General features: G+C 45.5%; 3 protein-coding genes across 3 annotated transcripts in view; 2 read left to right on the forward strand and 1 right to left on the reverse strand.

The window, feature by feature from the left end:
• The window catches only part of LOC138365324 (uncharacterized), a 128,950-nt gene extending 127,266 nt beyond the window's left edge, over positions 1–1,684 (forward strand). Inside the window, exons 6-7 of the mRNA XM_069325617.1 lie at positions 1,276–1,374; positions 1,607–1,684. Of these exons, the coding sequence (XP_069181718.1) occupies positions 1,276–1,374; positions 1,607–1,684 (177 nt within the window). The remainder of the gene's footprint in view (positions 1–1,275; positions 1,375–1,606) is intronic.
• Positions 1,685–33,418: 31,734 nt separating this feature from the next.
• LOC138365325 (platelet binding protein GspB-like) lies at positions 33,419–34,276 on the reverse strand. The gene has a single exon (XM_069325619.1). The coding sequence runs from the start codon at positions 34,274–34,276 to the stop codon at positions 33,419–33,421; it is 858 nt and encodes a 285-aa protein (XP_069181720.1).
• Positions 34,277–38,046: 3,770 nt separating this feature from the next.
• Positions 38,047–53,914, forward strand: LOC123760119 (motile sperm domain-containing protein 1). Its single transcript, XM_045745608.2, has 6 exons — positions 38,047–38,182; positions 40,523–40,672; positions 42,598–42,761; positions 47,372–47,531; positions 52,485–52,637; positions 52,936–53,914. Exons 2-6 carry the CDS (start codon positions 40,534–40,536, stop codon positions 52,968–52,970), a joined length of 651 nt encoding a protein of 216 aa, XP_045601564.1. The 5' UTR covers positions 38,047–38,182; positions 40,523–40,533; the 3' UTR covers positions 52,971–53,914.
• The last annotated feature ends 18,175 nt before the right edge of the window (positions 53,915–72,089 follow it).

Raw genomic sequence — 72,089 nt, forward strand, 5'->3', positions numbered from 1 at the left:
CGACTGGCTGGCCGGGCGTAAGGTAAATAAAGGTGACGCGAGAGATTGCGAGGTAAGGGGGGAGGGAGGGGGGTGTGATGTACGAAACCCTGAAAACCATGACTTACACAGGTGATTTTCTAAATTTATATGAATAACTAAGGCTTACACAGACGGATTTTGTAAGTTGAAAACATGTAAAACATGTCCGTAGAGTTCTCCTGGAAGCCCTAAAGAGCTAAATACGTTACTTGAATTTGTCCCATAAGGTCTTAACAAACTTCTAAGTCTCGGAAATTATTTTTCTCATAAGAACTTTAACAAACTCATATGACATTATTTTTCATTATAAGAATTCCCTAATTCCAAATCTGTGACTCCCCAAATTCACCTGAAAACCCCTGGCCCGCACAGAACATTTTCTAAATTTATCTGAAAACCCTGGCCCGCACAGAACATTTTTCCCCCCCCCAAAAAAAAATGTTCTGTGTGGAGCCATCCCTACTACTCACCACCACCACCACCATCACCACCACCACCACCATCACCACCACCACCACCACCACCACCATCACCACCACCATCACCACCACCACTACCACTATCACCACCACCACCACCACCACCATCACCACCACCACCACCACCACCACAACCATCATACCAGCCACCACCACCACCACCATCGTCATACCAGCCACCACCACCACCACAACCATCATACCAGCCACCACCACCACCACCATCATCATACCAGCCACCACCACCATCATACCAGCCACCACCACCACAACCATCATACCAGCCACCACCACCACAACCATCATACCAGCCACCACCACCACCATCGTCATACCAGCCACCACCACCACCACAACCATCATACCAGCCACCACCACCACCACAACCATCATACCAGCCACCACCACCACCACAACCATCATACCAGCCACCACCACCACCACAACCATCATACCAGCCACCACCACCACCACCATCATACCAGCCACCACCACCACAACCATCATACCAGGCACCACCACCACCACAACCATCATACCAGCCACCACCACCACAACCATCATACCAGCCACCACCACCACCACAACCATCATACCAGCCACCACCACCACCACCATCATCATACCAACCACCACCACCATCATACTAACCACCACCCCCACCATCATACCAACCACCACCATCATCATACCAACCAACACCACCATCATACCAACCACCACCACCATCAGTGTAGATACACGTATTAACCAGGTCATGTTCTACCCCCCATAGAACCAGCTGTCTAAGAAGTCTGGCGGGTCATCTTGGCTCAGATCACGTGACAGCATCTTGAGGAGGCTCAGCTACCTTCTTAACGGCAACCTCGACCAAGTAAGTACACAACTCATCGTCACAAGAACAACTGATTACCTATAATTAATCTCCAGACAGCACTTAATCACCAATTAACGTCTCTCACAATTAACGTACCCAACCATTTAGTTCGCCCCGTCCGGCGATCGAACCACATGGAGCATGTGGTCCACTGTACTACAGGATCCATTTTTAAAAGTTATAAGTTGGTGATTGCAATGGATAATTGAAAGTTGTGATTCTCTTGGAGATTGTCAGTGTCCAAGAACTGACCGAAGATGGAGTCTTGGACTCTTCCTCCCGTCTGGGGAAAGACAACTTTTTATAATAAAAAACCAAAGACTTACCTCGACTTAAAAAGCTCAACTGTGTTACCTATACTGTTGTGTTTAATGCCATGTGTATTAGAGAACACCTGCTCAATATATATATATATATATATATATATATATATATATATATATATATATATATATATATATATATATATATATATATATATATGTATATATATATATATATTGTGAGGTAAAAGTTAAAGAAGAGAGTAGTGGCTATTCTGGCTGGTGTAATGCCAATCGCATTAAATAAAAGAGTAAAACAAAGTAAATAAAACTACTTCTGACTTCTTTACGGTGTGAGAGCTGCGGGTAATGTCCAAAGAATGAAAAACTTGTAATACTTAATATAACATAAATGACTTCAACAACAAAAAACAATTCCCATATTCTACTTGGCGATGTCACAATACAAAATGCAAAAGAAATATAGACATGTGACAGTTATGTTAATGGCAAAAGAAAGGTGCAAATTATACAATATACAAAAAGTTGTACACATCTACGGTTTCATGGGAAGGCTACGGTAGATGTTACTGCTGAGAGCACTGAGAGTATTCTAAGGTCTGGCCAATTGATAAAGATTAAGCCACCCAAAAGGGGGCACGGGCATGAATAGCCCATAAGTGGAGGTCACTTGGAGCCCTTACCAGTACCAATAGTTGGTACTTGGGATCTGTGGATAGATGGGATCTTCATGGTCGCTCGCAGGAGGCTTAGTCGCCAGGTTGCAGTTTAATGTGCAAGGCGACGCTTTATATCTGAGCAGAGCAACGTCGGTAGTTTGGTACCATCAGGATCGTTGTCCTTTTTGAGGAATTGCATTTGTCCGTCTGGGAATTTGTGGTGAAATTCTGGGTCGTGGTATTCTTTTCTCAGTATTGTGAGATCAGTGTAAGTGTTCATAGGTGTAGGCGTGAAATACCTGGGATGCAGGTATTTGTTCTGGCTAATTAACTTATTACATCTGTGGGCCAATTTTCGTCTGGTGTGTGCGTTGCCATTGAACTTGCTGGGCGGAATGAACAGCACAGGGCAAGTATTTTTGTTTTCGTCGTCGTCTTCGTCGTCGGTCGCAAGGCCGTACTCGTCGACGTCGGTGGCGGCTCTGGAGAGCCTCTTGGTGTTGGTTGTGGGAGTTCCGAGTGGTCCGTTGTCGTCTTTGGATGTGGTGTATTCGTTGGCAGGGGTAGCCAGGATGGGTGGCGTCCCTGTTACCGGACTGGTTGTGGGTCCTGTTGCGGGGTCGGATGCTGGGCCGGCTGCAGGAGGAGGAGCTCGGAGAAGGTCGCCTGGTACCGTCACCGTCGGAAGTCCATTTGCGGTGAGCAGCCTGTTGATTTTGTGGACGTATAGGTTGACGTCACTGCTTGCCAATTTGTCGGTGAGGTGTAGAAGTACTGGTAGGAGGGTGTTGTTGGTGGTAACTGCAGCAGCTTCCCCAGTGTTTTCGAGCAAGGCCGGGAAAGCAGACATAGTCGGTTTGGCTTGGTGAGTTGAGGTGGTGCTTGCCATTATCTTGTTTATTTCTTCTTCCACTGTCTCCCACCTGTGGAGACAGTGAGGTGAAACTGCAGTGTGCCGGCCATTGCAGAGTAGGCATCGTCGGTGGGAGGATGTGCAGGCTGTGTAGTGATGCTCCTGGGTGCAGATACTACATTTCTGCACTTGCACGGTGCACTTATTGGTGTAGTGGGAGTACCGGTAGCACTTGAAGCACTGGCAGAACTCCGTGTATTGTTCCTTGGTCATGTGGGCAGGTGGAATCGTAATTCCGACGCACTTAAGGCCGTGTTCTTTGGCGTGGGTCGCTGCGATGACCGTGCTGAAGGTCACTTTCAGTGTGGGTCTGCGGGCGTTGTTGGAGTTGGTGCTGATCTTGGCCACTACCGCGGTCAGTGTCGGGTTCAGGGAATTGATGCTGGTGAGGATTTCGTCGTCGTTGCGGTCGGAGATCCATGCGCTTATGTGTCTGGCAAACACAGTCCTGTCCGCCAGATAGCGTCATGAAGGAGTGAGGGTGAGGCCGGCGTCTAGCAGGGTGGTCGTGGTGGAGGCGGCGAATAGCTTATCCAGGTCATTGTCGATGGAGAAGAGAAAGTGAACACCTTCTCTGGTCTCCACGATGTCAGCCGGTGAGACATTTCCTATGGTTGAGACCTTTTCTAAGATCTCAGCCGTAGTGAGAATGAGGTCCTCTCGGAGGCGAACCTTGACCCTGTGCAACATGGTGCAGGTACCATAGATGCTTCGGTCTGTGCACTATTTGTCCAAAAAAAAAAAGGCAAAGGTCTGGCCGGAGGGGAGCTGCTTATATATGCAGCCAGGCTTAGTGTAGATGACGCTGATGTGCAGGTAACTATCGCTGGCAGTCTTATACAAGTGGTTCAGCTAGTCGACCGGCGAGTGGAGTTGGCCCCAGACAGCAGGTGTCGCAGATATCTCTGGTGATAGAGGGTGGAGAGGAGGGGGGGGGGTAGTGTCTTGTCTAGACACAGGCTTCTGAGCACGTGTTACGGTCACTATGGGTTGCAACCGGGTTCTTCGGTGGTTGAACCAAAATGATAGTATCCGAACTCCAAGTCGGTAGTACACTTTCAAGAAAGTGGCTATGTAAGTGCATAAAAAAGGGAGGGGATGAACAAAACACGGTTCCTTTCGTCAATGTATTAAATATCTTTCCACCACCGTTAAGTATATATATGTACACCGTCACCATAAATAATATATAAAGAACAGATAGGCTATTTCTACACCTATGTACAATTCCTTTCGCTCAGGATATCAAACGTGCTCACATGCAGAGTTCATCAATCCCCAGTATTTCTTCACTGTCCAGTAGCGTATCCAACCGTACTGGCAAGAACACTGGCGAGTTGACCTATCTGCGGGCCAGCCCACTGACATTGTCATGAGGTCCCTGTACCACAATGACTGCTCTCCAGCTACTCGCTGGCAGAGTACCTCAGCCACACGCTGAGCGAGGTCACAAACCAATACAGGGGTAACGATCCCCTGGCAGCAGTCTCTAGAGACCAGCTAGCAGCACTACTCAACAGGCACTTCCTATCTTCAGTCCCAAAGGTACGCCGATCCTTTCAACACTTTAAAGCACTAGCAACTACCACACTGCTTCATCGGCGGTGGCTTACTTGGTCGTTTCCAGGACCATGTAGGGGGACTCTGGACTGCCCAAGATGAACTGCTGTCTCCAGTACTGCTGCCCCCAGACGTCACCTCTGTGGACACAAAACGTCATCAATGACCTAGCCGGTACTGGCGAAACTAGGAAATACCACTAACCCACTGGGGAGTTGACACTGTGCTCTGTAAGTAAGTAAGTAATTATCAAAAAGAAGGCACCAAACCGGGTAGGCTATGTAGCACCATTAAATGTGCGGAATAATCAGAGGGCGCTAAATATCACCAAGGATGCCAATACGAGAACAGAAATGCATAAGGCGAACGATATCAAAAGTATCAGAGTCACCAAGAATACTACCGAGAGACAAGCGATGGCGGGAGATGGTCGGAAAACAAGACACACGCTCGTCCCGGAAGTCAGGACATTCAACAAGGATATGCATGACCGTAAGAGGGACAATACAATTAGGACAATAAGGAGCAGGGCGGCGCTCCATCAGGTGACCATGAGTTAAGCAAGTATGGCCAATACGCAACCTCACCAGAGCCGTTTCCCATCGCCGGTTACAGTGGTAGGAGAACGGCCATGAGGACACACAACTTTTAAGAGAACGTAGTTTGTTACCAGTAACAGACGACCAACAAGCCTGCCAACGGGTAAGGATGGAGGAATGGATAACCGGGTAAAAGCTGGAATAAGGAATACCTTTACGAGAGATGGGACAAGAGCGGACAACTTCCCTGGCGGCAGCATCCACACGCTCATTTAAAGAGACACCAATATGGCTGGGAACCCAACAAAACTCAACCGACTTAAATTTACTGTAAACAATAAACAGCCAATGCTGGATCTCGACAACCACTGGATGAACCGGATTAAAGGATCCTGAGAGCCACGAGGCATGAAGAGAGTCAACAACAACTACAAAGGAAGACTGACAACGAGAGAGCAGGAGACGAAGAGCATAGAGAATAGCATAAAGCTCCACTGTGAAGATGCTAGTCTCCATAGGTAAGCGACACATATAAGTGTGATCAGGGAAAAACAACAGAGTAGCCAACACCGTCCGCAGACTTAGACCCATTGGTGATGACGGAAACGGAGTGGGAGTGAGAAGAAAAGTGCTCGAGGAAAAGGCGTTTTAGACCGTATGAGGGGTAAAAGCTTTAGGGATGCGGGTCAAGGATGTACAAAACTGCGGAAGGGGGACTCTCCACGGGGGCAAAGAAGGAACAACACAAGGAGAAATATTAGAAATACGAACGGAAAGAGAATCCTGTAAGCGAGATAACTGGACAGAAAGAGGGAGGTGGTGAAGAGGAACAGGAACCGCAGGAAGGGTAAAAGTTAAACCACGATAGAGGCGAGAGAAAGGATGTTGCAAGGACCACGCAAAATAGCAAAGACAGTAGGGATCATGGCGGTCCTGGAGAGACAGGAAGCCAGTGTCAACATACAAGCTGAGGACGGAAGTCGAACGAAAGGCACCAGAACTGAGGCGCAACCCAGTATGGTGCAAAGCATCAAGACGACGAAGAGTAGAAGGAGAAGCAGACGAGTAAGCAGGGCAACCATAATCGAGCTTAGACAGGACGAGAGAGGAATGTCAAGCAAGGAGAGTGCGCCTATCCACTCCCCAAGAAGTATGGGACAATACCCGAAGGATGGTAAGGGCCTTAGAGCACTCAACACGGAGGTAAGAGATATGGGGAGACCAAGACAAACAAGTGTGAAAGAATAACCCCAAAAAGCTTCGTGGAATCTTTGTACTCAAGGGGATGACCATAAAGTGACAAAGAGGGACGAAGAACGACCCGTTTCCGAATTAAAGTCATGGCACAGGTCTTAGTAGTAGAGAGCTTGAAGCCATGATTGGTGGCCCAACGGCATCAATCTTAAGTTGAAGCCGGCGTTGAAGGAGAGGCAAATCATCACCCTGATAGCAAAGGGTAAGATCATCGACATAGAGAGCGGAGAAGACGCTTGAAGGAAGAGAGGAAAGAAGACCATTGAGGGCAACCAGAAAAAAAAGAGTAGTGCTCAAAACATTTCTCTGGGGCACACCGTATTGCTGAAAAGCAGAGCGATGCTGAAAAGCGCTCTCTCTGCTGAAATGCAGAGAGAGCGGTACCAAGCCTCACCCAAAAGGAATGACGAGAGAGGAAGCTGCAGAGAAAGAGAGGGAGATGACCACGAAGGCCAAAAGAATGAAGCTGAGATAGAATATGATATCGCCAAGTGGTGTCGTAAGCCTTTTCCAGGTCAAAAAGGACGGCAACAACGGAGATCTTCGCAGCAAAAGCAGTACGAATATAGACCTCCAAACCAAATTGGAAGAGGAGAGGAGGTGATGGTGTTCCAGGAACCACATCAGACGAACGTTAACCATACGTTCAAAGAGTTTGCAGACACAACTTGTGAGAGCAATAGGGCGAAAGTCCTTAGGGAATGTTCCCAGAGACCGGCCTGGTTTGCATACAGTTAGGACAACGGCAGCAAGCTAGTCCTCAGAGACTGATGACGACTCCCAGATCCGATTATACAGACTCAGTAAATACTGAGACGTGCACGGAGGGAGATGGCAAAGCATCTCATAATGAATGTCATCGGAGCCCGCCGCCGTAGAACCGCAGAGGGGCAGGGCAGAACAAAGTTCAGAGAGAGAGAAGAGATCGTTATATGGAAGTCGAAGACGAGTGCAGAAATCTAAAGGACGAGATTCAAGGACAGGTTTACGAAGAAGGAAAGATTGGAGAAGATGAAGACCAAAGCTAACAGAAGAAAAGTGGGAACCCAGTTCGGTAGCGACCTGCAACGGGTCCGCCACAAGAGTACCACTTAGGTGAAGGACCGGTGAAACATCGGGAACGAACTTACCCGCTATCTTGCCGATACGCTTCCAGATCTGTGGCAGAAGAGTTTCTCACATAATGGTGGAGACATAAGATGCCCAACATTCACGTTTAGTCGTACGGATGGCCGTACGAGCCACCGCACTCGCCTTTCAAAAGAAGAGAAAAGAATCGGCCGTCTGCCAACGGAGGTGTCTCTTCCAGGCTGCACGCTTACAGCGGACAGCCCGAGCACAGTCTGCATTCCACCAGGGATTGTGCTCTGTAGCACACACTAGGTGGTGCTGGTCTTGATTCGTCACCTCACCAGAGGTCACTCACAACGACCCCTCTGGCTGATCAAGGCAGGAATCTCTAGCCATTTACAGGTTTTAGATTGCCACCACCAGATGGCATTGTCCATATTATGCACGATTCCCGGGCAGTTCGGGTGCGGACTCGTAGATGGCGCTGGAACTGCCACTCTACCCTCTGACAAGGGTGACGAGTCCGTAACAGCACGGATATAGTTGTTGAATAGGTGGTATGTATAGTTGTTGAATAGGTGGTAAAGGAATAAGCAAAATCTACTGCCGAAGCAGGAGATTACCGCAATAATATATATAATATAATTTTCTGAAAATTATTTTGAGGCAATGGAGTGACTCGAACTTGTGTTCTGGTGATTCCCAGACACCTGCGCTACTCTGGCCTACAGTGAGTTTCTGAGACTACTAATTGTGTCAATCTTTTGTTTCAGGAGATGGAGGAGAATATGTCTGTGTAGAGAAGAGTTCGTATCCTGCCACACCTCTCCTGCAGGACGCTCCCTCCACCTCACCCTGCAACATCCTGCAGCACCTCTCCTGCTCCACTGCCTTAACTACAAGCTCTCGCATGAGTCTTGCACCACCTTCCACAACCATTATTTTGTCTACCTGTTGCTGAGGCTGGTGCTGCTACCCCCCTCCCGCCAGTTATCTTCACTACTTACAAGAGACGTCTTCACACTTGCTGAGGCAACTGGCACCGCCTCTGCTGGCCACAACCTGGCCCTCACCTGGTGCTGCATCTCTACCGAGGCCCCCAGGAACTGCATCTCCACCGAGGCCCCCAGGAACTGCATCTCCACCGAGGCCCCCAGGAACTGCATCTCCACCGAGGCCCCCAGGAACTGGATCTCCACCGAGGCCCCCAGGAACTGCATCTCCACCGAGGCCCCCAGGAACTGCATCTCCACCGAGGCCCCCAGGAACTGCATCTCCACCGAGGCCCCCAGGAACTGCATCTCCACCGAGGCCCCCAGGAACTGCATCTCCACCGAGGCCTTGGGAGTCCCTGGTGCTGCACCTTCCCCGAGGCCTTGGGGGGCCCTGGTGCTGCATCTCCACCGAAGCCTTGGGGGCCCTGGTGCAGTTTATGTGGGTCCACATCATCCACCTGCCTGTCCGCCATCTTCTAGGACGGACGCCTCAGCTGCTACGGTGACCAAGCGAGCGAACTGTGCTGTGTGGGGCCCGCTACCCCTTATGACACAATATCTCTACCACCCTAACCTGTACAAGCCATCACATGCCATTCTGTCTCTTCTGAATGAGAATATTATCATTATAAGTTTATGATACTGATTAAAACTACTATTTCGACCTGTTGAGAGCCATTTATCGTTACACCATTTACTCTATTGTTTTGAGGCTGGTCAATTATTATTATTATTATTATTATTATTATTATTATTATTATTATTATTATTATTATTATTATTATTATTATTATTATTATTATGTGATGGATAACTTGTTATATTTAAACCAAGTTATGAATTTGAATTACGGTATTAGTTATTACAATTACCCCGAAATGATCCTTGGGAGCTCCACCTTGCACTCAGTGAGCAGTGAGCCCCACCTTGCACTCAGTGAGCAGTGAGGCCCACCTTGCACTCAGTGAGCAGTGAGCCCCACCTTGCACTCTGTGAGCAGTGAGCCCCACCCTGCACTTTGGGGGCAATGAGCACCACTTTGAACTCTGTGAGCACCAACTTGCACTCTGGGAGTCCCACCTTGCACTCTGGGAGTCCCATCTTGCACTCTGAGGGCAGTGAGCCCCACCTGGCACTCTGGGAGCAACGAGCCCCACCTAGCACTCTGGGAGTCCCACCGTGCACTCTGAGGGCAGTGAGCCTTACCTTGCACTCTGGGAGCAGTGAGCCCTACCTTGCACTCTGGGAGCAGTGAGCCCCACCTTTCCCTCTGGGAGTCCCACCTTGCACTCTGGGAGCAGTGAGTCCCACCTTGCCCTCTGGGAGTCCCACCTTGCACTCTGGGAGTCCCATCTTGCACTCTGAGGGCAGTGAGCCCTACCTTGCACTCTGGAAGTCCCACCTTGCACTCTGAGGGCAGTGAGCCCTACCTTGCACTCTGGAAGTCCCACCTTGCACTCTGAGGACAGTGAGCCCCACCTTACACTCTGGGAGTCCCATCTTGCACTCTGAGGGCAGTGAGCCCCACCTTGCACTCTGAGGGCAGTGAGCCCCACCTTGCACTCTGAGGACAGTGAGCCCCACCTTGCACTCTGAGGACAGTGAGCCCCACCTTGCACTCTGGGAGCCCTACCTTGCACTCTGGGAGCCCTACCTTGCACTCTGAGGGCAGTGAGCCTCACCTTGCACTCTGAGGGCAGTGAGCCCCACCTTGCACTCTGAGGGCAGTGAGCCCCACCTTGCACTCTGAGGACAGTGAGCCCCACCTTGCACTCTGGGAGCCCCACCTTGCACTCTGGGAGCCCTACCTGGCACTCTGAGGGCAGTGAGCCCCACCTTGCACTCTGAGGGCAGTGAGCCCCACCTTGCACTCTGAGGGCAGTGAGCCCCACCTTGCACTCTGAGGACAGTGAGCCCCACCTTGCACTCTGGGAGCCCCACCTTGCACTCTGAGGACAGTGAGCCCCACCTTGCACTCTGAGGACAGTGAGCCCCACCTTGCACTCTGAGGACAGTGAGCCCCACCTTGCACTCTGAGGACAGTGAGCCCCACCTTGCACTCTGAGGACAGTGAGCCCCACCTTGCACTCTGAGGACAGTGAGCCCCACCTTGCACTCTGGGAGCCCTACCTTGCACTCTGAGGGCAGTGAGCTCCACCTTGCACTCTGAGGGCAATGAGCCCCCACCTTGCACTCTGGGAGCCCCACCTTGCACTCTGAGGACAGTGAGCCCCGCCTTGCACTCTGAGGACAGTGAGCCCCGCCTTGCACTCTGGGAGCCCCACCATGCACTCTGAGGGCAGTGAGCCACACCTTGCACTCTGAGGGCAGTGAGCCACACCTTGCACTCCGGGAATCCCACCTTGCACTCTGGGAGCAGTGAGACTCACCTTGCACTCTCGGAGCAGGGAGCCAAACCTTGCACTCTGGGAGTCACACCTTACACTTTGGAAGCAGTGTGCCCCACCTTGCACTCTGGGAGTAGCGCGCCCCAACTTGCAGTCTGGGAGCAGTAAGCCCCACCTTGCACTCTGGGAGCAGGGAGCCCCACCTTGCACTCTGGGAGCACTGAGCCCCACCTGGCACTCTGGGAACAGTGAGCCCCACCTTGCACTCTGGGAGCAGTGAGCCCCACTTTGCACTCTGGGAGCAGTGAGCCCCACCTTGCACTCTGAGAGCAGTGAGCCCCACCTTGCACTCTGGGAGCAGTGAGCCCCACCTTGCACTCTGAGAGCAGGGAGCCAAACCTTGCACTCTGGGAGTCACACCTTACACTTTGGAAGCAGTGTGCCCCACCTTGCACTCTGGGAGTAGCGCGCCCCACCTTGCAGTCTGGGAGCAGTAAGCCCCACCTTGCACTCTGGGAGCAGGGAGCCCCACCTTGCACTCTGGGAGTCCCACCTTGCACTCTGGGAGTCCCATCTTGCACTCTGAGGGCAGAGAGCCCCACCTGGCACTCTGGGAGCAACGAGCCCCACCTAGCACTCTGGGAGTCCCACCTTGCACTCTGAAGGCAGTGAGTCCTACCTTGCACTCTGGGAGCAGTGAGCCCTACCTTGCACTCTGGGAGCAGTGAGCCCCACCTTGCCCTCTGGGAGTCCCACTTTGCACTCTGGGAGCAGTGAGCCCCACCTTGCCCTCTGGGAGTTCCATCTTGCACTCTGGGAGTCCCATCTTGCACTCTGAGGGCAGTGAGCCCCACCTTGCACTCTGGGAGTCCCACCTTCTACTCTGAGGACAGTGAGCCCCACCTTGCACTCTGGGAGTCCCACCTTGCACTCTGAGGACAGTGAGCCCCACCTTACACTCTGGGAGTCCCATCTTGCACTCTGAGGGCAGTGAGCCCCACCTTGCACTCTGAGGGCAGTGAGCCCCACTTTGCACTCTGAGGACAGTGAGCCCCACCTTGCACTCTGGGAGCCCCACCTTGCACTCTGAGGGCAGTGAGCCCCACCTTGCACTCTGAGGGCAGTGAGCCACACCTTGCACTCTGAGGGCAGTGAGCCCCACCTTGCACTCTGAGAACAGTGAGCCCCACCTTGCACTCTGAGGACAGTGAGCCCCACCTTGCACTCTGAGGACAGTGAGCCCCACCTTGCACTCTGAGGACAGTGAGCCCCACCTTGCACTCTGGGAGCCCTACCTTGCACTCTGAGGGCAGTGAGCTCCACCTTGCACTCTGAGGGCAATGAGCCCCCACCTTGCACTCTGGGAGCCCCACCTTGCACTCTGAGGACAGTGAGCCCCGCCTTGCACTCTGAGGACAGTGAGCCCCGCCTTGCACTCTGGGAGCCCCACCGTGCACTCTGAGGGCAGTGAGCCACACCTTGCACTCTGAGGGCAGTGAGCCACACCTTGCACTCCGGGAATCCCACCTTGCACTCTGGGAGCAGTGAGACTCACCTTGCACTCTCGGAGCAGGGAGCCAAACCTTGCACTCTGGGAGTCACACCTTACACTTTGGAAGCAGTGTGCCCCACCTTGCACTCTGGGAGTAGCGCGCCCCAACTTGCAGTCTGGGAGCAGTGAGCCCCACCTTGCACTCTGGGAGCAGGGAGCCCCACCTTGCACTCTGGGAGCACTGAGCCCCACCTGGCACTCTGGGAGCAGTGAGCCCCACCTTGCACTCTGGGAGCAGTGAGCCCCACCTTGCACTCTGGGAGCAGTGAGCCCCACCTTGCACTCTGAGAGCAGTGAGCCCCACCTTGCACTCTGGGAGCAGTGAGCCCCACCTTGCACTCTGAGAGCAGGGAGCCCCACCTTGCACTCTGGGAGTCCCACCTTACACTCTGGAAGCAGTGTAGCCCCATCCTTGCACTCTGGGAGCAGTGAGCCCCACCTTGCACTCTGGGAGCAGTGAGCCCCACCTTGCACTCTGAGGAGCAGTGAGCCCCACCTTGCACTCTGAGGAGTCCCACCTTGCACTCTGGGAGTCCCATCTTGCACTCTGAGGGCAGATGAGCCCCACCTTGGCACTCTGAGGAGCAAGTGAGCCCCACCTTAGCACTCTGGGAGTCCCACCTTGCACTCTGAGGCAGTGAGTCCCTACCTTGCACTCTGGAGGCAGTGAGCCCCTACCTTGCACTCTGAGGGCAGTGAGCCCCACCTTGCACTCTGGGAGTCCCCACCTTGCACTCTGGGAGCAGTGAGCCCCACCTTGCCCTCTGGGAGTTCCATCTTGCACTCTGGGAGTCCCATCTTGCACTCTGAGGGCAGTGAGCCCCACCTTGCACTCTGGGAGTCCCACCTTCTACTCTGAGGACAGTGAGCCCCACCTTGCACTCTGGGAGTCCCACCTTGCACTCTGAGGACAGTGAGCCCCACCTTACACTCTGGGAGTCCCATCTTGCACTCTGAGGGCAGTGAGCCCCACCTTGCACTCTGAGGGCAGTGAGCCCCACCTTGCACTCTGAGGACAGTGAGCCCCACCTTGCACTCTGGGAGCCCCACCTTGCACTCTGAGGGCAGTGAGCCCCACCTTGCACTCTGAGGGCAGTGAGCCACACCTTGCACTCTGAGGGCAGTGAGCCCCACCTTGCACTCTGAGAACAGTGAGCCCCACCTTGCACTCTGAGGACAGTGAGCCCCACCTTGCACTCTGAGGACAGTGAGCCCCACCTTGCACTCTGGGAGCCCTACCTTGCACTCTGAGAGCAGTGAGCTCCACCTTGCACTCTGAGGGCAGTGAGCCCCCACTTTGCACTCTGGGAGCCCCACCTTGCACTCTGAGGACAGTGAGCCCCGCCTTGCACTCTGAGGACAGTGAGCCCCGCCTTGCACTCTGAGAGCAGGGAGTCCCACCTTGCACTCTGAGAGTGCCACCTTGCACTTTGGGAGCAGTGAGCCCCACCTTGCACTCTGGGAGCAGTGAGCCCCACCTTGCACTCTGGGAGTCCTACCTTGCACTCTGAGGGCAGTGAGCCCTGTTACGTCTGGTTCACACAATATATCTTATAATTATAAGATAATTATAATATAATAAAGAGTTCTCCCAGATAACTGCACTACTAAGACAAGATACAGAAGATAAAACAGACACAACTTATCAAACCAGTTGCCACAAAGGCCCGCTCCCAGACACTAACTGGCGTCGGAGCCCCCCCCCCCCCAGCTCTCGCCCCCTCCAGAGCATAACGAGTGGTAAATTTACATAAAATTATCTTACTTAAATGAACAACATGACTGGGCTAAGGCAAACATTAGAATAACTTAAATATGAATGGTCAGGTTAACATGCATCAATAGAGGTAACATATTTTATATAAAACAAATTTATTTATTGAGAATAATAAAGAAGAAAAACTGGAGAATACACAATACAAGCTTTCCTGTATTCTATCAGGAAGTTGACCCGAATCTCACACGTTCCGTACCTGTGACTTATCAAGCCCCCCCCCCCCCCCCTGCTCCTCTCAACTGTGTTGCCAAGACATATGATACATTACAAAAATATATATACATGCCTTCTTGCAAGAACAAAACATAATAAATTATATATTGTACATTAATGTTATTATTCCTTAAATAGGAATACGTAACACACTTCCACCTCCAAGAAAAAAAATACAATTGATTGAAGATCAATGGTATTTTTTCTGAAAGTTAAATGTGTGACACTTGAAATGTATGAAATTCAGTCGTGTGATCTTGTTCTACATCACTGTCTATACATATCAGGAATTCCACACTTGTTCCTCTGGAGTATGTAAATTTATGTCTCCAGGGTACTTACTATCTCATTAATTTAACTTAGTTTCAGATCATATTTCACACTCCTATCAACAATTTTATTATTATATTCATGAATAGAACTGTCAATAAATGTAACTGCTTTCACAAAGTCAATACCGCAAATTATCTTTCCATCTGTTTCTACAATTGATCTGAGATCAGTCCCATGTTTCCACATTAATTTTCTTTCTGGTGCATTTTCAAAGACAGATTCCATTTTTGATTACTCCTTATTTCTGGAGCTGAACTGCTTAATTGAAGCTGACTGGATGTAAGGTGGTTTAGGGACTTCTCCTGGGCATGCCCTGGCAAGGACATCTGCTTCCCATCACACTTGATCCTCTGTGGAACACATACCCTCGCCCAATGGATACTAAAAATAGAGAAATTAGAGTTAAACCTCACAATTACATATAAAACTTCTTCACTCGTAGAACCTTTAGAAGCATAACACAATGACTTAGCAAACCTTTTATCTCCAATCCAACAAATACAACCCGCAAAGATTAGTGCAAAGACTACCTGATCGAACTAACTCAGATGACCCTCAGGGAACACGTAAATCAATTTCCTCATAACTCTGTCATGACGATCAGCGAATGAAAACAGGATTATGCCTGTGCACCATATCTCAATCATAACTCCAAACACAAGTTCACACCCTCTGATGGTGGACTGGAATACAACCCCACACCTTCATAAACATTCTGGTCTTCCAAAAAGATAACAAAAACATGCTGAAAACTTGACAACCCACACCATGTATTTCAATCCATAAATGACTTCCTTCTGGGGACAAATAATTAAAGAAGAGGTTTAAGGGTCTTATCATCTTGAAGATGCACTGCAGATTACCTAAGAACCACCCAAGGACAATCTGTAACCCTTCACACTTATTAAAACAACTAGGTAAGATAACCTTGTTCCCCAACTGGAAACACACACCTGGAGCCTCGAACATCTGCTCCAAAGTCTGATTAAAACCTGCAACACCAATTTGACTCTGAAAGCCAACACAACACTGGAATGGAACATACATGTTGTTCACCACTCGTACATCAAAATAACCTGGATCTGAATATAGAGACACGGCTCTAGTATGACTCACCACTTCCTCAGAACAACTGGATGCACAACCTACTTGAGTAAACTCTCTCTGCTCAACCACAAGGCTGGACAAAGATGTCCCACAGTCCATTACTTCAAGGGAGAATGGCTCCTGCGGAATAACAATAAATTGCAACAACATCCTACAAACACACTGACTCAATTTACACAATGACAAATACTTACTCTCATGGAATAAGAATCACAGTCCACAAAACTCTGCAACTTAGATCTAAAAGAAACTTTACCACCCTTAATGGTTATACACGATTTACGAAAATTTCCTCCCATGACATCTGGAGCTGCTTGGAGTACTGTCTGTTCACAGTCAATAACACTACCAAGTTGGGTCACATCCTCACAGACAACTGCAGAGGGAGGCTCAATGGGTCTCCATCTACTCGACAGAAGCTGATCCTCTGGCTGCTCTCCCACACTCTCCAATACTGGAACTACAGTACAGACTGTCTCCTTCCTTCTCTCTGAAATCTTGGGGTCAGTTCTACTCAACTTAAACTAAAGGAATCTGGATCTGAAGCAAGCGGGCAAGTAACAGGTAGTTTGGCCTTCTCCCCATTACTATCACCTTGACTAGGGTGAGGCAGGGCCCTCACAACAGACTTACTCTCGACAACTGGAAAACGGATTCTAAACTTGGAGTGAGCGGGAAAACTTCTGCCAACCCGACATCTTGTCCTAAACCATTCACTTGGCTAGAATACAATAGAGTCGTGGCTTTTAAGTTTCTTTCAACACCTGGCACAACGTTCGTAGTGAGCGGGCATGACAATGGTACATGGACGTCCTGTCCCAAATCATCTACTGGATTGGAATAAAGCGGGGTCATAGTACCAGGCTTACTCTCAACTACTAGGTTGGCCACACATGAATCTTGAACAACCACATCCCACTTCTCCTCTGAAGGGGTACTGGTTGCTGGAACAAATACTTGAGTAATATCAGAATTGACAACTGGATCAATAATAGTACTGACATCAGCACAGGTAGGGTGGACAAACTAATTTACTACAACAGATTGTTCATTCATAAAACTAACTTCAGCACAGGCAGAATAAACATGGTCTGCAACTGGCTGTTTACACAAACGGGGATCAATCTCACCCACAACATGATTTATGGCCACATCATTACCCAATATAACATCCACACCTGGGATGGGCAACTGTGTACTAACACCCACAGTGCATAAACTTGGGGTAATGGTGGATCTCAAATTAACATCTATCAGAGGTACAGTTTTACATCCTGCAACACTCTGAAGAACTACAGACTCTCCAGTATCTCTCTTTGTAACATTAGAGAGTATACGGGCAGAAATTAATGTTTGGGAAGCACCAGTATCACGAAGAAGAACCACTGGCTTCCACTCCCATTTACACAGAACTATGCCTGAAGACATATATGGAGAATACTGTTTTACCCAGTTGGGGTCTACAGTGACATGTTCATTAGTAAATTTATTCTGCACACCTCTACAATAAATGAGACCAGTTGGTCGTAACTCAGGGTGCAAACTAAAACAAGAATTAATCACATGGCAGGCGATGAGTCACAATAACGTGGCTGAAGTATGTTGACCAGACCACACACTGAAATTGAAGGGACGACGACGTTTCGGTCCGTCCTGGACCATTCTCAAGTCGATCGATTGTCACAATCGACTTGAGAATGGTCCAGGACGGACCGAAACGTCGTCGTCCCTTCAATTTCTAGTGTGTGGTCTGGTCAACAATTAATCACATGGCTTTTTCTCTTACAATGGGTACAGTACTTCTTCTGCTTGTTGTTTCTTTGTTGCCTCTAATTGCAACTGAACTGCCATTCTCGCATTTTGTGCCTCAATTTCTCTCTGTCGAGCTTCAAGATCTAATATTTTCTGTTGTTTTTGAGCTTCAATCTCTCTTTGTTGCTGTCTTTCTTTAGCCTCACTTTCTCTCTGTTGAGCTTCAATTCTAGCAAATTCTAACTGAGTTTCTGCCTCAAGACGCTTTAAAGCCATCTGCTCACTTGTCTCTTCACTCACCTCATTCAGAAATTCTTCTCCTAGTTCACCATTTTCTACTAGAGGGGTCACTATGACTCTCACAATTTGTGCCTTATTCATTCTATTGTTGGCTGTTAATTCTAACTTTATTTGCCATATTTATTAAGGCAGACTTTGTTAGGCTTTTAATTCCCTCAAAGTCAGGATTAGCCAACAATGACTCAACTTGATCCTCCATTGTTAATTAACACTTAGCACTTAACCTAAATAATTAAACAGAATGGCACTGCACTACACACTTAATTGAATCGACACTGAAAATTTGCTTGGCTTCACTGCGCAAACAAAATATGATGACTTACCTCCAAAATCGTGAAGCGTAGGTTGATAGTTACACAGGGCAGTTCACTGGCATGTAATACTGCACAAAGTTTTTTCTAGAGCACACTTGTTCCCAGGAAGGCAAGGTTAGATTAGCAAAGTTTTATTAATATGTGGGAAACAATATCCCGGACATGGCCCACACAATATGTGTAACGTCTGGTTCACTACAGGGACAATAATATACGTTGTTGTCTAAGGAAACATGAGGATAAACCCTGTATCAGAAGGCGTTCAACCAGGGTGCCTCGTCAGTACGCACCATATAAGAAATAGTAATGTTTTCACCAGGTTACAAAATAAACACATGTAAAATTAATATATATATAATATATCAAATAATATATACTCATATATCTCAAGTAATATAATGGCACACTAAAATAATTATAATATAATAAAGAGTTCTCCCAGATAACTGCACTACTAAGACAAGATACAGAAGATAAAACAGACACAACTTATCAAACCAGTTGCCACAAAGGCCCGCTCCCAGACACTAACTGGCGTCGGAGCCCCCCCCCCAGCTCTCGCCCCCTCCACAACATAACGAGTGGTAAATTTACATAAAATTATCTTACTTAAATGAGCAACATGACTGGGCTAAGGCAAACATTAGAATAACTTAAATATGAATGGTCAGGTTAACATGCATCAATAGAGGTAACATATTTTATATAAAACAAATTTATTTATTGAGAAAAATAAAGAGGAAAAAATGGAGAATACACAATACAAGCTTTCCTGTATTCTATCAGGAAGTTGACCCGAATCTCACACGTTCCGTACCTGTGACTTATCAAGCCCCCCCCCCCCCCCCCTGCTCCTCTCAACTGTGTTGCCAAGACATATGATACATTACAAAAAGATATATACCTGCCTTCATACAAGGACAAAACATAATAAATTTTATACTGTACATTAAAAGAACACTGCTTTCCCCAAAGCGGTGGGTTTTCTGAGGGAAGAAAACGTAGGTCTGTGGAGATGCGTCTAACCGCCCAAGCTGAGCACGTAACAGCCAGTGTTTATATAAGCTTTCCTCGCAGTCTGGTGGGCCCCTGTTCCCACCATGCATGCAGCTGCTTCACTTACAAAACATAAACACAGAAGTTTAGCCTGCTCAACTGTGCCCCCAACATGGACCCTACACCAGTTCCTATCGACAACGTCTCAGAGCGACCCGTCAGGGGCGTCTTGCCCTCCTCAACATCTAAGATACAGTTGTGTCTGTATTTTCCCTTCCATGTATGAGCGTGGAGCCCCCACCTAGGTTTAGGGATGCCCCCCAGCGTCTGGCCTGTGCCAAGCGCCGTGTCCCTTGTACGTGTTGTGTCGCCTAGGTACCTTCCTCCCTCCCGGGCCGGGCCAGAAGGCCTAGCTGCTGCTCTCTTGTGCGCTCAGCCATGAGGGCGCTCGGCAAGGTCCCTCCTTGCCCTCCGTGGCACGCGCCCTGTGGGAACCGACCTGTGAGATTTATATTTATTTGATTTATATGAATTTATATTTACATTAATTTATATACTTCGATAGCAATTTGTATGATGTTAAGTGGACTGTATTTCTGCAATAATCTCATAATCTCACAAATCGATCCTCTGCACATTAGGGGGGGGGGGTTTATATTAATTGAATATATATGCAGCCAATCAAACTACAGTATTAACTACACATTATTAAACATTGAAGAGGTTCCTTATCTTATTTGTACAGCAGGCCTTAGTCCACCAGGTATAACCAGGATGTAGACACCACATTTTCCCTCTTTGAGGTAGCTTCCATCACCCTGGTAACTGATGCACAAAGCATGCTTCCTCGTCTTGACCTGTCAAAAGGGAGCTAGCTGTGAAGCCAGAAACCTAGTATATGACAAGCTATATCAGAGAAAACACTGTACATGGAACCTTAAAGACCTGGCTTAATTACCTTTAGTATGAGGCTATCTCGTGCTCTAACTGGGTACACCCTATATACTGACATTACTGGCCATAAATGAAAGTTAAATGGGTTTCGGAAGAACACTTAACTTGATTTGTTGATAGCGTGTTGATAATGGTACACCTTTGGTTTCCATAACACTTCGTCCAAGTAAAATTAACAGGAGCCGTATTTGCTCCCGTGAGCCTCTGTGGTCTTAGTATCAACAATGGCTGCCCCTCCTTCCTCACTCCTGACGCCTGGCTTACATTGTCCAGATGACAGAAAGTGATAGAAGGGTCACATTTACTCTACTTCAATATTGATTATTAAGTTAATTTATATGAGATGTTTTTATGATGGTAAAGTCCAAAGACTAATGTATTTAAGAATAATTCCCAGCAGAATAGCTGATGAATTTATAATAGTATGTGGTGATGATATCCCGTTTTCTATAGACGGTAATTCCACTACAGTTACATTTTCTATGGGTAACTTGTTTATACAACACAGCTATTATGTCTGTATGATTATTAAATGGTGTCGGATTTTCCGACACGCACCTGTGTGGGGCTTTCTCCTGCCGGTGGGCTGGCGACGCTCTGTCTGGAAGTGCCATCACGTGGCGCCCCTCGGGGCCCCCTTAGCGCTTCTTTGGGCAGGACCACTTCAGTTCCTATGCCCCAGGCTGGGGCCCCCTTAGCGCTTCTTTGGGCAGGACCACTTCAGTTCCTATGCCCCAGGCTGGGGCCACTTACGTTTCTTTGCCACTGGCCGGGGCCACTTCTGTCTATTATGTCCCAGGACAGGGCCACTCCGGATTATTATGCCACAGGCTGGGGCAACTTCAGTTTCTTATCCCCCAGGCCGAGACCACTTCAGCTTATGCCCAGGTTGGGGCCACTTCAGTTTTTATGCCCAGGTTAGGGCCACTTCTGTTGTTTATGCCCCAGGATGGGGCCACTGCAGTTTATGCCCCAGCAGGCTGGGGCCATATCAGTTTATTATGCCCCAGGCTGGGGCCCCCTTCAGCTCTATGCCTTTGGCTGGGCCACTTCGGTTTCTACGCCCTTGGCTGGGCCACTTCGGTTTCTATGCCATTGGCTGGGCCACTTCGGTTTCTATGCCATTGGCTGGGCCACCGGTTCCCGGTGTGTCTGGAAGAAACTGCGGCCTCCCAGGCTGCTGGTTTATCCAGACGTTTCATCTGCCCGGTGTAGCCCGGAAGAAACTGCGGCCTCCCAGGCCACTGGTTTATCCAGACGTGTTGTCTGCCCGGTGTAGCCCGGAAGATACTGCGGCCTACCAGGCCACTGATTCATCCAGACGTGTTGTCTGCCCGGTGTAGCCCAGGAAGATACTGCGGCCTACCAGGCCGCTGATTTCATCCAGACGTGTTGTCTGCCCGGTGTAGCCCAGAAGGTTGTCACAGCTGCTGCCTTCATTCAGGGGTTGATGTCCAGTCGACGTTCTTCCCACGATGTGCTCGCTGTGTTCCCTGTCCAGTCGACGTTCTTCCTGTGATCAGTTAAGCCGACGACGTTATTCAGATGTCCCTGCCGCTGTGTTTTAGCGGCTGATGCTCGGTTGGGACTGTTGCAGCTGGTACAGCTGTCTGCCCTAGTGTCCGAGCCGCCGCTCTCTTACTACGTTGTTTCTCAGTTTTGGTGTCCAGCTAATGCAGCTGTTGGTGTTCCGGCTGCTGACGTTCCCGGCAGTCGGTGTTCCAGCTGCTGTGGGTGCAGCTGTTGCTGTTCCAGCTTGCTGCTGTTCAGATGGAACACGGTCCAGCTGCATGACGTTCCAGCGGTTGTTGGACCAGCTCCCATGCTCCGACTGAAGTTGTTCCTGATGTTCCAGTTGATGCGGTCCCAACTGTTAATGTCAATGCTATGCGTTCCAGCTCTCGAGGTTCCAGCTGCTGACGTTCCAGCCCCCAAAGTTCCAGCGGGCTGGGTTCCAGCTGAAGCATTCCAGCTGACGTTGTGACTATTATCACTCCTTTACAGTTTATTGTATTTGATTATATTTTATTTTCAGCTTCATGTATTAATCCCGTTTTATCTAACGAGTTATATTCCAGCATTATTTTGAGCATAATTTGTTTTGCAGTCGCACTTTCCTTACTACTGCAGTTTCCCCCTTGGCCCGCTGCTGTTAATTTTGTACCTTCGGCAGCTGCTGAGGTACCAGCTGCTGATGTTCTAGCTGTCGCTGTCCCAGCCGTCGATGTTACAGCTGTTGCTGTTTCGTTGTTATTCCAGCTGCTGATATCCTAGCCCCTTTTGGCAGGGGAAAGCTTCAGCTCTAGCTTTAGTTCATTCCCGGCGTTCCCTTAACGTTAGCTCCCAGGTTCTAATGGTCCCTAATTGTCTTGCAGTTGGACTTCTACTTATAACTGAAGTTTTCCCTGGTGGCCAGTTGCCACTATTTACTTATCTTCAGCAGATGTTGATGCACCAATTGCCAATGTCCAGCTGCAGGTGTTCCAGCTGCGGTGTTCCGGGGCAGGATTTTGCAGTGTACATTTTGCAACGGTTGTTTATGTTAAGTCCCTTATTTTGCCCTTTTTGACCACTGGTGATTGTTATACATGCTACGTTAATGTTGGTTTAATGTTAAGGTTAGGGTTTCCCCGCTTACTTCCTCCTCCCAGTGTGGCACGTTTACTTATTCATCTATTTATACAGTGATTTCTATGTTGTGCTTGACCTTACTCTTGTCATTTCCAGTTTGCACCTGTTTGGTGATGTTTTAAATTTATTATTTAATAAATTTAATGTTTCGCGTCTTGGATTTATCAATTAATGACAGTCCTCGGTAATGCTAAATTTTATATGGTAATATTAATACTGCTCATATTATTACGGTTAACGTCCAGTCTCTTTATTATGAGCGCAATTTCATACGGCTTTGGCCTTCCCAGCCTAAGCTTTGTGCTGTATTAACTTTGCAATTTTATAGTATTGGTTTATTACACAATTTCTTGTTTAATTTCGGCTATTCTTAATTGACAGTTTATTCCAGTCTTATTCTGAGCACAATTGCTTACAGTTGGACATACTACTTCTGCTGCGGTTCTCCTTGTGCGCCGTTGATGTTATTTACTATATTCATATATTTAATTCTAACTCATATTTCTTGTCTTGCCTCGTGAATTGCAGCCTTCGCCTATTTTCTTTACCTTACACTTTCCTGAGTTGAACTTTAGCAGCCTTTTTCTAGACCTTTCCTTTAGTTTGTCCAGGTCTTCCTGTAGGACGAACCCAGACGACTCCTAGCTGCTTTTCATGTTGACTGGTGGCAATATATTATTTATTACATTATATATATTTATTTAAGTTCTTTTCTATTCAGTCTGGGTTTATGGTTGCCTCACTTCCCCCCCCCCCCTCTGCTATTATTTGTAATTATTGAGTTGATTCTGGTTTTTTCTACTACTATATTATTGTTTTAAGCCTACTTTGCTTATGGTCTTTGGTTTCATTGGCGGAGTTGGCGGAGTTATTCTCCACTTGTTACTATTTGCTATTGATGTTAGTTATAGTCACTTTTAGTGTTAATGATCTCATGTCAATTCCCCTTTTGGCTTCCGGCCTCGCCTAACGTCACGAATGTTGTTATTGTATCATACTATTATTATTTCAAGTTTATTATTCGGTCCGGGTTTTAGTTGCCTTCTACCCTCCCTCTGCTTTACTTGTGTTATCGTTTTCTCTGGATTACGGCTGTTATTGTTTATGCTTTTAGCATAACGGTCTTTGGCCTTTAGCGTAATGAGCGCTATGCTGGCGGCGTTACTTCTCATATTATATTGTTATTTTCAATTTCTTTACTGCCTTACCCCCCTTTTGCGAGGCACCTTTTTTGATGTCCTGCCTTCTCCTTAGTCAAGGCATCCGTAGTCACGGCCCTTAGTTGGGCACGTCAGTCATGCCCCTCGGACGGCCCCGTCCTAGGCCCCTTATCTGGGCCAGTCCGTTAAGCCCTTAGCCGGGACCCCAGTGGAGCCCTTAGCTGAGCGGGCCCGCCCTGTTAGTGGGCTAACGGTCCTGCGACCTAGTCTATGGAAGGAGTATTTGCGCTTAACATTATCCCTCTAGTGCTTATGTCTCTCTTTTACACTCTTCTTAGTGGAACCTTCACGTTATTTGTAATGAACTATTTAGTGCTTATAAATAGTAATCCTGCTCACTAGTTATTGTACAGTCCTATCCTTGCGCTTACACTGTTTCAGTTCGACTTTCACCTTAGTATCCGCACATTTTTTTCCTGTAACTTATTGTCGTTATTTATTATGTACTAAATTGTTGTAAATTTATATCACGGTTACAGTCCAGTATTTTTGTTTTATATATTGAGTTAAACTATTATACGGCATTGGCTTCCCAGCTCCCAAGTTTTGCATTATGGCTCACACTGAGCCAGAGTGTGAGCAGTGTGGGGAGTGTTGAGCCACAGTGTGAGCAGTGTGGGGAGTGTTGAGCCACAGTGTGAGCACTGTGGTGGGTGTTGAGCCACAGTGTGAGCAGTGTGGGGAGTGTTGAGCCACAGTGTGAGCACTGTGGTGGGTGTTGAGCCACAGTGTGAGCAGTGTGGGGAGTGTTGAGCCACAGTGTGAGCAGTGTGGTGGGTGTTGAGCCAGAGTGTGAGCAGTGTGGTGGGTGTTGAGCCACAGTGTGAGCAGTGTGGGGAGTGTTGAGCCACAGTGTGAGCAGTGTGGTGGGTGTTGAGCCACAGTGTGAGCAGTGTGGGGAGTGTTGAGCCACAGTGTGAGCAGTGTGGTGGGTGTTGAGCCACAGTGTGAGCAGTGTGGTGGGTGTTGAGCCACAGTGTGAGCAGTGTGGAGGGTGTTGAGCCAGAGTGTGAGCAGTGTGGTGGGTGTTGAGCCACAGTGTGAGCAGTGTGGAGGGTGTTGAGCAACAGTGTGAGCAGTGTGGAGGGTGTTGAGCCAGAGTGTGAGCAGTGTGGTGGGTGTTGAGCCACAGTGTGAGCAGTGTGGTGGGTGTTGAGCCACAGTGTGAGCAGTGTGGAGGGTGTTGAGTCAGAGTGTGAGCAGTGTGGGGAGTGTTGAGCCACAGTGTGAGCAGTGTGGGGAGTGTTGAGCCACAGTGTGAGCAGTGTGGTGGGTGTTGAGCCACAGTGTGAGCAGTGTGGTGGGTGTTGAGCCACAGTGTGAGCAGTGTGGAGGGTGTTGAGCCAGAGTGTGAGCAGTGTGGGGAGTGTTGAGCCACAGTGTGAGCAGTGTGGTGAGTGTTGAGCCACAGTGTGAGCAGTGTGGTGGGTGTTGAGCCAGAGTGTGAGCAGTGTGGTGGGTGTTGAGCCACAGTGTGAGCAGTGTGGAGGGTGTTGAGCCAGAGTGTGAGCAGTGTGGTGGGTGTTGAGCCAGAGTGTGAGCAGTGTGGTGGGTGTTGAGCCACAGTGTGAGCAGTGTGGTGGGTGTTGAGCCACAGTGTGAGCAGTGTGGTGGGTGTTGAGCCACAGTGTGAGCAGTGTGGTGGGTGTTGAGCCACAGTGTGAGCAGTGTGGAGGGTGTTGAGCCAGAGTGTGAGCAGTGTGGGGAGTGTTGAGCCACAGTATGAGCAGTGTGGTGAGTGTTGAGCCACAGTGTGAGCAGTGTGGGGAGTGTTTAGCCACAGTGTGAGCAGTGTGGGGAGTGTTGAGCCACAGTGTGAGCAGTGTGGTGGGTGTTGAGTCACAGTGTGAGCAGTGTGGAGGGTGTTGAGCCAGAGTGTGAGCAGTGTGGAGGGTGTTGAGCCACAGAGTGAGCAGTGTGGGGAGTGTTGAGCCACAGTGTGAGCAGTGTGGAGGGTGTTGAGCCACAGTGTGAGCAGTGTGGGGAGTGTTGAGCCACAGTGTGAGCAGTGTGGGGAGTGTTGAGCCACAGTGTGAGCAGTGTGGAGGGTGTTGAGTCAGAGTGTGAGCAGTGTGGTGGGTGTTGAGCCACAGTGTGAGCAGTGTGGGGAGTGTTGAGCCACAGTGTGAGCAGTGTGAGGAGTGTTGAGCCACAGTGTGAGCAGTGTGGGGAGTGTTGAGCCACAGTGTGAGCAGTGTGGTGAGTGTTGAGCCACAGTGTGAGCAGTGTGGGGAGTGTTGAGCCACAGTGTGAGCAGTGTGGGGAGTGTTGAGCCACAGTGTGAGCAGTGTGGTGGGTGTTGAGTCACAGTGTGAGCAGTGTGGAGGGTGTTGAGCCAGAGTGTGAGCAGTGTGGAGGGTGTTGAGCCACAGTGTGAGCAGTGTGGAGGGTGTTGAGCCACAGTGTGAGCAGTGTGGGGAGTGTTGAGCCACAGTGTGAGCAGTGTGGAGGGTGTTGAGCCACAGTGTGAGCAGTGTGGGGAGTGTTGAGCCACAGTGTGAGCAGTGTGGGGAGTGTTGGGCCACAGTGTGAGCAGTGTGGAGGGTGTTGAGTCAGAGTGTGAGCAGTGTGGTGGGTGTTGAGCCACAGTGTGAGCAGTGTGGTGGGTGTTGAGCCACAGTGTGAGCAGTGTGGAGGGTGTTGAGCCAGAGTGTGAGCAGTGTGGTGGGTGTTGAGCCAGATTGTGAGCAGTGTGGTGGGTGTTGAGCCACAGTGTGAGCAGTGTGGTGGGTGTTGAGCCACAGTGTGAGCAGTGTGGAGGGTGTTGAGCCAGAGTGTGAGCAGTGTGGTGGGTGTTGAGCCACAGTGTGAGCAGTGTGGAGGGTGTTGAGCCAGAGTGTGAGCAGTGTGGGGAGTGTTGAGCCACAGTGTGAGCAGTGTGGGGAGTGTTGAGCCACAGTGTGAGCAGTGTGGAGGGTGTTGAGCCACAGTGTGAGCAGTGTGGAGGGTGTTGAGCCACAGTGTGAGCAGTGTGGAGGGTGTTGAGTCAGAGTGTGAGCAGTGTGGAGGGTGTTGAGTCAGAGTGTGAGCAGTGTGGAGGGTGTTGAGCCACAGTGTGAGCAGTGTGGTGGGTGTTGAGCCACAGTGTGAGCAGTGTGGAGGGTGTTGACCCAGAGTGTGAGCAGTGTGGTGGGTGTTGAGCCAGAGTGTGAGCAGTGTGGTGGGTGTTGAGCCACAGTGTGAGCAGTGTGGTTGGTGTTGAGCCACAGTGTGAGCAGTGTGGAGGGTGTTGAGCCAGAGTGTGAGCAGTGTGGTGGGTGTTGAGCCACAGTGTGAGCAGTGTGGAGGGTGTTGAGCCAGAGTGTGAGCAGTGTGGTGGGTGTTGAGCCACAGTGTGAGCAGTGTGGAGGGTGTTGAGCCACAGTGTGAGCAGTGTGGAGGGTGTTGAGCCAGAGTGTGAGCAGTGTGGAGGGTGTTGAGCCACAGTGTGAGCAGTGTGGTGGGTGTTGAGCCACAGTGTGAGCAGTGTGGGGAGTGTTGAGCCAGAGTGTGAGCAGTGTGGAGGGTGTTGAGCCACAGTGTGAGCAGTGTGGAGGGTGTTGAGCCACAGTGTGAGCAGTGTGGTGGATGTTGAGCCACAGTGTGAGCAGTGTGGTGGGTGTTGAGCCACAGTGTGAGCAGTGTGGTGAGTGTTGAGCCAGAGTGTGAGCAGTGTGGAGGGTGTTGAGCCACAGTGTGAGCAGTGTGGAGGGTGTTGAGCCACAGTGTGAGCAGTGTGGTGGGTGTTGAGCCAGAGTGTGAGCAGTGTGGTGGGTGTTGAGCCAGAGTGTGAGCAGTGTGGGGAGTGTTGAGCCAGAGTGTGAGCAGTGTGGTGGGTGTTGAGTCAGAGTGTGAGCAGTGTGGAGGGTGTTGAGCCACAGTGTGAGCAGTGTGGAGGGTGTTGAGTCAGAGTGTGAGCAGTGTGGTGGGTGTTGAGCCACAGTGTGAGCAGTGTGGTGGGTGTTGAGCCAGAGTGTGAGCAGTGTGGAGGGTGTTGAGCCAGAGTGTGAGCAGTGTGGAGGGTGTTGAGCCAGAGTGTGAGCAGTGTGGGGAGTGTTGAGCCAGAGTGTGAGCAGTGTGGTGGGTGTTGAGCCAGAGTGTGAGCAGTGTGGTGGGTGTTGAGCCAGAGTGTGAGCAGTGTGGTGGGTGTTGAGCCACAGTGTGAGCAGTGTGGTGGGTGTTGAGCCACAGTGTGAGCAGTGTGGAGGGTGTTGAGCCAGAGTGTGAGCAGTGTGGAGGGTGTTGAGCCAGAGTGTAAGCAGTGTGGGGAGTGTTGAGCCAGAGTGTGAGCAGTGTGGAGGGTGTTGAGCCAGAGTGTGAGCAGTGTGGAGGGTGTTGAGCCAGAGTGTGAGCAGTGTGGTGAGTGTTGAGCCAGAGTGTGAACAGTGTGGTGGGTAATTATCCCCCCCCCCCCACTCCTACCCACCAACATACCCTGCCATAGGGTCAAGACCTCACAGTGAGGTCTTGACCTCACCCTTCTCACCCAGCTGAGATTTTGAGGAAAATCTCGAAATCTACAAGTATACAAGTCACATGTGTGTGGGACGAGTTACAAAGTCATTAGGGGGGTAGAAATAGCCTAAGCTACTCCATCCCTTTGAGATGTATTTATTGCTTATCTCAAAAACATACTTGAACTTGAACTTGTACAAAGGCATTTGACTTACGACGTTGTCACAGCTGGAATACAAGTCCGCTACAGGTATCTCTGGCAGTTAGGAGTTTGTAGGGATCTGGATCTAAGAATGAGACAAATATTGAGTCATTTTGAGTTAATTTAAACTCGCGCGCCATGATATGACAAACCATCTCATTACAAAAATAAAATACCAAGAATCTTTATACTGTATCCACGTGTCGCTGCTCCTGGATACATGACACATGAGAGACTAATGAGTAAACAACACTGTGAGTACTTACACTAACCACAAGCTCTTCTATATAAGCTCGAGACATCCACATATCTCAAGAGTTCACATATTAGCCAAACACCTGCCATCATTGTATCGTCATATGTGTAAACACAGAGACATTGTAATGCACACATGTGTGTGTAGGTGTCTGAGACCATCATTATTTAATGTGTGAAGTGTACATGTAATTGTTACTGTAATAATATTGGGTGCACAGTACACTAACGCTCACAGGATGAGTATGGGGTGCACAGTACACTACCACTCACAGGATGAGTATGGGGTGCACAGTACACTACCGCTCACAGGATGAGAACGGGGTGCACAATAAGCTACTGCTCTCAGGATGAGTATGGGGTGCACAATAAACTACCACTCACAGGATGAGTATGGGGTGCACAACAAACTACCGCTCACAGGATGAGTATGGGGTGCACAACAAACTACCGCTCACAGGATGAGTATGGGGTGCACAATAAACTACCGCTCACAGGATGAGTATGGGGTGCACAATAAACTACCGCTCACAGGATGAGTATTGGGTGCACAATAAGCTACCACTCACAGGATGAGCATGGGGTGCACAATAAACTACTGCTCTCAGGATGAGTATGGGGTGCACAATAAACTACCGCTCGCAGGATGAGTATTGGGTGCACAATAAGCTACCACTCACAGGATGAGTATGGGGTGCACAATAAGCTACGGCTCTCAGGATGAGTGGCGCTGCCCAATACTGTCACTATGGCGGTGTGTCCACTCACAGGATGAGTGGCGCTGCCCAATACTGTCACTATGGCGGTGTGTCCACTCACAGGATGAGTGGCGCTGCCCAATACTGTCACTATGGCGGTGTGTCCACTCACAGGATGAGTGGCGCTGCCCAATACTGTCACTATGGCGGTGTGTCCACTAACAGGATGAGTGACGCTGCCCAATACTGTCACTATGGCGGTGTGTCCACTCACAGGATGAGTGACGCTGCCCAATACTGTCACTATGGCGGTGTGTCCACTCACAGGATGAGTGACGCTGCCCAATACTGTCACTATGGCGGTGTGTCCACTCACAGGATGAGTGACGCTGCCCAATACTGTCACTATGGCGGTGTGTCCACTAACAGGATGAGTGGCGCTGCCCAATACTGTCACTATGGCGGTGTGTCCACTCACAGGATGAGTGGCGCTGCCCAATACTGTCACTATGGCGGTGTGTCCACTCACAGGATGAGTGACGCTGTCCAATACTGTCACTATGGCGGTGTGTCCACTCACAGGATGAGTGGCGCTGTCCAATACTGTCACTATGGCGGTGTGTCCACTCACAGGATGAGTGGCGCTGTCCAATACTGTCACTATGGCGGTGTGTCCACTCACAGGATGAGTGGCGCTGCCCAATACTGTCACTATGGCGGTGTGTCCACTCACAGGATGAGTGACGCTGCCCAATACTGTCACTATGGCGGTGTGTCCACTCACAGGATGAGTGGCGCTGGCCAATACTGTCACTATGGCGGTGTGCCCACTCACAGGATGAGTGGCGCTGCCCAATACTGTCACTATGGCGGTGTGTCCACTCACAGGATGAGTGACGCTGCCCAATACTGTCACTATGGCGGTGTGTCCACTCACAGGATGAGTGGCGCTGCCCAATACTGTCACTATGGCGGTGTGTCCACTCACAGGATGAGTGACGCTGCCCAATACTGTCACTATGGCGGTGTGTCCACTCACAGGATGAGTGACGCTGCCCAATACTGTCACTATGGCGGTGTGTCCACTCACAGGATGAGTGGCGCTGTCCAATACTGTCACTATGGCGGTGTGTCCACTCACAGGATGAGTGACGCTGCCCAATACTGTCACTATGGCGGTGTGTCCACTCACAGGATGAGTGACGCTGCCCAATACTGTCACTATGGCGGTGTGTCCACTCACAGGATGAGTGGCGCTGCCCAATACTGTCACTATGGCGGTGTGTCCACTCACAGGATGAGTGGCGCTGCCCAATACTGTCACTATGGCGGTGTGTCCACTCACAGGATGAGTGACGCTGCCCAATACTGTCACTATGGCGGTGTGTCCACTCACAGGATGAGTGACGCTGCCCAATACTGTCACTATGGCGGTGTGTCCACTCACAGGATGAGTGGCGCTGCCCAATACTGTCACTATGGCGGTGTGTCCACTCACAGGATGAGTGGCGCTGCCCAATACTGTCACTATGGCGGTGTGTCCACTCACAGGATGAGTGGCGCTGCCCAATACTGTCACTATGGCGGTGTGTCCACTCACAGGATGAGTGGCGCTGCCCAATACTGTCACTATGGCGGTGTGTCCACTCACAGGATGAGTGACGCTGCCCAATACTGTCACTATGGCGGTGTGTCCACTCACAGGATGAGTGGCGCTGCCCAATACTGTCACTATGGCGGTGTGTCCACTCACAGGATGAGTGACGCTGCCCAATACTGTCACTATGGCGGTGTGTCCACTCACAGGATGAGTGGCGCTGCCCAATACTTTCACTATGGCGGTGTGTCCACTCACAGGATGAGTGGCGCTGCCCAATACTGTCACTATGGCGGTGTGTCCACTCACAGGATGAGTGGCGCTGCCCAATACTGTCACTATGGCGGTGTGTCCACTCACAGGATGAGTGACGCTGCCCAATACTGTCACTATGGCGGTGTGTCCACTCACAGGATGAGTGGCGCTGCCCAATACTGTCACTATGGCGGTGTGTCCACTCACAGGATGAGTGACGCTGCCCAATACTGTCACTATTGCGGTGTGTCCACTCACAGGATGAGTGGCGCTGCCCAATACTGTCACTATGGCGGTGTGTCCACTCACACGATGAGTGGCGCTGCCCAATACTGTCACTATGGCGGTGTGTCCACTCACACGATGAGTGGCGCTGCCCAATACTGTCACTATGGCGGTGTGTCCACTCACAGGATGAGTGACGCTGCCCAATACTGTCACTATGGCGGTGTGTCCACTCACAGGATGAGTGGCGCTGCCCAATACTGTCACTATGGCGGTGTGTCCACTCACAGGATGAGTGGCGCTGCCCAATACTGTCACTATGGCGGTGTGTCCACTCACAGGATGAGTGGCGCTGCCCAATACTGTCACTATGGCGATGGGATGGTAGTATTCTGAGGCTAAATGGCTATAGAGGTTTTCAGCTATTTGCTGATGGAGGAACTAGGGGGGTCTCATGTTATGTCAAATGTACCATACCTGCCTGAGATAACTGGAATCCCTCAGAGATATAGAGGTAGTGATACTATTAGATTGCGGATACGGTTACAAGCCCGAGAGGTAAATTTCATTAATCTACACATCTCTGATTTAAGATACTTGCCAGATTCCTTCTTTTCTGAAGATACACTTGTGGTAGGGGATTTTAATGCCAGACATCCAGCTTTAGGATCAAGGGGTAAAGCAAATAGGAATGGTTGCAGATGGTACCAGTTTTTGCAGGAACATGAAGATGTTCAACTGCTGGGCGAGCCCTCTCCTACTCATCTGAGGAGAAATAAACACGGAGGACTCGCCATCACTTCAAGACGATCTAAATAGGGTTGTAAAATGGTCAAAAGATTGGCAGATGCAGTTTAATACTGGAAATGTAAGGTTTAAGGCTGCATAGTGATGATAAAGTTACAAGATACGAGCTAGATGGTGTTGAGATTGCGAAGTCGGACTGCGAAAGGGATCTGGGAGTTATGATTAGTAAGAATTTAAAGGCAGAAAAATCAATCCATAAATGTTCGAAATAAGACGAATAAGACACTGGGATTTATTTATTGAAACGTTAGTAACAAGACACCTGGTGTTGATCTTCAGCTATATCGTGCTTTAGTTAGGCCCCATTTACAGTATGCAATTCAGTTTTGATCGACGTAATATAGAATGGATATAATATAGATATAAATTCACTAGAATTTACCACTCGGGAGCGGCGGTGACATCACCAGTGGTACTGAACCATTGTCATCAGGTGGTCGGGTTGTCTGGTCCACCCTTCACTCTCCTGTGTCTCACACTATCGCCGGCGTTAAGTGTGAGTCAATGTGTTTACAGCTCATGTCAATAAAGTTTACTATGAGGCTCAAGTTCTAGTAAGTTTATTGAGATAAGAAAGAAATACATCTCAAAGGGATAGAGTAGCTTAGGCTATTTCTACCCCCCCCCCCCCCTATACTATGAGGTAGTGAATCAGTAAACATGCTTGGTGGGGGGGGGGGAGTGGGGGTAATTGGGGTACCCTGAGCTTGGTGTAGGGGGGGAGGGGGAGGTCAGGTCAACTACAACCTCAGGGAAGGTCAGGTCACGTCGACTCTACTGGTTCGCATCAGTACGGTCAGTGAGGCGGCAGAGGTGAGGTGTACTGGAGCATTGTGCAGCACTGAGGCGAACTGAAGCACTGTGAGGCGAACTGAAGCACTGTGAGGCGTACTGAAGCACTGTGAGGCGTACTGAAGCACTGTGAGGCGTACTGAAGCACTGTGAGGCGTACTGAAGCACTGTGAGGCGTACTGTGAAGCACTGTGAGGCGTACTGTGAAGCACTGTGAGGCGTACTGTGAAGCACTGTGAGGCGTACTGTGAGGCGTACTGTGAAGCACTGTGAGGCGTACTGTGAAGCACTGTGAGGCGTACTGTGAGGCGTACTGTGAAGCACTGTGAGGCGTACTGTGAAGCACTGTGAGGCGTACTGTGAGGCGTACTGTGAAGCACTGTGAGGCGTACTGTGAAGCACTGTGAGGCGTACTGTGAGGCGTACTGTGAAGCACTGTGAGGCGTACTGTGAAGCACTGTGAGGCGTACTGTGAGGCGTACTGTGAAGCACTGTGAGGCGTACTGTGAAGCACTGTGAGGCGTACTGTGAGGCGTACTGTGAAGCACTGTGAGGCGTACTGTGAAGCACTGTGAGGCGTACTGTGAAGCACTGTGAGGCGTACTGTGAAGCACTGTGAGGCGTACTGTGAAGCACTGTGAGGCGTACTGTGAAGCACTGTGAGGCGTACTGTGAAGCACTGTGAGGCGTACTGTGAAGCACTGTGAGGCGTACTGTGAAGCACTGTGAGGCGTACTGTGAAGCACTGTGAAGCACTGTGAGGCGTACTGTGAAGCACTGTGATGTACACAATGTCAGGGAACACCACCGATGTGTCGCGCAGCGTGGACCGGAGGACCGACCCATTCCTGCAGCGGGTCATGCTCAAACACCGACAAACTCGCCGTAAGTAGTGTCTTGTTTTATATCATTTTGGCGCTGGAGTAAGTTTAGTGTGGATATATGGAGCAGCTTATCGGGCAACATTACCCAGGTGATACCTGGTTGATGGGGTTCTGGGAGTTCTACTCCACAAGCCCGGCCCGAGGCCAGACTTGACTTGTGAGAGTTTGGTCCACCAGGCTGTTGCTTGGAGCGGCCCGCAGGCCCACGTACCCACCACAGCCCGGTTGGTCCGGAACTTCTCTTAGAAAACCGTCCAGTTTTCTCTTGAAGATGTCCACGGTTGTTCCGGCAATATTTCTTATAGTCGCTGGGAGGACGTTGAACAACCGCGGACCTCTGATGTTCATACAGTGTTCCTTGATTGTGCGGATGGCACCTCTGCTCTTCACTGGTTCTATTCTGCATTTTCTTCCATGTCGTTCACTCCAGTACGTTGTTATTTTACTGTGTAGATTTGGGACCTGTCCCTCCAGTATTTTCCATGTGTATATTATTTGGTATAGACATATTATTTAAAAGGCATAGCTCGGGTGCAGGGAGGGGGGGGGGGTTGTGCAAAAGCCTGGTTTGTGCCTCGGAGAGGCTACGGGATCCACTAAGTTCAGTAGAACTTCGGTTTCAACCCTGTCGTAGCCCAGTCGATTAAGGCAGTGTCTGGGATGCTCCCGGACGCAGGTTCGAATCCTCGTCACGACCCTTGTGGATTTGTTCATTTGATGCATCACGTTAGTATGCTCTGTGTGTGATCCCTGAAGTGTTTCAAGCGCAGGTCACACATGGGTGCCGATGAGTTTGGGTGTATATAAATAGCTGCCTCGTATAGGCACATTAGGCCTGCCATGGCTTCCTATATTCTAAATAAGAATAAATGTAACTGCAGAAGGCCTATTGGCCCATACGAGGCAGCTCCTCGAGGCGAGGCAGCTCCTATCTATAACCACCCAATCCCATTCATATACTTGTCCAACCCGCGCTTGAAACAATCGAGGGACACCACCTCCACCACGTTACGCGGTAATTGGTTCCACAAATCAACAACCCTGTTACTGAACCAGTATTTACCCAAGTCTTTCCTAAATCTAAACTTATCCAATTTATACCCATTGTTTCGTGTTGTGTTGATATTTTTAATACCCTATTAATATCCCCCTGTTAGGTCCATTCATCCACTTGTAAACCTCTATCATGTCACCCCTAACTCTTCGCCTTTCCAGTGAATGCAACTTAAGCTTTGTTAATCTTTCTTCATATGAAAGATTTCTAATTTAGGGAATTAACTTAGTCATCCTACGTTGGACACGTTCAAGTGAATTTATATCCATTCTATAATACGGCGACCAAAACTGAACTGCATAATCTAAATGGGGCCTAACCAGAGCAAGATATAGCTTAAGAACCACACCAGGTGTCTTGTTACTAACGCTTCGATTAATAAATCCCAGTGTCCTATTCGCCTTATTACGAACATTCATGCATTGATCCTTTTGTTTTAAATTCTTACTAATCATAACTCTGATCCCTTTCGCAATCCGACTTTGCAATCTCAACACCATCTAGCTCGTATCTTGTAACTCTATCATCATTACCTAGCCTCAGAACTTTACATTTATCAGCATTAAACTGCATTTGCCAATCATTTGACCATTTTCAAAACCCTATCTAGATCAACTTGAAGTGATAGCGAGTCCTCCTCCGAATTAATTTCCCTACCGATTTTCGTATCATCGGCAAATTTGCAAATGTTGCTACTCAAACCTGAATCTAAATCATTTATATATATATTATAAACAACAGAGGTCCCAGGACAGAGCCCTGAGGTACTCCACTAACATTATCCCACTCTGACTTAACCCCATTTATACTAACTGTTTCCTTTGGAATAGCCATGCCCTAATCCAAGTTAATATAGCACCCCCAATACCATAAGCTTCTATTTTTTTAGTCTTTCATGTGGCACTGTATCAAAAGCTTTGCTAAAGTCAAGGTACACAACATCACAATCCTTACCACTATCAACTGCCTCAACTATGCTGGAATAAAAAGTTAGCAAATTTGTTAAACATGAACGGCCATTTGTAAAACCATGTTGCGACTCATTTATTAATTTATGTTTTTCAAGATGAAGACGAATTGTATTTGCAATTATTGATTCAAGTAACTTTCCCACAATAGACGTTAGGCTAATTGGCCGATAGTTTGACGCAAGTGATCTATCTCCTTTCTTAAAAATTGGTACCACATTAGCTACCTTCCAAGACTCTGGCACTCTGCTTGACTCTATTGATTTATTAAATATGGTAGACAGTGGCTCGGAAAGCTCCCCTTTGCATTCTTTAAGCACCCTGGCAAACACTTCATCCGGCCCTGGGGATTTGTTTGGTTTTAGTTTTTCTAATTGTTTAGTTACATCCTCCCTGGTAACTGCTAAACTAGTCAACCTGTCCTCATCCCCACCCACATAGACTTGTTCGGCTGAAGGCATATTGTTAAGTTCTTCTTTAGCAAATACAGATATAAAATATTTGTTAAAAATACTACTCATCTCCTTGTCATTATCCGTTATTTGACCTGTCTCAGATTTTAATGGACCTATCCTTTCCCTAGTCTTAGTTCGATATAACTGAAAAAAACCTTTAGGATTTGACTTTGCTTGCTCTGCTATGCGAACTTCATAGTTTCTTTCTGCTTTCCTAATCTCTTTTTTTAACATTTCTTACCAGTAGGTAAGGAGGTTAATAGGAGCTGTTCTCTTTATAATCAGAATTTTTTTTTAATATACGTAAAATCCATGTAACATTCTGGGATGAAATTTTTACGACGTTGCCAAATAATTGGAGATTTGTATACCATTTTAAGTCATTTTCATTTAATTAGAATATTTGTGGGTCTCACGGCCCTTTAAGCCTACCCCTTTTTTCTTACCCTCTTGATTCTTACGTCATCCCATTTTTACGCTCATCCCATTCTTGCCTTTCACCTTATTCCTATCTTCTAGGAATTGCCTTCTCTTACCTGTTCCTCCTTACACACTATCTCTTTTGTGATTATTCTTGCACCTTTACCTCCTAGAAATTATCATTTTCTCTTGCCTGCACTTCTATTTATTGGCCAGTTCCTTCCTCTCTCCCACACACCCTCATAAATACTGTCGAGCACTATCCTCCCTGGCGATAGCAGCCATATAGTAAGAATTGACAGTTTAAATGCGAGCACAACAAGCCGTACCTACTTTCACGACCAAAGATCACATTCACTCCAAAAATATCTCCCACTTACGGGCTATTCATGCCCGTGCCACGTCTTGTGGTGGCTTCATCAACAAACAGCCTCTCCCTAACACACTACTAAATAATGGTCCAGGATGGACCGAAACCTCGCAGTTTCTTCATCTTCTGACATCTGTATTGGTCATCATTTCCCCGTTATAAGAGCTTGGACTTCAGCTGCTGTCTTTAGTAGACAGGCTGATAGACAGCCGTGCTGTCTTTGACATTATGTACGTCTGCTTCCTTCCTGTGTCTGCTTCTTAACCTGCTCCCAGTGTCTGCATGTTACCCTCTTCAGTCTTGAGCAATTATTGCACCATTCTCATGTGCTTGCATGAATAATCAACAATAACAAACCTACGTTAGCTACCCAAGTAACGATTGATTTAATTTAATTTATGTATTCGGTTATAATTTATATGTAAATACGTTAGAAAGTGTAATAGCAAGTGCAGAGGGTTGAAGTCTTGGTTTATAAGTGGCGCCCCTTGGCTGTGGCGTAGTGGATGAGCAGTCAGTGACGTCACCGCCCAGCTGTTCTTCACAAACAAGCCTTTGTTGTGATCGTGTGAACTCCTGTCACTGCTCCTGTCTTGCCTCTCCTGTACACTCCTGAGGTGTGTGGGGCCTCCACCGTGTGGGGCAGACTTGCTGTGTGTATGGGGTAGTTTGTGTGGCCCACACCACCTGTGGGCCCCATACTACACAGGTGGTGTAGTATGGGGCCCACAGGTGGTGTGGTGTAGTATTGGGGGGGGGGGGCTCGCAGGTGGTGTGGTATGGGGGGGCTCACAGATGGTGTGGTATGAGGGGGGATCAGTGATGAGGTATGGGGGGGCCACAGGTGGTGTGTGTGGGGGGGGGGCCCACAGGTGGTGTGGTGTGTGGGGGGGGGGGGGCCCACAGGTGGTGTGGTGTGTGGGGGGGGGGGCCCACAGGTGGTGTGGTGTGTGGGGGGGGGGGGCCCACAGGTGGTGTGGTGTGTGGGGGGGGGCCCACAGGTGGTGTGGTGTGTGGGGGGGGGGGGGCCCACAGGTGGTGTGGTGTGTGGGGGGGGGGCCCACAGGTGGTGTGGTGTGTGGGGGGGGCCCACAGGTGGTGTGGTGTGTGTGGGGGGGCCCCCACAGGTGGTGTGGTGTGTGGGGGGGGCCCACAGGTGGTGTGGTGTAGTATGGGGGCCATAGACCCTGCTGGCTTGAGGGTCATGACATGTTTAATCCCTGCAGTGCATCAGCTGACACATGTATTATGGGGTGTTGGTGTGCCAGCTGACGTGGGATGATAGTACTCTATATCATACGATTCGAAACTCCCGTGCATACAAGGGGTCACACTTGTGCTTCCTCGGACCTCCAGTAACCATCCCCCCCATCTTGGAAAAAAATCCAGAGTCCCTCACTTTTCTTCCATGGACATAGGCCTTAGTAATGTAGCCCACGTTACTATGTAATGTGGCCTAGGCCTATGCATGCACACTCATTCTCCTGAGCATAATTGCTTGTTCTCCACAAACACAACTGTGCAAGTGCTCCATTTCACATCACCTAGTACTGTATAGTTAACATACTGTAAACATTTCCATTGACCTATTATTTTTATTTCACTGTATAGTATGTAAGTTCATTTATTATGCACCCCATACCCATCTTGTGGGCGGTAGTGGAAAGGGTTACAGAGGCACATAATAGGCTCGGGGACTGAACCCCACAATTCATTTAGCTAAGCAAGTTACAATCTTGATGAGCTAGTTACAAAATTCAGTAAAAGTCGTCGTATCAAGAATGTGTTCAAGATCGACCACAAGTACAATTTCTAAATTAAGCAACTGACATATGTGGAGAGCTAGTGTCACAATTGATATGTTTGTCCTGCACACCGCCCCCATCCAGTGGGCAGCGGTGGATAGGTTACAATCACTTGGTTACTTCCAACAGTTAGTAAACTGGGGATATTTGGCTAAAATTTCTGGTAGATCATTTTGAATGAAATATTTACACATTGTTGGAACATTGGTTATAGAATTGTCTCTAAATTCACGTATCTTTTCGCACTCCATCACATAGTGACGGAGGGTGTGCGAATAATTTTGTTGACACAGTTTACATTTGGTCAGGTCTACATCGGCAGATAATGAAAATTCCCAGATACTTGTAACAGTCTAAGCCGAGCAGTAGTAACATCTAGAAGTCTGCTGATATTATTGGATGATCCATAGATATGTGGCTCCTCCTGCATGATAATATGATGATAGATGGAGTTACTGGTGTCAATTTCACTTTGCCTCAGATCTACAAGATCTTGTTGAAGTTCTTGGTGTACTGCTGCTTTCAGATTGCTCATTGACAATCCAAAGTTAGACTCAACAGCTCCTTTAAAGGCAGATTCTTTGGCTAACTTATCAGCTCTGTCATGCATTCGGAGGCCAACATCAGATAGAGTCCATTTCATGTGGTCTCTGTTACCATCCTTAATAATTTTGTTGTATTTGTATCTAGCTTCGGACACGAGCATGTCACAGTTATGAGTAGAGAGCATTTAAGGATGATAAAGAGTCACTTACAATTAATGTATCAAGTTTGGCGACTTGTACACATTTCGGTGCAAGTAGAAAGGCAAATAGTTCGGTCTGAAGGGTAGAGGCCCAGTTGTTTATACGGACTCCCCACTCAAAGTTTAGGCCATCGCCCAGTTGTTTATACGGACTCCCCACTCAAAGTTTAGGCCATCGCCCAGTTGTTTATACGGACTCCCCACTCAAAGTATAGGCCATCGCCCAGTTGTTTATACGGACTCCCCACTCAAAGTATAGGCCATCGCCCAGTTGTTTATACGGACTCCCCACTCAAAGTTTAGGCCATCGCCCAGTGAGCCATCTGTTGGTTGGAAATAGTTTATTGCTTTATTTTAGACATTACTTAACATAATGCTAACATGTATACTATTTATTCTTTGCTCAGGTAATGTGGTGATGCAACCAAGTGGGCTGGATGGCAGAGTCCCAGTGTTCGTCTTTCCCCCATCGCTTACCTTTTACGTTGCTGATCATACTAGTCACAAGCAAATTGTGACCTTGTATAACCCTTATGAGTTTTGCATCTCGTATACAGGTGAGTGTTCTGGCACAGTTCGATGGATTATTATTTATACTCCTTGAAAAATAATTAAAATGTCTACCATATTTAGATGAATAATATTTTATAAATTAGCATAGTGAACAAATCTACAAGGGTCATGACGAGGATTCGTACCTACATCATAGACCTACGTTTCTTGGAAATGTAAAGTGAGCCGTTGGCACACTCGGTCCCATAATAATAGCAAAAAAAAAATGGATTTTTAACAAATTTTAACTTAGAATGCAGCATGCGTCCTCGGCCAAACCGAGTACTATATACTGTATTAATATAAGGACACATTAAGAGTTATCAGCCAGGTAAAGTGTTAAATTCTTGTTAAACTGAGATAAATTGTTATAAGAGGACATAGGTGGAAGCTGGGAACAGAAACACAAATGAGTCAATGAAATGAAAGGAAATGGTGCTGTGTGGGTGGTCATAAAGGGAAATGCACTGAAAGAATCTACCTTCGTCTTCCTTATTGCAAGGTGTGTGTGTTTGCACGCGTGTGTGTGTGTGTGTGTGTGCGCGCTCGCCTATGTGTGCTTGCAGTGGTTGAGCTCTAGCTCTTTGGTCCCGCCTCTCGACTGTCAATCAACAGGTAATTACCCAAGTGTAGTTACAGGATGAGAGCGACGCTCGTGGTATCCCGTCTTCCCAGCACTCTGTCATATAACTCTGAAACTACTGACGGTCTTGGCCTCCACCACCACCTCACCTCACCTAACTTGTTCCAACCGTTTACCACTGTTTGTGAAAGTGAATTTTCTTGTATATCTTTGGCATCTGTGTTTAGCTAGTTTAAACCTATGACCTCTTGTTCTTGAAGTTCCAGGTCTTGGGGGAAATCTTCCTATTGATTTTATCAATTCCTGTTACTATTTTGTACGTTTTATACGTATACTATTTTATCTTCTCTTCTAGTTTTGGCATATTTAATGCCTCTAACCTCTCCACGTAGCTCTTGCCCTTCAGTTCTGGGAGCCACTTAGTAGCATGTCTTTGCACCTTTTCCAGTTTGTTTGTGCTTCTTAAGATATGGGCACCACACAACTGCTGCATGTTAGGCCGAAGCTAGAATAAGTCGTGAATAATTTCTTTAGTATATCGCCATCCATGTATTTAAAAGCAAATCTGAAGTTAGCAAGCGTGGCATAGGCTCCTCGCACAACGTTCTTTGTGGTCTTCAGGCGATAGTTGTCTACCTAGAACGACCCCTAGATCTCTCTATCAGAATTCTTCAACGATTTCTCGCTTAATATATAGGTTGTGTGGGGTCTGTGTTCTCCTATTCCACATTCCATAAGATGGCATTTATTAACATTAAATTCCATTTGCCAAGTGGTGCTCCATATACTTATTTTTGTCCAGGTCATCTTGAAGGGCATGACAATCATCTAAGTTTCTTATCCTTCCTATTATCTTGGCATCATCAGCAAACATGTTCATATAATTCTGTATACCAACTGGTAGATCATTTATGTAGACAATAAACATCACTGGTGCAAGAACCGAGTCCTGTGGTACTCCACTTGTGACATTCCTCCAGTCCGATACATTGCCTCTGCTTACTGCCCTCATTTTTCTATCTATTTTCTATTTATTTTCTATTATTTTTCATGGTGGGGGGGGGGGCCTACTCTCGTTTTCCCTCGTACAGTCATATGTATAGGATGTCTTCACTTCCAGATTGACTTCTATTCTTGTTATGCCCTCTTGGATTCCTTTTAGGTACTTTACAAAGAAATAGGTCATTATTGAGTAAAGTTTTTTTTTATGGAAAGTTCATTAAGAATCATTTGAGACATTTGTATATGGTATTGAAATATTTCATTACATTCTTCTTGAAGTGACATCTAATTAGTATTAATAAAATGACTCATAAGCTTAATGACTTAATATTCAATTATTTTCAGTCCTGTGTAATAACCCATCCTGTTTCAACGTGGATAGTCCGAAGGGCATTGTTCGTTCAAAATGTTCATTGGACATCATTATAACGCGAACAAATCTCTCATTAAGTGAGGCGAGTCTGAGGGATAAAATTCGCATACAAATATGTGAAGATGGAAAGAAAAAGGTATGTTAAAGATGCTTGTTCTCTATACAGTACAGTGCTGTATTATCTTGATATTTAAATCTAATAAGTTTTAATTACAAAATATTATGACAGGTTATGTTATGATGCAAAGTGTAATGACACTTTGCTTTCCTGTTTTCCGTCGGAGAGTCCCTGAAGCTCTCCGAACTGATATACAGTAATACTACATTAGTTTGGGTTCATCGGTCACAAGTTCTTTTACCTCCCGAGGACCACGAGCCAGAGCCTGGCCCCCCTCGGAGGCGCACAGGGAGCAATGGCCTATAAACACTTTACATTTATAGTACATCATAATTGCTATCGACTGGGGAAGGCATCCAGAAAGATAGGCGAAATACAATGGATCACAATCTGAAAATTGCAACCTACGTCTGACAAGAGCAAAAGAACTCCACCAGAAAGAAAACAAACAAGCAACACTTCATCCAACTAATGCTCCTGCTCGTTGGCACTACCCCTTCCACCACCCCCCCCCCCGGAAGTGGAGGTAGCCGGTCCAGTGTGGCGGTTGAATTAGTCTCCTGGCCTCAAGTTCCTGTTATGGATTTTGCCCTGTGTGGCTGTTCTAGTTGTGTGTGGTCCTCATTTCTTCAGGTTGTCTTCGCTCTTGGGGGTACATCGGGGGTCTTGGGCTATCTGTTTTGCCCCAGGTAGGGGTGTTATTGGCTGGGAGGGGCACACCAGCTGGCACAGCTGGCTTTACTTAAACACTGCAGTAGAGGTTTATCTCTGGCCATTTGTAGTGTGCATTTAGGGACATTTTGGTTTTTCTTGCTGGCACTTGATTTTTGTGGATGGAGGTGGTCTGTCTAGCTTCTTATTAGGCTAGCCTAGGTCCTTTTGGTGGTCCTCCTGTCCCCAAGGTTTCACAGCTGCTACTGGTAGTCAGTTTGCGAGCTATCTGATAGGATTCTTCAGACTTGCCAGGCCCCAGCACCTGGGATTCCTGTAAGGCTTATTCACTCTATGGGCCCTGGAAAACCACTGTGGGCTCTGGTACCATGGATACTTCTTTGAGAGTCCATTCTCGCCTTCTGTGAAGTTGAAGGTTGTTCGTCACCCCTGATTCGGGAGGGGGTTTTTGTACCGTCCTTCCCTTTGTCCAATCCCCCCCCCCCCCCCCCCCTGAGGGGATGGGATGTCATTCCAGGACTTCTTGATTGGGTTATGTTTGGTCTGGGTAGGCCTTTGGTGCCAGTTTCTGCATCAGTGGGTTTCCCAGGGCTTTCGTCATCTGGTCGACATGGTATTCGCTCTGTGGCTGGTTGGCTTCTCGGGGTTTGCAGCATTGACGGGGCAATGGGGGGGGGGATATGCTGATGTGGTTTTGGCCTACCTCGACAATGGGTTGGTGTGGGCTCCCAGCAGGTCTACTAGTCTGCTAGCCAGGGATCTGTTTCCCCAGCTCATTGGATTCGGGTTCCTGGCAAATTGGAGGCAGTCTTGGTTGGTTCCATCCCAGGTTTGGACTTTGTTGGGCCTAGTGTGGGATTCTTGGACTGCGAGAATTTCTCTTCTGCAGCTCTGCTCTGGTTGCAGTCCCGCCTTCAGCTATTTTTGAGGCGGACCCAGGTCACTCTGATATTGCTCGACCAGCTGTGCAGTTGGTTTATCCTCTGGGTAGGGTTTGGCTTCGGAGGTTGTTCTGGTATCTTTGGAGCAGCCTCTTTTGCCACGCTTGTGGTCACTAGGTTCATTCCTTGGAGTCCTTGGGCTGGTTGCTACGTCACTGGCTTCCTCTTCATTTTCTTTTTTCGGGGTTCGTTAACATGGCGCCTATCTCTTCTCTCTCGGTATGTTCAGGGATGCCTTGTCTCTCAGTTGGGGCTTTGTGACCAGTCAGGTCTGGTGCATTGGGGGCTATCCATTATGTCGGGCTCACACGGCAGTGCGGGAGCGTGCAGCAGTGTGGCAGGCACTGTAACAGATTCGGCTTCCTCGGGGCTCTGTGGTCTGGCTCCATTTGAACTGCTTCCCCATGGTTCTTTGTCTCGACTGAGGGGTGGGGGGTGGGGGGAAGAAGGGTCTTTTCAGTCCATGGTTCTTTGGGGCTGGTCACTTTGGGTAGTTCTTCTGTCGAGTTCTTGGGGTTTAGCTCTGTGCGGTATTTACATTCGGAGTATGTCCAAAGTCCTGGCAGACGGCCTGTTTTGCTTCATTCCTCTTTCCATGGAGTGGATGGTCGATTCCACCTACTTCCTTTGGCTTTGCTAGACATATGGGTACCTGGAGGTGGAGCTCTTCGTGTCGGCATGGTCTCTCTCGTTGTACATGGTGCCGTTCCCTGACTGCAAGGCTCTCCCGGTAGACGCCTTTCAACAGGACAAGTTGAGGTGGGTGGGAGGGAGGTTCGTGTACCTCTCCCTCCCCGGTCCAGCTGCTGCTCCGGGTTCTGGCTTAGCTTGAATCCTATCAGGGGAGGGTGATTCTCCTGGCTCCATGGTGACTGGCCCAGCCTTGGTTTCAGGTGCTGCTTGCTTGGTGTCCGAACCCGGGTGTTTTTTTCCGTGGCTCTACCTCTTTCGGCGGGACGAGCTGGTGAGGTACCTCGCTGGTTAGACTTGCTCTTCCACTGTTCGCGTCTGTTTTTCTGGCGTGGGTGTATCGCCACTTTTTTTATGGCGTTCCGGTGGCTTCCTTCATGGTGTCCCACCTGCAGTTTTCTTCTCGGTGGCAGTATGAAGTTTCTTGGTAGTCTTTCCACCATTTCCTTTCTCTTCGTAGGGTTTCGTCGGTGTCGGTTAGGGTTGTCTTGTCTTTTCTTTCTTTGCTTTTCCTGGACCGGCATCTTATGCCGATTACTGTCGCGAATACTTAAAGCTACAGGAATCTTATAAAATCTAGGAGAGGCAGAGTAAAAGCGAGAGAGAGGAATCCAACATGCTTTTATCCTATGTAAAAACTAGAACAAAAACCACATCCAGCATTGGGCCATTGCACAAGGGTGATGGAACTTTCACAGATGACAACAAAGAAATGAGTGAAATACTGAGGCTTTGGTACAATTCTCTTTTCAGTGAACCACCTAAACACGTTGAAGATCAATGATCTAAATGAATTCTTAACAAGACATGTTGTGGGACACGGTACTGCAGTTATACCCAGCAGATGGTATGCTTAGACATGACATAAACAAAAAGCCACATGGCCTTTGTGATGTGATCATGAGGATCAAGAATTGAAGTTGGAAAAACCACTAGGAAAAATAGAAATTAATGTAATAAAACAAAATTACTTTTAACATTTGAAATACATCTTGGTTGCATACTTTGTTTATTTTTGTGTTAATTCTTTAGGACAACATAAAACTCTTTGACAAAGATTTAAAAAAGCTAAATACAGTCGATGACTAAGATAAGTTACTTGACACCAAAATGACCTGTCATAATTCTTCATAAAAGAGTTGAAGTGTTCCACCCCGGAGCACCTGAGCAAGATTAAAGATCATTACCTGGACGCCACTATTTATATCGGAAACCCAGACATCTAGACGGTGACGGCATGTTTCTCAATGCTGGAAGCTTATCTGTTGTAAGTGTTAGATTAACTAGCGCTTGGCAAGACTGCAGAGCAGTCTTGCATCTTGGTTAGTAACTTCACATGTTACTTCTGTCATTAGGATTTACTTCAAGGAATTGACAAAACTTGTTAACTTATTAAATGGTAACATATGTAATTGCTGAAGACTGGAGTAATGACGACGTTACCCTACTCGTGAAGGGAAATTGTGTGACAGACTCCAACATCAAACCATACATCAGATGTCATCCTAAACCCCACTGGACTTTGTAGTAGCTGTAGCACTAGGCCCAGTCTCCTGTAATTCTATATTCATTGAAAATTGCAAAACAATACTACCTGTATCTTGGGCCCCAAACACCTTTTAGAGACAGAGCCTAGATTCTGGTGTTATCTCGGACGTGATTAAAACGGTGGAGATCATGCCACTTCATAAAGGAGGAAGTAAACCGAATGCAAAAAGGTATAGACCAAAAGCTCTAACTTCACACGTCATAAAATTCTTTGAAAGTGCAAGAAGTAAGATTACAAATCACATGGAATTCAACATCTACATAACCCCCCAGACATTTATTCAGAAGTGGGCACTCTTGCCTCTCACAATTGCTAGATCACCATGATGTGGAAGACAAGCAGAACACTGTTCTGGTTGTCTGCCATGGCCTTAAGTGCTATGGAAGCAGAGCAGAAGCAGCTATGGAAGCAGAAGTATTCAATTTTTCTGTTCGTGTAGCTGTAAACACGCATCGGACAATCGGTAGACTGTTAGTTGTATCCAGAGGGATGTCGGTTATTGGCTAGGAATACATTGGTAAGCCTAACAACCTTCCTCTCTCCAACAATGGGAAATTCAATTCAATTAATTTTAAAATTATCTCTTTCTGTTTTATCATTACTTAAATACTGCATGTACTGAAAACTTGTCTTCGGTGCCTAGCAGTAGCCAAATTACACTACATATTAGTTGTTTTCACTTAAGCTTATTCATTCTCTTGCAGAAACTTCTAATCAAATGCTATAGAACTAATGACAAGGGCTACCAGTTTTCAAAATTGAATTGCTTTTTCTAGGTACTGGGAAAGAAGGATGTCCCAGCTGTGTTGCTGAGTGATGTGCCAGAGCCACGTAGTGGGACTGATAGTGACCAGTTCGTGTCCGTCCATGCTCCCACACGCTCTGGTGTGGGGGAAGGAGCTACAGACAGAATTTTTCTCCCACCGCACCATCAAGGTATCGTTTATATGGTATATTAAATTCCAGAACAGTACTCTTGTGTGTACATAGATTTTCTGAAAGGGACTTCCTCAGTAGCTCTGAGCTATAGCACTGAGGCTGCCAAGCCTTAAGGAACTGTGCTAGGAATCAAAGACCCACTTGAACCTACCAGGAGCGAGGACCAGAATCAGGCTCCCTGCAAGATGAGACAAGCTTGGAGATTGGAGATAATCTATCTGAAAGAAAAATATTAATCAGAGGAAAATAAGTCATTTCTGCAGAGTAAAAACCCCAGTTGTAAAGCCTGACTGCCACCAGATAGCTGCCAAGGTCACCTAGAGTCCTAACCTGCCATCTACCCTCATTCACTTGCCTAGCAGCCAGGATCTCATCTTTGATGGGCACATTCAGCTTTACATGTTCACTCACTTGGTTCATGCAGTCCATCTAAACTAAAACTCTTGTCTTCTAAGTTGTCATGCTATTTTCTGGGGAAAGCCCCATTGGCTCCCCGGAGCTATCCAGGCTGATTGTGAGGTGTAATTACCTATGTGTAGTTACAAGATGAGAGCTACGCTCGTGGTGTCCCGTCTTCCCAGCACTCTGTCATATAACGCTTTGAAACTGACAGTTTTGGCCTCCACCACCTTCTCACCTAACTTGTTCCAATCGTCTACCACTGTTTGCAAAAGTGAATTTTCTTATATTTCTTCGGCATCTGTGTTTAGCTAGTTTAAATCTATGACCTCTTGTTCTTAAAGTTCCAGGTCTCTGGGAAATCTTCCCTGTCGATTTTATCAATTCCTGTTACTATTTTGTATGTAGTGATCATATTGCCTCTTTTTCTTCTGTCTTCTAGTTTTGGCATATTTAATGCCTTTAACCTCTCCTCGTAGCTCTTGCCCTTCAGTTCTGGGAGCCACTTAGTAGCATGTCTTTGCACCTTTTCCTGTTTGTTTATGTGCTTCTTAAGATATGGGCACCACACAACCGCTGCATATTCTAGCTTTGGCCTAACAAAAGTCGTGAACAATTTCTTTAGTATATCGCCATCCATGTATTTAAAAGAAATTCTGATGTTAGAAAGCGTGGCATAGGCTCCTCGCACAATATTCTTTGTAGTCCTCGGGTGATAGTTTTCTATCTAGAACCACCCCTAGATCTTTCTTTATCAGAATTTTTTAAAGATTTCTCACATAATATATAGGTTGTGTGAGGTCTATGTTCTCCTATTCCACATTCCATAACATGGCATTTATTAACATTAAATTCCATTTGCCAAGTGGTGCTCTATATACTTATTTTGTCCAGGTCATCTTGAAGGGCATGACAATCATCCAAGTTTCTTATCCTTCCTATTATCTTGGCATCATCAGCAAACATGTTCATATAAACAATAAACATCACTGGTGCAAGAACTGTGTGTGTGTGGTTGCCAGGAATTTGGCTCTTTCCCAGCTCGCTGGGTGTGTGTTCTTGGTGAACTGGAGGAAGTTCCATTTAGTTCCCTCTCGGGTTCAGACTTGGTTGGGTCTTGTGTGGGATTCTCGAACCACTTCCTAGTCTCTCCCTCCTGCTCCGTTGTTGTGGCTGCAGTCCCGCTTAAGACTGTTTTTGGAGGGCACCCAGATCACACGTCGGTTGGTAGAGCGTTTGTGTGGGAGCCTGAACTTTGCCGTGCTGGACTACCCGTCGGGTCGGATCTGGCTTATGCGGCTGTTCAGGTTTCTTCGGGTAAGTCTCCTTCGCTGCTCTTGCAATCACTGGGCTCGGATCCCAGGAGCCTTGCCTTGGCTGCTGCATCGCCAGCTTCCTCTGTGGATTTTTCGGGATTCTGTGCCGTGATGCCTCCTCGAGCCCTTGCTCGATGTGTTCAGATGCCTTGTCTCGCGGCTGGAGTTTTGTGACCAGTGCTCACCAGGCCGGCCAGGGTTGGTGGGGTCCGTCCTTCTGTCGGGTTTACAGCATGGTGTGGGAGTTTGCGGTAGTGTCGCATTCGCTTCGGAGGGTTCATATTGCTCGCAGAGCAATCTGGCTCCATTCAGACGACTCCCCTGTGGTTCATTGTCTGAACCACGGGGGTTCGATGCGGTCCTTGGCTCTTTAGGGCGACTCGTCTGCCGAGTTCTTGGGGTTAGGCTCTCCTGGAGGTTCATGTACAGGGGGAGGGGTGTCAAACGTCCTGGTGGACGGCCTGTCTTGGTTCATTCCCCTATCCATGGAATGGATGGCCGACTTGTTCAGTTGGCTCTGCCAAACCTACGGTTCCCGGAGGTGGACCTCTTCACATCGGCTTGGTCAAGGCGTCTTCCAGTGTATGTAGCGCCCTTCCCAGTATGCGAGGCCATCGGGGTCATTTGCCTTTCGGCTGAAGTGGTCGAGGTGGGGTTAACTGTACCTGTATCACCGGTTTGGTTGTCGCTTAGTTTTGGCTCGCTTGTCAAGTCCGAACCAGAGGGTCTTCCTGTGACTCTCTCTCTTTCAACAGATCAGTCCGGTCCAGTACATGGCTGGTTCGGTCTTCTCCAATCTTCGCATTTGGTCTTTTTGACGTGGGTTTATAAACGCTTCTATGGTGATCAGGTGGCTTTGTTGGAGTCCCACCTGCAAGTTCCGTCTCAATGGCAGTATGAAATTTCCTGGCACTTTTTGAGCACTTTTCAGCACTTTGTCTCTTCGAAGGTTGTCTTCGATTTCTGATCGGGTTGTTTTGTTATTCTTTTGGTTGTTTCAGGACAGTCGTCTTGTGCCAAATACTGTCGCCTCGTATTGTGTGGTGTTGGCGGAGCTGCTGCAACTTGCATTTGGGGCAGATTATATTTACTTCTGCTCTGTTCCGCAAGCTATCTCGGTCGTCGCTTTACTTCCAGCCTGCTCGTGCGCTGCCCGAGCCGTCCTGGTCATTAGACCGGGTGCTCTCTTCTCCTCGGTTTGTGGTGGCCCCCTCGATTCAGGACTGTTTTTCTAAGGTTCTTTTCTTGTGGGTATTGGCCTCTGGGGGTCGGGTCGGGGAGCTTCATGCTCTCCTCCGGCATTAGGGTTTCTTCTCTTTCGGTCCTGGTGATTGTTTCGTTCATTTGCAGCCGTCTCCTCCTTTTCTGGCAAAAAATGAGTCTGCTGCTTTCCAAAGGGGTCATTGGGTTGTTGATGCTTGGTTGGTTCGGCCAGGGGTGCATAGTGTTTTGTCAGGTTGCGACTTCGCCATTATTTGCACCCCACGATCTCCATGGCAGGGGACGCGCTTTGGGTAGACCCGGTTTCCCTTCTTTCTTGTTCCAGGGCGTGGGTCTTCCAGGTCTTCAGCAGGATTATTCGGTTCAGCCAGCTTGTGGTCTATCCCTGTGGCCACGACGTTCGTAAGTTCGCGGCTTTGGCTGCTTTTTTTTTGGTATTATGTCCTGGGCTGACATTTGGGTACTGGGCTTTTTGAGGTCAAACAGGGTCGTAGCCGCACGGTACCTCGTTGATGTTCCTGGTCCTTCTTGGGCGTGTGTAGCCTTGGGTTGCAGGTTGCAGCAAGTTGTCTCGACTTAAAGTTGAGGAGCGAGTGACGACCGCCATGTGCCTACAAGTAAGACCCTTTTCTTTCTTTGGTTAGGTAGCTCCGGGAGCTGAAGGGGGGGGCTCCACAGAAAACCAGCGTTGAATGTAATGAAACTCTATTTTCCGGGTGAGACTCGGAGGCTCCCCGGCATCCCTCCCTCCCCTCCCGATCAGTTTTTTTTTTATATATATATACTCTGCATCTGAACTGAGAAGTTGCAGGCATGGAGGTCTGGGGACCCCCCCCCCTGTCCCCCACCCCAGGGATAGGGGTTGTGCAGACGGATGCGTGGTGGTTGTGGTGACGTCATGTTTGTTTCCTTGTTTATGATTGGAGAGCTTTGTTTGCTAGTTCGGCTTTTGGTTTGCAAATTTTGACCAGCAGTAGTTTCTTTTGGAATTCCTACCTTTCTGGGTGCCTGACCTGGTAGATGGCAGACACTGCTTCCAATTACACGGGGGTGTCTTTAGGCCATTGCTCCTTATGCCTCTTCTTGAGGGGGGGTCAGGTTCTGGCTCTGGTCCCCTGTAAGCCTAGAACTCCATAGATTGACTTGCCATGGTCTAATATATGCACATCAGCTCAGTATAGCTCTGGGGAGCCTCCGGGTCTCGCCCAGAAAATGGCGTTTCATTACATTCAATGCTGTTTTTTGTTTCTGAACATAAAAGTTTTTATATCACGCCATGGGTTCAGAGTAAGTCGGTGGTAAAGTTCAACCTAAGAAAATAGTTGTGGTGGAGGAAAAACAAGAGATCATTCAAAGTGAGACAATGTGATGTCTCACTACAGGAAAGTCTTAAAACATAAGGGGGAAAAAAGTGTCTATAGACAGCTTCTTAGGAAGACAAGCAAGCAGTGAGCTTCAACCAGGTTCCTAGTGGTATGCCTGCAAAATGTAAGGGAGTACACCAGAAATGTCATTACTGCTATTACAGTGGAAGGGGACTTGCCTTGCAAACACTTAACACCTCTTCCACCCCCCCCCTTTCCTCGCTTTTTCATGCGCCAACAAGTCCTCAATAAAGGTAAGGTGCCTATGAGTATTATTCTGTATAAAAAAAATTTTGTTAATCCATTCCACACCCCTAAAAATATTAATTCAATTTTGAAATTAATATTCAAAAATTAATTTCAATTTTTTTCTTGTGGGAAAATTAGTCTGAATAGTTAGAAAATTGGTCTAAAATTTTGAATATTCGTTTTTTGAATTGTCTCTGGGAACGGATAAAATTTTAAAACTGAGGTACCACTGTATATAATAATTTGTCTGTTCATTCTTGAGGAATATTTGTATATTTTTTTTATAAACTAGAAGAGTGCAGAATAACCAGAGTTAGTTGGGTTTCTTACCCAAATTCTAATTTTAAACAATAAAAATTTAAGTAAAATTAGTTTAGTGATTTATACCAAACATATTTCAGGGAATGCTGGTCCAAGCCTGGTGTTAGTTGCTGCTGCTACCATTTGCCTTTGTGGGTTACTGGTGCCCACTGAGGGTGACTCGGCTGATTCGAGAATTCCTTCTTGCTTGCACCTGAACTCTAACATCAAAATTGTATTAGCATATGTACTAGGTAAGACATGGTTTATATGACTGTTTCCTTAGTGTGGAAATTATTTACAGCAATAAATAATCTGCCCGAAACGCTTTGCGTAATAGTGGCTTTAGGCATTGTATGTACTAGCTCTATCTATAAAGCCAACAAACTTTGTAAAATCTCTATGTATGTACCTTACCTAAATAAAAATTATTATTATTATTATTATTATTATTATTATTATTATTATATTATTTTTGTTTTGATGCCAATTTAGATTTTTTCTTTTGCTAATTCAAACCATTTTTAAATTCACTTCATATTTGTTTTGCAGGTCTCTTGACATATGCTATTTTAAGAGCAGGGTGACTTCTGAAGATGGAAATCCCGGGGCATTGAAGATCGCAGTGATGCCGGGCCATTTTAAAATGCCGTACTAAATGCCTTTTATGTATGAGTATGTCTAAAGAAAGTGTCAGTGCATAGGTCATGTGATATAGTTCTCAATGTAAAATTATGTATTTTGTATGTTTCAACTTGTCTGCATGTTATAAAATTAGCTTGGTAGCATGTTTCTATGTATTTGAGACGTTGACTAATGATGTACATCTCGTGTAACTATTTTATTTTAATACTATTGAATGAAAGTGTCTTTAGTCTCTTACATTACTATGTATCGATAAGAAAGTTTATTTTGCTCAGATTTTATATAAATATGCAGGTATAATGTGTATAATTTTGTACATGTTTCTGTTGCTGTAATCTAGGCATGATTTGTTTAACAAAGTAGTCTTGATTTTTTTTTCATAATGTATCCAAAATGGAGTTCAAGAGAACATAGAGTAAAGTGAGCAGGAAAGTGAGTTTACATTTGTAACATTTGTAGTATCGAGTAGTTAGTCTGGTGAGGCTTCTCGGGAGACAATGCCTCGACATTGATGCACTCGCTTGACAGCAACATGCAGCATAGACAATGAGCTTGTGGCATATCATGTGTATCACTGTTGCAGTGGAAGTATTGTAATGGGGGTTTCATTGGTGTGAGTGACTTGAGTAGAGCACTCATTTTTTAATATGCTCTGATACATATATGCAAATTTCAACACTCGTATTATGCAATTAATGTATCTCGATTTGTCTATGTATACTAACATGTGTTAAAGTAAGGAAGCCAGCTGTTAGTAAAATTTGCCCAAGATGAAATTATTAAAATTTTGTAGAAATTGGGAATAGATATATGTAACTGGTCTTTTATCAGATTTTTATGCAATGCAGTTAATCTTAATAAAAAAAATGCACAATATTTATATATACTGTATGTGTTTTCTCTTTTGCCAAGTTCTAGTTTAAATTTGTTGTCCCCCTTCCCCATATGTGATGCTTTGTAGCATCCAAATGCTTGCGCTCTTTTATTTGGCAGCTTCCTATAGAAGTTTCCATAATCCTTTGTACTACTGTAAAGTGCCTAACTTTAACCCTTATCATGCTCGGGGTCTAATATCCTGCCATTCCCACAGGCGCATGTCATTTTGAAAAACAAAAACAAAATTTTTTTTTTTTTTTTTTGCTTATCTGTTAAGTTCTGTTCACTGATCACGGGAAAAATAAAAAAAAAATTCTATTGTACTTTTGTTGCAATAGAGCTGGAAAGCTCGGTAATGACGTCAGAATCTGCATGTTCGCTCATGCAGTACACGCCCTGGAGGCGTTGTACGCGGTCCTCAAACAGCCAGTTGCCACAAATATATTTTCGCGCTATTTATTTACAATGTCTAGGCGCATTTTATCCAATTTTTTTCACTAATTGTGTTTCAAATAATGTTTGAACATATTTTGTATCAATAATATTTGCATATTTGAGTATACACAGGCGCACACATATGTTTTCAATTACGGCAATATAATATGTCATTACAGTCTATTATATTGTATGTTCTGCTTATATGTTTACATACTTGCACACTCGCACATGCTATACACACTTTGAAGCACACTCAGAAGTTTTCTAGACTGTGGTAGTCATTGAAGCAGTCGACAGCACATAATGGGATACCACACGTTTCACACCATGTTTGGACAAGCTTCCGTTTCTGGTCTCTACGTGTCGTCGTTTTACACACAAAGCAATCACGTTGGGCTATTGCACGCTTCCCAGCTGGTGGCAAATACTTGAGTCTGTGTGCTAGGAAGCCTTCAGTGTGAGCGAGGCTTGGAGTACCAGCATGCTACAACAGTGGGTTTATGATGGGCCGCTGAATCCCTGGGACATCTTTTTGCAAACTTTCCTAATAACTGTATTGCAGCATCAAATACAGTCACGGAAAGTGGGCTTACGTCCAGTTCTCACAAGGTACATGTTGAAACGGTTCAGCATGCTCATGTCCACAAGATGGAAGAACACTTTTTGTCCACCTACATGTCTTCTGCACACACTCTGCAGTGCCAATCATCATCATGTCTGATTTATCAATCAACCGCATGTTGATATTATAGTCTAAAACACAGTCTGGCTTATATAGTGGTGCGTTTGTTTTATGGCTCACTTTCCCACTGTTCACCATTGTTCCATCATGAATGGTTGTCAAATTCACTTCTCTTTTGTCTTTCCACCGAACTGACAGAATGTTATCACTTTTCCTTCTCTGACACTCACCAACTGCAATGTCGTTGTCAAACACAGGCATTTCCCTTCGTTGTGGCTTTACTGTACCAACCAATCCGGTTCTATTTTCTAGCAAGAACCAAGCTAGCAAGGGACTTGTATAGTAATTATCCGTGTATAAAATGTGTCCCTTGTTCATCCACGGAGCCATGATGGTCTTCACTACACTCCCCGAGAATCCATGTTCGTCGTTACCGGGAATGTCTACATCACTAGCCGAGTACAGAATCATGTGTAACACGTATCCTGTCTCACAATCACAAAGCAAAAAATTTCAGGCCAAATCGGTTTCGTTTTGAGGGAATGTACTGTTTTAATGGAACACGTCCCTTGAAAAGTACGAGATTCGTCAACCACCAGCTTCTGTGCTGGTACGTAAAAATCTGAATTTTCCAATAACATCGTTCATGTAGTGCCTCACTCGCCACAGTCTATCATCAGGTGTTCGGTCCTGAACACTTCCAAAATGTAGACACCTGAGGAGTATCTGAAACCTGTCTCGTGACATATATTTCCTGAATAAAGGTGTTGGTATTGTATGGTCCTTGCTCCAATAGTCACTTATTGCATGTTTGTGACTGTTTCATCAACAAACAGAGTGCCAAAAACTCATACATTTCCGCAACTGTGGTATTTTTCCAACGCTGCAGTCAGGAAGATTCTGTGATTTCCCTCTCAATCAGGTAAGCAGCATGCAGGTTCGTTTGGTGAACAATGTATTCCATGAGTGGTGCATCATAGAATGCTGTAAAATATTCCATCTCAGCCATGTCCTCACCTTGATTAGGGAAAAGGTTTGTAATCCCTACATCTTTATCGTCAAAGTGAGGAATATTAGGAATAAAATAGTCACCATCACTCCACTCTAGTACACCAGGCGTCCTGCGAGATGCAGAGGAAAGACGGCGAGGAAGCGATGCATACCGGTGACCAGGAGCTGAATACCGTCTGCGAGAAGCACGGCGGCTACGTGCACGTGAGGTGGATGCACGGGAGGTGGATGCACGTGAACACGAGGGTCTTGGTCCCTCATGTGGTGCCATGCGGTGGCGCTTGGCTGGGCGAGATGCTGCTGACGCGACAATTTCTCGCCCAGTTACACCACTGGTACCAGCCACAGGCTCAATAAAACTATGATCTGAGACACTAAACCCAGAAAAGGAGTCACCTCCCTCTGACTCGTCACCCTCAAACAGAAAATATCCACAGGAACTGTGAGGTCGTGGTAGAATTGGGGTAGAAACTGGCCGAGGAGGCATGGGTGAGCGTAGAGGCCTCGCCATGGCATGGCGAGCATTGTCACTCACTGTTGCTGCTACTATCACCCGACAACTGTGTATAATCCTCATCGTTGTCTGAATCATCAAACACACTTTCTTCACCTTCAGAGAATAATTCGTGGGCTATTTGCTCTGGGGTGAGGGATTGAGTGGTGCGTGCCCGTGAGGCGTTTGACCGTGCGCTCGCTATGGTGACTCGCTAAACTGAGGCCCCCCACGCCTTCGGTTCGTGAGCGGGAATTTTTAAAAAAATGGCCGCTGTTTACTATAGCCCCTGGGCAACGTATGGGAACCCCAGCTACACCGCAGGACATTCAAATCGTGCGCGGTACCCATATACGTCATATGACATGAAGCGCAGTTGACTGGTACAACGCCTAGCACGTCATATGACGTGATGCGCACTTTAACGGTTAAGCAATACTCGATATCAAAGAATCTTGTATTTGTTGAATATATACATTAAACAATTGCCACTTGTGCCACACATGCTAGGAAATGTGCAGTTGTGAATTGCTGCAATGACAGAGATCATTAAAGGAAAAGGTTAAATGTTTACTATGTATGGTATGAGTTTACTTGTACACTTTTTATTTTTCTGGGTGTTTTGTATTGATATGATGCTTTGCTGAGAACAACGGCCACTTGTAGGTCTTGCCTCGTGTGCTTCACAAACATTATACGGTATTGCAAAATAAAAAAAATTAATATGCAGACAATGCATCACAATAACATGGCTGAAGATATGATGACCAAACCAGTTAGTTTAGTTCATTTATTATGCACCCCATACCCATCTTGTGGGCGGTAGTGGAAAGGGTTACAGAGGCACATAATGGGCTCAGGGACTGAACCCCACAATTCATTTAGCTAAGGAAGTTACAATCTTGATGAGCTAGTTACAAAATTCAATATAAGTCATCACATCAACAATGGGTTCGAGATCGACCTCAAGTACAGGTTCTAAATTAAGCAACTGACATATGTGGAGAGCTAGTGTCAAAATTGATATGTTTGTCCTGCACACCGCCCCCCATCCAGTGGGCAGCGGCAATCACTTAGTTACTACCTACAGTTAGCAAACTGGGGATATTTGGCTAAAATTTCTGGTAGCAGATCATTTTGAATGAAATATTGACACATCGCTGGAACATTGGTTATAGAATTGTCTCTAAATTCACGTATCTTTTCGCACTCCATCACATAGTGACGGAGGGTGTGCGAATAATTTTGTTGACACAGTTTACATTTGGTCAGGTCTACATCAGCAGATAATGAGAATTCCCAGAGATACTTGTAACCGAGTCTAAGCCGAGCAGTAGTAACATCTAGAAGTCTGCTGATTTTTAGAAAATGAAGAAACGACATGTTTTGGTCCCTCCTGGACCATTATAAAGTCTGGTAATTTACTGACTTGATAGTGGTCCAGGATAGACTAAAATGTCATCATTTTCTCATTTTCAGAGGTGTGGTTTGGTCATCAATTAATGAATGCTTGCATAAGGCATTACCTTGTTTGCTATATTTCTCTCTCGTCGTACCTTTCGAGTCAGGCTTGGTACCACTTTCTCTGCCTCTTTTTCGGCAGTATGAAGGTGTGCCCCAAGGTAGTGTTCTGAGTACTACTATTTTTTTTCTGGTTGCCCTTCTTTCCTCCCTTCCTTCTGGCATCTTCTTCGCTCTTTATGTTGACGATCTTTGCTGTCGGGGTGATGATTCGCCTCTCCTTCAACAGCGGCTTTAACTTGCGATTGATGCCGTGTCATCTTGGGCCACCAATCATGGCTTAAGTTCTCTACTACCAAGACTTGAGCCATGACTTTTACTTGGAAGCGGGTCATTCTTCGTCCCTCTTTGTCACTTTATGATCATCCCCGTGAGTACAAAGATTCTGCCAAGCTTTTCGGGTTATTCTTTGACACTCGTTTGTCTTGGTCGCCCCATGTCGCTTACCTCCATGTTGAATGCTCTAAGGCCCTTAACCTACTTAAGGTTTTGTCCCATACTTCTTGGGGAGCGGATAGGCTCACGCTCCATTTGCATTCCTCTCTCGTACTGTCTAAGCTCCATTATGGTTGCCCTGCATACTCTTCTGCTTCTCCTACTCTTCGCCGTCTTGATCCTTTGCACCATACTGGGTTGCGCCTCAGCTCTGGTGCTTTTCGTTCAACTCCTACCCTCAGCTTGTAAAAAAAAAAAAAAAAAAAAAAAATGTTTATTTAGGTAAGGTACATACATACAATAAATTTTTACAAAGATTGGTTGACTTATAGGTAGAGCTAGTACATACAATGCCTAAAGCCACTATACGCAAAGCGTTTCGGGCATGATAAACTTAAATGACAAGCTTAATACTAATTGAGCATAATGAGTAGAATGAAAACAAGAAATGAAAACATAGCTGAAAAAGCAGCACAAATACAATTATGTCGACAAACAGCGCTCTTTAAAAAAAACAGCCATTGGTTGACAATCGAAGGGTAAGGTAGGTTACAGGGAATTTATTAGGTATAGCTTCGTTTTTAACTTAAACTGGTTGAGAGAGGTACAGTCTTTAACATGGTTGGGAAGGTCATTCCACATTCTGGGCCCCTTGATTTGTAGAGCATTTCTAGTTTGATTAAGTCGTACTCTAGGAATATCAAAACTGTATTTATTTCTGGTGTGGTGCTCATGGGTTCTGTTACAACCTTCTATGAAGCTTTTGAGATCAGGATTGGCATTATAGTTTAGCGTTTTATATATGTATAATACACATGAGAGAATGTGCAGTGACTTAATGTCTAACATATTCAGAGATTTGAGTAGGGGTACCGAGTGATGTCTGGGGCCAGAATTGGATATTGTCCTAATAGCAGCTTTGTGTTGAGTAATTAGAGGACGTAAGTGATTTTGGGTAGTAGAGCCCCAAGCACAAATACCATAGTTGAGATATGGATAGATAAGGGAGTAATAGAGAGTCACCAGGGCAGGGCGTGGTACATAATATCTGACCTTAGAAAGAATGCCCACAGTTTTTGAAACTTTTTTTGATATGTTTAGAATGTGTCCCTGGAAACTCAGCTTGTGGTCAATGAGAATGCCAAGGAATTTGCCATCTAATTTGTTACAAATTTGGGTATTGTTTATTTTGAGATTTATTTGATTAGAGGATTTATTGCCAAACAGAATATAGAAACTTTTGTCAATGTTAAGGGTTAGTTTGTTGGCAGTTAGCCACAGATGGACTTTATTTAGCTCAGTATTTACTGTGGCATTTAGAGCAAGGGGATCAGGACTGGAGTAAATGAAGGTTGTGTCGTCAGCAAATAGAATTGGTTTGAGGTGTTGGGAGGCATTTGGAAGGTCATTAATGTAGATGAGAAAGAGGAGAGGGCCAAGTATGCTGCCCTGGGGAACACCAATGTTGATGGGTAGGGTGGGAGAAATTGTATTATTCACAGAAACATATTGGAGCCTGTCAGTAAGGTAGGATTTGAGGTATTGTAGGGAGTGTCCTCTGACTCCATAATGATGTAATTTAAGAAGAAGGTTTTGGTGGTTGACAGTATCAAAAGCTTTACGCAGGTCCACAAACAACCCAACAGGGAACTCATTTTTATCAAGAGCTGTATGAATCGAGTTAAGCATGCTAATAAGTGCATCGTTAGTGCTTTTTTTGGGTCTGAAGCCATATTGGCAAGGGCTAAGTATATTGAGTTTGGCTAGATATGAGTAAAGCTGCTTATAGATTAGTTTTTCAAAATTTTTTGACAAGTTTGGCAGGATAGATATAGGTCTGTAGTTGTTAACATCTGTGAGATTACCACATTTGTGGACAGGCGTTACTCTCGCTTTTTTTAGAATATCTGGGAAGGTTTGGAGTTCAAGTGACTTGTTGAAGAGCAAAGCAATAGCAGGGGCTAAAGATCTGGAGGCTTTTTTGTAAATTAAAGTTGGTATCTCCTCAAGGGCACCAGACTTGGTTTTAAGGGAAAGGATTATCTCATTGACGTCAGTGGAATTAATAGGCTTTAGGTACAGAGACTGTGGATAGTTACCTGAAAGATAGTCATTAATGTCTGTACTGGAAGATGGAATATCATTTGCAAGGGATGAACCAATGGAAGAGAAGAACCTATTGAACTCAATAGCAGAATCAGAGGCTGAAAGCTGACCATCGTTATTAGACAGGAGACAATCTTGTAAAGCCACTAGTACGCGCAACGTTCTGGGCAGGTCCTTAATCTAACAGATAATTTTAAGTAGGTAAATTCTACCAGAATTAATAAAATATATACATTGCAAGGAAAAAAGAGATGAGAGAGGTTAGTAAGTATATTAAAGCACATTGGTATATTAAAGCTCTGATTTATTACAATGACAGCTTGATTGGTAATTTAAACAAGATTAATAGACACCATGCAGCAGATTAACAGCACATATAAGACAGCAATGATCACAATAGTAAAGATGTTCGGATTGGGTACATAAAGATTGGGAGATTGGGTAGCAATAGATACAGTGCAATTTTAAAGCAAAAGGTAAAAAACTATGAAGATGAAATTAGGTACTTTTTAGTTTTGTTTTTGAATGACGCAAAAGTTGGACAGCTTTTCAATTCATTAGGGAGTGAGTTCCATAGACTGGGTCCCTTTATTTGCAGTGTTTACACAGATTAAGTTTGAGTCTGGGGATATCAGGGATATTTATTTCTGGTGTGGTGATAATGGGTCCTATTACATCTGTCCAGGGAGAGTTACAGAGCAGGATTTGCATTTAAGAACAGGGTTTTGTAAATGTAGTTGACACAAGAGAATTTGTGGAGTGAGATTGTTTAGCATGTTTAGGGAGTTAAACAAGGGGGGCTGAGTGTTGTCAGAAAGCAGAATTTATTATTCTGATAGCAGATCCAATGTGGAACCAGTATAAAGTTTTAAGTTAAAACTGTAATCAATGGCTTTTATCAGTGACTTCTGTCAACAATTTGTATGATTTAGATGGCTTCTCGTCTCCAGGACCGCCGTGATCGCTATCGTCTTCGCTATTTTGTGCGGTCCTTACAACATCCTTCCTCTCACCTCTGTCGTGCTTTGACTTCTACCCTTCCTGTAGTTCCTGTTCCTCTTCACCACCTCCCTCTTTCTATCCGGCTATCTCGCTTACAGGATTCTTTCAGTTCAAATTTCTAATGTTTCTCCTCGTGTTGTTTCTTCCTTGCCCCCGTGGAGAGTCCCCCTTTCCAAAGTTTTGTACGTCCTTGACCTGCATCACTAAACGCTTTTACCCCTCCTACGGTTCTGAAACTTCTTTTCCTTGAGCAATTTTCTTCGCACTCCCGCTTCGTTTCCATCTTCACCGATGGGTCCAAGATGGGTCCAAGTCTGCGAACGGTGTAGGCTACTGTTGTTTTTCTTGACCGCACTTGTGTGTCGCCTCCCTTCAGAGACTAGCATCTTCACGGCGGAACTTTATGCTATTGTCTATGCTCTCCATCTCCTGCTTTCTCATTGTCAATCCTCCTTTGTGGTTGTAGTCAACTCGTAGTGCCCTCATGGCTCTGGGGTCCTTTAATCCTGTCCATCTGGTGGTTGTTGAGATTAAACATTGGCTGTTTCATCTCTAGTAAATTTAAATCCGTAGAGTTTATGGTTATGAGCTAGATTCCCAGTCATATTGGTGTTTTTTAAATGAGCGTGCGGATGCTGCCGCTAGAGAAGCTATCCGCTCTTGTCCCATCTCCCGTAAAGGTATATAAGATTGATTGCAATGACAGCTTGAATTTTAGTTGACAAAAATTGGTAGTCACAATACAGCATATGGCTAGCACATAAAAGAAGACAGCAATGAACACAATGATAAGGTTGTTTGATACTACATAAAAATTAGGAGATTGGGTAACACTAGGTACAGAGCAAATTTAAAGCTCAGTGTAGGAAACTAAGAAGATGAAATTAGGTACTTTTTGGTTTTGCTTTTAAATAAGGCAAAAGTTTTAGTTTTTCAATATCAAAGAGAGATTTATTTCTGGTGTGGTGATAATGGGTCCTATTACATCTGTCCAGGGAGAGTTTCAGAGCATGGTTTGCATTTAAGAACAGGGTTTTGTAAATGTAGTTGACACAAGAGGATTCAGATTCAGATTCAGATTCAGATGTTTAGATTCAGATGTTTATTCAGGTAAGGTATATACATACAAGTGATGTTACATTAATGGATTGATATATAGATAGAGCTAGTACATACAATGCCTAAAGCCACTATTACGCAATGCGTTTCGGGCAAGATGTGTGGAGGGAGTTAATATTTAGCAAGTTTAGGGATTTAAACAAGGGAGCTGAGTGTTGTTTGAAAGCAGAGTTAGTTATTTTTCTGACCAGGGGGAGAAAGATACTGGCAGTATGGGGCGTTAAAGTTTATTGAAGATTAAATTCTGCAGAACATGTAAATATATAAAGTTCACATAAAGTAAGTAATTATATAAAGTTTATATTAAACACGGTTTATATTATAGACTTAACAAAGTTGATATTATATAAAACTTAATATTGAACATGTAAATATATAAAGTTTCAAATATAAATTAAGTAAATATATAACGTTTATATTAAAATATATAAAGTAAATATATAAAGTAAGAATTAACAGTAACAATTCCAAGGACTAGATTTAACTTAAAAGGTACACCCGTAGTAAGTATGAGACCTTAGCCTATAGTGACATGGAAACTAATTCTGCAGAAACCTAAAGGTTAACTGGTACTAGAATTAAGGCCGAGTGCAAATGTGTAGTAATTATATAACACAGGATATAACAGGCAGGACACAAAGAATAACTAATAAGTGAGAGACCACATAACACGTAATGTACCCGGCCAAGAGGCCGTAAAAGACCTAATGGATAAGGAGAAGGGGGTGTGACTACAAGTAGGGCTTACTAGCACCTAGACTGGGCAAAGTATTAGCTGCGGACAGCGGGACACTTGGGGACCGGCGCTGCACCCCCACCGCAGGCCAGCGGCCGGACCCCCCCCCCCCCCCCCCCCGAAGGGCGAGTGTCAGCTGGCCGCGTGAGGCACTCAATGTAGCAGAGCAACAACGTCCCGTCTGACGTAGGATGTGAGCACTACTCTTCCGCCTGCCGTTTGCCATTATTTCTGATGTGGCGAGCCCGTCCCGAGACAGCTGGGTGCGGAGCGTAGTCATCTGAAGTCAAGCCTAGCGCCGAGAGGGCAGCGCGTAGGATCCTGGAGAAATCTCGCCTGGTGACAGGAGCGCTTGTAGGATCTGTGCTTGTAGGATCCGAAGAGTGTTGATTCCTGACCATGTAAGCGATACCTGGTCCAGTCGGAGCGTGCGTCGATTTTTTGTCGCGTAGCTCACCTCCCCCGGGCTGAAAGGTATAAGGCAGTAAGGGTGGGCAGAAGCGGCGTGCAGTGTTATCGTGACAGGCAAGAGCACAGACGAGAGGGAAACCCTAGCTGAATCAATACGGAGACGAAAAACGGGGGAGGGAGCCCGGCAGCAGGAATTAAGAGAAACCTTAATTAACAATCCTGGATGAATAAAGAGCATCCGAATAAATTTGCGAGGGCAGCGGTGAGGGCAGGCGGAGTGAGGCGGAGCCCCATTGTGCGCCCGTATTTATACGGCCCCAAACTGCCCGCGCAACGCCGCGGGACGCGCTGCGCAATTGTTTCTCTCTCCCCCGCCAGAAACATCCCCGCTTGTGATGCAAGCAGTGACCATATTCTGATAGCAGATTTTTGCTGTGTGATTTTGGGCTTAAGGTGGTTTGCAGTGGTAGACCCCCATGCACAGATACCATAATTAAGATAGGGGTAGATTAGTGCATAATATAGTGAGAGGAGAGCAGAGTTAGGAACATAATATCTGATTTTGGAGAGTATACCAACTGTCTTAGAGACTTTCTTAGTTATGTGTTGAATGTGGGTGCTGAAGTTGAGTCTCTTGTCTAGGAATAGGCCAAGAAACTTGCCATCATTTTTATTACTGATGTTAATGTTGTCTATCTGTAGCTGAATTGCATTTGATGATTTGCTTCCAAATAAGATGTAGTAAGTCTTTTCGATGTTTAATGTTAGTTTGTTAGTTGACATCCATAAGTGGACTTTTTTAATTCATTATTCACAACATTATTTAGTGTATGTGGGTTGAGGTCTGAATAGATGGGTAGTATCGTCAGCAAACAATATAGGTTTGAGAATATTAGAGACATTAGGCAGATCGTTTATATATATAAGAAATAGAAGAGGTCCTAAGATGCTGCCCTGTGGCACTCCAACGGTAATTGGTAGAGTGGAAGAAGTTGTATCATTGATGGTTACATATTGGTGTCTGTCACTAAGATAGGATCGGATGTAGTCAAGGGCAAGGCCTCGGATTCCATAATGCTGGAGTTTAAGTAAGAGGTAGTTGTGATTAACAGTATCAAAGGCTTTTCTTAGGTCAATGAAGAGTCCAATCGGAAACTCATTTTTGTCAAGGGCTGAGTAGATAATGTCAAGGAGACTAATGATTGCATCGTTGGTGCTCTTTTGGGACCGGAAGCCAAACTGGCAGGGGCTGAGTATGTCGAATTTTACGATGTAGGAATAGAGCTGTTTGTAAATAATTTTTTCAAATATTTTTGATAGAATGGGTAGATTTGATATGGGTCTACAATTGTTTATGTCTGCCGGATTGCCTCCTTTATGGACTGGCGTTACTCTTGCTTTTTTGAGGATATCAGTGAAGGTGTGACACTCAATAGATTTGTTGAACAGTAGTGCTATGGGTGGGGCAAGGGCATGGGAGGCTCTCTTGTACACAATGGACGGAATTTCACTGGTGTTCCCTGCCTTGGTATTTAGAGAGTGTATGATGGACACAACATCTGTCGGGCTGATTGGTGAAAGGAGAAGAGAGTTTGGATAGCTGCCTGAGAGATATGTGTTAATATGTGTCTGAGTCTGTGGGATTTTACTGGCAAGGTTAACACCAACCGATGAAAAGAAACTATTAAATTCATTTGCCATTTCTAAATCAGTTGACGGTATATCCCCATCCTTGTAGAGTTTTATTTGGTTATGTGAGTGTTGTTTAGTTCCCAGGATACTAGAGATTGTTTTCCAAGGTATTATGGTATCTGTGCATGGGGTTCAACCACTTTAAACCACCTCAAGTCCATCATCACCCCAGCAAAAATCTGCTATCAGAATATTAACAAATTCTGCTTTCTGACAACACTCAGCTCCCTTGTTTAACTCCCTAAACATGCTAAACATAATCTCACTCCACAAATTCTCTTGTGTCAACTACATTTACAAAACCCTGTTCTTAAATGCAAATCCTGCTCTGAAACTCTTCCTGGACAGATGTAATAGGACCCATTATCACCACACCAGAAATAAATATCTCTTTGATATCCCCAGAGTCAAACTTAATTTGTGTAAACACTCTATGCAAATAAAGGGACCTAGTCTATGGAACTCACTCCCTAATGAATTGAAAAGCTGTCCAACTTTTGCGTCATTCAAAAACAATATTAAAAAGTACCTAATTTCATCTTTATATTTTTTTACCTTTTGCTTTAAAATTGCACTGTATCTATTGCTACCCAATCTCCCAATTTTATGTACCCAATCCGAACATCTTTACCATTGTGATCATTGTTGTCTTCTTATATGTGCTGTCAATCTGCTGTATGGTGTCTATTAATCTTGTTTAAATTACCAATCAAGCTGTCAATGTAATCAATCAGAGCTTTAGTATACCAATGTGCTTTAATATACTTACTAATCTCTCGCATCTCATTTTTTTTCTTGCAATGTATTTGTTATCATTTTATTAATTCTGCTAGAATTTACCTACTTAAAATTATCTGTTAGATTAAGGACCTGCTCGAAACGCTGCGCGTACAAGTGGCTTTACAAGCTTGTAAATACTATGCTATGTATTCTCTCTAACCCAATGTACCTTCTTGTATATAAATAAATAAATAAATAAATAAAAAATAAATAAGTATCTAGAGGTGGTTTGTTAATGCTGGTTAGGAGAAATGTGGGGTAATGGTCTCTGGTTCTATCAATGATTATCCTTGAAGTAAGTGGAGAGGTTATGTTGGTCCAGATGTGGTCAAGAGCCGTGGAAGTACTATCAGTGATTCTAGTTGGTCTAGTGATTAAGGGTATGAGGAAGCAGGAATTCATACAGTTGAGGACACTAGCAGCAGGAGGGTTATCAGGCTCGCAGAGGTCAATGTTAAAGTCCCCAGAAATAATTCAGTGATTTTTGTTCAGTCTGTTCTCTAGTATTAGATTTCTAAGGTTAGAGTTAAATTCAGACTCATCAGTGTTAGGAATCCTGTAGACTGCTCTCACAGTCAGGACAGCCTCGCCACCCTTGACTCTGAATCAAGCAAATATATACTCTCCACAAGGGTCTCTAGTTTTAATTACTTTTAAGCATGTCAGTTCTTGGTGGTAGTAAAGAGCAGTACCACCACCTCTCTGAACAGGACGACACTTGTGAATTGCTGAGAAGTTTGGCATGTTGAAGAGTTGAGTAGTATCTTCACGTTTCAGCAAGCACAACAAAAGAGAATTTGCTGTCAACTATTTGAACTAGGGCATTAATATCATCAAAGTACTTGCTTAGAGATCTTACATTCAAGTTAATTACAGAAACATTGTGATTACATGTTAAAATATTGTTCACATCATGTACTGTATAATACCTGCAATTTTGATCATTAAAGTGATGATTGTCATAGATACTAGATTAGAGGTTTAGGTCTGGGTCAATACTAGTTTACATAAAAGGCTGTTTGATGGAAAAAAGGCAAAAAAGACAAATATAACAAAGATCTAGATATAAAAAACAAAGAACAGAAAACAAAAATATACAAGACTATACAACAAATGAGGTAGATTGCTGTAAGATACTCTCAGGGGCAAAGATAACAAGAAGATCACTGAAATGAGACAGTAATAGGAAATAACAATTGATAATTCTATAAAACAGTACTTAAGATATATGCAATTTCACAGTACAGTCAATGTTATCGATTTATACGGTACTTATGTTGAACTCTAATTCTTCTACAATGTACCTATTAATACTTTTACTTTTATCAGTTAGATTAGGACCTGCCCAGAATGCTATGCATGTTACCTTACCTTACCTTGAAGGTACGTTAGTAGAATGAAGGTATGAAGTTGAAGGTATGTTAGTAGAAGGTACATTGGCTTGTGGGAGTACAAAACATTGGAGTTTGAACATTACATTCTTGCAATGTTTTGTACTCTCACAAGCCAATGTACCTTGAACAAATCCACAAGGGCCGTGACGAGGATTCGAACCTACGTCCGAGATCATCCCAGACGCTGCCTTAATCGACTGAACTACGACATGGTCAAAAGAGTTGAAACCAGAAGTTGTACCTAACTTACTTGGATCCTGCAGCCTCTCCGAGACACAAACCAGGATTTTACACAACTCCCCCATGCACTCGAGCTATGTCATTAGGCCGTTCTACCTCTTCGCTCGTATTTCAATACACACAGAAATCACAATAGCGTGATGTATCAAATGAACAAATCGATTAAGTCGATTAAGGCAGCATCTGGGATGATTTCGGACGTACGTTCGAATCCTCATCAAGGCCCTTGTGGATTTGTTCATTTGATACATCACGCTACTGTGATTTCTGTGTGCAATGTACCTTCTTATATTTAAACCAGATTCGATTCATCAGTGCATCTTTAGAGATGGCATGATGAAAGTGAGAAACACTTCTGCAGGTAAAATGTTTAAAATTGCTAATAATAATAATAATAATAATAATAATAATATTAATAATAATTTATTTAGGAAAAGTACATACATAGTTCCAGAGTTACAGTACAAACATTCTGTTTGATTTAAAGATACAGGTAGTACATACAGTACCTAAAGCCACTAGTACGCATAGCGTTACGGGCAAGGTGAGGTGGGGAAAAAAACACTTAAACTAAAACTTAATAGTAAGTGAGCTTAAAGTATAAATTGCGTTGAAAGAAAAAAAATAATGAAAGATAAAAAAGGGGGGGAACATAGTAGAAAAAGAACACTGCTTTTTCCAAAGAAAAAACGGTGGGTTTTCTGAGGGAAGAAAACGTGTGTATGGCCAGCTGAGTCTAACCGCCCAAGCTGCGCGTGCAACGAGCCGAGGTTATATAAGCTCTGCTGCAGACTGGGTGGGCCCTGTTCTCGACAAGCAAGCAGCTGCTCACTTGCAAAACGCCCACCCTCCTCCCGGAATCCTCTGCATCCCCTGTTTTCTTTTCCAGGGGACGACGCACAGGCAGGCTCAGGGGGCACTTGTTCTAGCTTGCTAAGCATTTGCGGTATCTTTGGGGGTGCTCCGCCGGAACCCCCAAAGTGATAAGCCTGCAGATAGCTAAGAAATATTACCAGGAATTGTAATTAGTGTAAATTCAAATAATGCAGCTTTCAATTACTAACTATAGATGTAACTATAGTTACTGCACATTCTCTCATGTGTACTATACATATATAAAACGCTAAACTGTAATGCCAATCCTGATCTCAAAAGCTTCATAGAAGGTTGTAACAGAACCCATGAGCACCACACCAGAAATAAATACAGTTTTGATATTCCTAGAGTACGACTTAATCAAACCAGAAATGCTCTACAAATCAAGGGGCCCAGAATGTGGAATGACCTTCCCAACCATGTTAAAGACAGTACCTCTCTCAACCAGTTTAAGTTAAAAACGAAGCTATACCTAATAAATTCCCTGTAACCTACCTTACCCCTCTATTGTCAACCCATGTATGTTTTTTTTTTTTTTTTTTTTTCAAATCAACGCTGTTTTAATGTAATTTTATGTAATAATTTGTAATTGTATTTGTGCTGTTTTTTCAACAATGTTCCCCCCTCTTTTACCTCTATTTTTATTTGTACTCAACGCATTTTTTTCTTTTTACCCATTAGCTTTAAGCTTTAGTCAGTAGTGTTTTTTCCTGCCCGAAACGCTTTGCGTAATAGTGGCTTTAGGCATTGTATGTACTAGCTCTTATCTATAAAGCCAACAAACTTTGTAAAATCTCTTTATGTATGTACCTTTGCCTAAATAAAAATTATTATTATTATTATTATTATTATTAACTATTAATTGTAATTGATTTAATACTTTATCATTATAATAATTATTCATTATAATTATTCTTTAATACTTTATTCTTATGCATTAGTCTCTAATTATTTATCATTTACCCTAATTAGCTATTTGATTCATTAAAAATAATTGCTTATCATTATACTATTTGTTATATCATTATATTATTTCAGTCGCATCTAGTCCTGGGGACCATTCAGGCTTGTTCGCGTTATATTATTTATTATATAATAATAATTTATTATTATTAATTTATTATTTATTATTAATATATTATTTATTATTAATTTATAATTTATTTTTAATTTATTATTAATTTATAATTTATTTTTAATTTATTATTAATTTTTAATATATTTTAATTTATTATTTATTATTAATTTATAATTAATTTATTTTTAATTTATTATTTACTATTATAAAATAAACAAGTCCCCCAATCTGAGCGCGTTTTCTTCCAACCGCAGAAAATAGCCAATATACAAGTTGGTCAACAAACAGCATTCATTTTTTTTTTAATAGTAAGACAAGGTTGACATTTAGAAGTAAACTAGGTTACATGGAGTTAATTAGGTAGTACAGTACTTAGTTTTCATCTTAAACTGGTTGAGAGAGGTACAATCTTTGACATGATTGGGAAGGTCATTCCACATTCTGGGTACCTTGATTTGTAGAGCATTCCTAGTTTGATTTGATAGTACTGCCACGGCTCTTGATCACATCTGGACCAACATAACCTCTCTGCTTACTTCAGGGATAATCACTGATAGCACTACAGACCATTACCCCACATTTCTCCTAATCAACATTAACAAACCACCTCTAGAGACAAGGGAGATAAGCTTTAGGTTGCACAATGAAACTGCTCTAGCCAATTTTATAACTGCTGCTGTTAATGTCAACTGGGAGTCCGAGTTAGGTAACGTACGGGGACATCAACCTAGCAGTGCAATCTTTTCTTCAAAAAACTCTCAGCCATTATAACACCCACTGTCCTATGCTAATGAAACAAATCACAACTAAAAGGCTAAACAATCCTTGGCTTACAAATGGAATACTTAAATCCATTAATAAAAAACATGACCTTGAGAAGAAGTATAGGTTAGGAATCGTCTCCAAAGAATTTTCAAAGAATTACTCATCATTACTATCTAAAATAATTAGGAGAGCCAAAATTAAATACTACGAAGATAAATTTACCCAAACAAAGGGCAACATTAAGAAAACATGGAGCACAATTTCACAAATATTGGGATCAAAGAAGATTTTAAATAACAAACCAATACTCCTGTCAAATAATGATGGTCTGCTTTCAGCCTCTGACACTGCTTTTGAGTTCAATAGGTTCTTCTCTTCCATTGGGTCATCCCTGGCAAATGATATTCCATCTTCCAGTACTAATATTCAGGACTATCTTACAGGTAACTACCCACAGTCTCTGTACCTAATGCCTACTAATTCCACTGATGTTACTGACATAATCCTTTCCCTTAAAACCAAGTCTAGTGCCCTTGAGGAAATACCAACTCTTATTTACAAAAAAGCCTCCAGATTTTTAGCTCCTGCCATTGCATTGCTCTTCAATAAGTCACTTGAACTCCAAACCTTTCCAGATATTCTAAAAAAAAGCGAGAGTAACCCCTGTCCACAAATGTGGTGAACTCACAGATGTTAACAAAAGCACTAACGATGCACTTATTCGTATGCTTAACTCGATTCATACAGCTCTTGATAAAAAGGAGTTCCCTGTTGGGTTATTTGTGGACCTGCGTAAAGCTTTTGATACTGTCAACCACCAAAACCTTCTTCTTAAATTACATCATTATGGAGTCAGAGGACACTCCCTACAATACCTCGAATCCTACCTTACTGACAGGCTCCAATATGTTTCTGTGAATAATACAATTTCTCCCACCCTACCCATCAACATTGGTGTTCCTCAGGGCAGCATACTTGGCCCTCTCCTCTTTCTCATCTACATTAATGACCTTCCAAATGCCTCCCAACACCTCAAACCAATTATATTTGCTGATGACACAACCTTCATTTACTCCAGTCCTGACCCCCTTGCTCTAAATGCCACAGTAAATACTGAGCTAAATAAAGTCCATCTTTGGCTAACTGCCAACAAACTCACCCTTAACATTGACAAAACTTTCTATATTCTGTTTGGCAATAAATCCTCTAGTCAAATAAATCTCAAAATAAACAATACCCAAATTTGTAACAAATTAGATGGCAAATTCCTTGGCATTCTCATTGACCACAAGCTGAATTTCCAGGGACACATTCTAAATATATCAAAAAAAGTTTCAAAAACTGTGGGCATTCTTTCTAAGATCAGATATTATGTACCACGCCCTGCCCTGGTGACTCTCTATTAC

This window comes from Procambarus clarkii, chromosome 16, assembly GCF_040958095.1.
Source record: "Procambarus clarkii isolate CNS0578487 chromosome 16, FALCON_Pclarkii_2.0, whole genome shotgun sequence".
Lineage (NCBI taxonomy): Eukaryota > Metazoa > Arthropoda > Malacostraca > Decapoda > Cambaridae > Procambarus > Procambarus clarkii.

Bases quoted from the DNA above. Each gene is read 5' to 3' on its own strand.
- LOC138365325 (XM_069325619.1), bottom strand. From the start codon at position 34,276: ATGACCCGCTGCAGGAATGGGTCGGTCCTCCGGTCCACGCTGCGCGAC.
- LOC123760119 (XM_045745608.2), top strand. From the start codon at position 40,534: ATGCAACCAAGTGGGCTGGATGGCAGAGTCCCAGTGTTCGTCTTTCCC. The intron at 40,673-42,597 runs GTGAGTGTTCTG...AATTATTTTCAG, and splicing joins GTTTTGCATCTCGTATACAG to TCCTGTGTAATAACCCATCC. The intron at 47,532-52,484 runs GTATCGTTTATA...AACATATTTCAG, and splicing joins TCTCCCACCGCACCATCAAG to GGAATGCTGGTCCAAGCCTG.